Raw genomic sequence first — 72,089 nt, forward strand, 5'->3', positions numbered from 1 at the left:
CAAATGTTTTTTAATTTAAAAGGGTTTTAGTGGGCTTACAGAATCAAATAATAGACATGGACGTGAATATTGTAAAATCAAGCTCTTTTAATTTCTGAAAAAAATGCATTTCAACTGCATTTCAATTCAAATCAGAATCATCATCTGTGGCTAAAATCGGGCAGATTTAAAAATAAAGTGGTATTCTAAGTACTTTAAGTACATGTTCAGAATGGTATTGTCTTTAAATAATAATAAGAAAAATTTCAACATAGAGTGCAGTTTTTCATCTTAAAAAGATAAGGCAGAAACATAAAAGGTAATTTGACCAGCTTCACCTTTAAACTCTGAGTAACCTTAGCCAAAATTATTTTGTACATTAGGCTAAAACAGTGTGATCATTGAACATTTTGTAATTAGATGTAATTAGAATTACTAACGTTCTCAGAAGTCCAATGATTGCCAATAAGAGCCAAAAAGTCCGCTTTCTGTAATGCATCTAATTTTGATTGCTTTTCAGTGTCATAAAGCTGTTGAATTTTACTTGAAATAGTCCCTCAGCACAGCAGTTGAAAAGTTGGATGACCTGACGCTAACTGTAGCACATTTTCTAACCCCCTATCTTCCAGCACTGTTAGTGGTCTACAGTCCAAAGCAATCCATTTTGCGAGAGAATTTGTAAGTTTGACTGATGTTGACTTACTAATTTTGGTCCTGAAGCCAGTCATTTCATCAGTTTTGGGCTGCCGACACCTTTTGTTGGTACTCAAACTCGTACTGCTAGTGCTAACAGCATACACAGTTTCTGTGTTCGCTGTAACATGTTTTGCATTTAGATGGTACCGTAAGGTTGAAGTGCCTCGGTGTTATGCAAACTCCTTTTTGCACAGTTTGCACAAAACCCCGCTTTTATCAAGGCTTCCATCGGGTAGTCTTTTGAAATTGAATTTTCCTCCAATCAGTCCTAGCAACGCGCTTTCTTCCGACTCTTATATTTTTGTAGCTCTGATGTGTGCATCAATGTAATCGGTGTACCAGGAAATCATGCATTGAGAAAAGTTCCCCTTTGCTTGGAATGCAAAGTGTGATTAAATGCGTTATTTTTTGTTATGGAGCACATGCATCGAAGCTTCTCAGCTGTGCTTGTGCTAAGAAAAGGAAACATTTTAAAAATAACGTAACACGATTGTCAATGTAACCTTTTGTAAGTAGTGCCTGGAGGATTCAGTGTGGAGAAACTGTAGAGATAGCGTGTGTATTAACTTGTGGATTTTTCTGTGAGTATTTGGTGGCAGTCTGACGAAGTTGCTTCTGTAACACTGCGTGCGTTAGCTGCGGAGCTCAGCTCAGAGCGAAATGAGATGAATGGGAGGGGAGATGATGACGTGACTCCACCAACCCGCCTTAACTGTCAATCCCCCACAAACACAGTCTCTCCGAATTTGCATAAGCACAGCCCTTCACCAGTAATTTTAATTTAGTGACAAAGTGATCAAAACTCTCGTTTATACCCTGCGTCCTCTCATTAAACTTGTATCCCGCATTAGTCGTGGGCATGACAAACGGCAGTGGGAGCGTGTCTATAAACTTAATTTAAACTTTAGGTTTACACCATGTGCTTTGTTTCCGCAGTAGCTGCACTTATGAATATGCTTGTATGTGTCACTCGCTCGCTTCTTATTGTTTCGCTGCCTTCTCAATTATATAATGCATGTTTTCTTCATCGCTTTTTGGAGCTCTTCCTTATTTTCTACGCACTGCGTTGACAGTCAGTTCACGTGATTACGTGGGAGGCGTGATGATGTCACACGAAACTCTGCCCCCCACGGCCATCGAGCTGAACAGTATATGGAGAAAAATAGCTTCCAGTTATGGCCGTTATGCGTAGAATTTCGAAAAGAAACTTGCCCAACTTTTGTAAGTAAGCTGTAAGGAATGAGCCTGACAAATTTCAGCCTTCTACCTACACGGGAAGTTGGAGAATTAGTGATGAGTGAGTGAGTGAGTGAGTGAGTGAGGGCTTTGCCTTTTATTAGTATAGATATATATATATATATATATATATATATATATATATATATATATATATATATATATATATATATATATATATATATATAGTGGTGGGTGGATGGATGTTCTCCCCTTGTCTGCGTGGGTTTCCTACAGGTGCTCTGGTTTCCTCCCACATTCCAAAGACATGCAGGTTAGGTGCATTGGCAGTCCTGAATTGTTCCTAGTGTGTGCTTGGTGTGTGGGTGTGTGTATGAGTGTGCCCAGTGGTGGGCTGGCACCCTGCCCAAGATTTATTCCCTGCCTTGCACCCTGTTTTGGTTGGGATTGGCTCCAGCAGACCCCCGTGACCCTGTCGTTAGGATATAGCGGGTTGGATAATGGATGGATGGATGGGCGGATGGAATACGTTTCTGTCCAGGATGCCCATAGTGTGGAAGGACCAGGGGGTGGGGGGGAGGGGGGTGAGTATTTTTGGAACAGTTTCTCCTGCAGACAGACAGAAGGCAGCCCTCTTGGTTACCAGTGGGGCCACAGGTCATGATCACGGAAGCTCAACCATGTTGGAACACGTGGCCACCTCCAGGGGGCACTTAGACATTTCCAAGGCCTCATTTGACCATACTTCCACCACACCCATATGTGTGGCTGGAAGAAGCTCGCTGGGCACCTGGAGTCCTTCTGGGTGCCCTACAAAAAGGGGCCAGTCCCACCATTCGAGGGCCAGAGTCGAGAGGAAGAAGAAAAAGACAAAGCCTGAGGAGGAGTGGAGGGAGAAAGACTGGCAGCAAGGAAGGGAATGAACTGTGTGCTGTGGTGTTGGTTTTGTGCACTTTTATTATAAATAAACCAGGTGCTGTGTGTTGAAGCTGTGTCTCGCCTTACACACCCGGGCATCACAATACATATATATATATATTTGTATATAAAGTCACACATATGCGCATGGGAGACAATCTAAAGGGCTCTAATGGGTGTCATTGCATGCCACACAAAGGGATGGCAGTGTTCACTGATCCTTTCTCTCTTTCCTCTACAGACCAACCAAAGGAAATCCAGCCTGCATCTAAAGATGTCACTTCCTGTTCTGGCCAGTTCAGTTTTTATTGCCAAATACTTGTTTCAAATATATGGAACCTTTTTCTGTCTTTTGTGTTCTCTTTTTACACCACCTTATACAATAGGAGGCAGCTAAAGGGCTTGAGTAATTGTAACACCATATCAAACCAGGGGGAGGCGGGGTGCACTGACTGTCTTTCTCAATTCCTTGCAGACCCTTTCCGGGAAATCCCGCCAGGTTCTGGCGCCTTCGATGATGTTACTTCCCATGCCGATGATGTCATTTCCTGTCCAGATGATGGCGCTTCCAGTCCTGATGCATTTGATGACGTCACTTTCGGTTCTGGCTCCCCTAATGTTGTTACTTCCAGTCCCGACAACGCTGATTCCTGTTCTGGCCCCTTTGATGACATCACTTCCTTTACGGGCCTTTAAAGCTGCCATCTTGCTTCTAGTTAATTAGTTCTGTTTTGGACTCAGTCTTGTGAACAACTCTGTTTGAAGTCTCAGCCTTTTGCAGCCAGGGCATATTACACAGGTGGCTGCCCCAAATCACCAAATCTTTATAATGTCTGGAGTTCTTATTTATTACTATATATATATATATATACAGTCATGTGAAAACATTAGGACACCCTTTGAAAGCATGTGGTTTTTGTAACATTTTTAATAAATGGTTATTTCATCTCCGTTTCAACAATACAGAGAGATTAAAGTAATCCAACTAAACAAAGAAAACTGAAGAAAAGTCTTTTCAAGATCTTCTGTAAATGTCATTCTACAAAAATGCCTATTCTAACTGAGGAAAAGATAGGACACCCTCACATGTATTCCCTCTTAAATTGGCTCAGATCTCACACAGGTATATCACACCAGGTGCACATAATTAGTAGATCGTTACTCTGCATGTTGAATGAGGCTTGCCCTATTTAAACCTCAGACATTTAGTTTGGTGTGCTCCTGACTGTTGAAGTGAGAGTGAGCACCATGGTGAGAACAAAAGAGCTGTCAGAGGACTTCAGAAAAGATTGTAGCAGCCTATGAGTCTGGGAAGGGATTTAAAAGATCTCAAAAGATTTTGAAATCAGCCATTCCACTGTCCGGAAGATAGTCTACAAGTGGAGGGCTTTCAAAACAACTGCCAACATGCCCAGGACTGGTCGCCCCAGCAAGTTCACCCCAAGAGCAGACCGCAAGATGCTAAAAGAGGTCTCCAAAACCCTAAAGTGTCATCTCGAGAACTACAGCAGGCTCTGGCTACTGTTGATGTAGAAGTACATGCCTCTACAATCAGAAAGAGACTGTACAAGTTTAACTTGCATGGGAGGTGTGCAAGGAGGAAACCTTTGCTTTCCAAGAGAAACATCGAGGCCAGACTGACATTTGCCAGAGATAAAGTTGACAAAGACCAGGACTTCTGGAATAATGTTCTTTGGACAGATGAGTCCAAAATTGAATTATTTGGACACAACAGCAGAGGACATGTTTGGCGAAACCAAACACAGCATTCCAAGAAAAGAACCTCATACCAACTGTGAAGCATGGAGGTGGAAGTGTCATGGTTTGGGGCTGCTTTGCTGCAGCAGGACCTGGTCAGCTCACCATCATAGAATCCACGATGAATTCTACTGTGTATCAGAAGGTGCTTGAAGAACATGTGAGACCATCAGTTAGAAAATTAAAGCTGAAGCGGAACTGGACCATGCAACATGACAATGACCCAAAACATACTAGTAAATCAACCAAAGATTGGCTGAAAAAGAAGAAATGGAGAGTCCTGGAATGGCCAAGTCAAAGTCCAGATTTGAATCCCATTGAGATGCTGTGGGTGACTTGAAAAGGGCTGTACGTGCAAGAAACCCTCAAACATCTCACAGCTGAAAAAGTTCTGCATTGAGGAGTGGGGTAAAATTTCCTCAGACCGATGTCGAAGACTGGTAGATGGCTACAAGAACCGTCTCACTGCAGTTATTTCAGCCAAAGGAGGTAACACTCGCTATTAGGGGCAAGGGTGTCCTATCTTTTCCTCAGTTAGAATAGGCATTTTTGTAGAATGACATTTACAGAAGATCTTGAAAAGACTTTTCTTCAGTTTTCTTTGTTTAGTTGGATTACTTTAATCTCTCTGTATTGTTGAAACGGAGATGAAATAACCATTTATTAAAAATGTTACAAAAACCACATGCTTTCAAAGGGTGTCCTAATGTTTTCACATGTATATATATACACACACACACAGGGACGCGATAATTTTGGTCCTAATAACCGGCTGGTCCGATTACACAAACATGCCCTATAAATGTGCAACCAAGACAGGACGTGCTATAAGTAACATATTAAAATGTCATTATGACTTTTATTGTGCTGCACACACGTATGGCAAACGTACAAACAAGAACTTACGTGCATGTACATGTACGGTTGCTTACAACTTTGTTTATTGAAAAAGAAATCTACAAATTCTTCGAAACGGTCTACACGACACTCAGCATGCGAAGCACAATAAAAAAGGTTACATTACCAAATTCCAGTCAACGTGTGAAGAACTTGTCTAGTGTGATCTGACGCATTCTGTTTACGCACTGCACTTGTTTACGATTGACTTCATGTCGCCGGCTACTGGGCGGTCCGTTTTAGGAAAGAAAGGGCCGGCATGTTCACCCCCACTGGTTTGCACTTGGTACAAATTTTCCGACTTCCTGACCTTTGATAAAAGCATGAATTCTCCTGGTGAGCCCAGGGATCCTCCCGATGTCACTGACCCGCTTTACATCCGCTTTCCGCGGGCGACTTGGCTTCTTTTTGTTTTTCTCTGTCACGTTCTTTGGTCCGATTAAACGGAATTTTGGTCCAAATAAGCGAACAATATTAGGCTTATGTAATATGATCTGTTTCGGTTGTTTAGGATTCGGTCCGAATAAGCGGCTGGTACGATTAACTGGTGGTCCAATTAACTGGAATTGACTATATACAGTATACATATATATATATATATATATATATATATATATATATATATATATATATATATATATAAATATATAAATGGCATAAATTTTGCTTGTGGTGAAACACTATTGATGTCGTAAATATTTTGTGAAGCGAAAATCTAAGTTTCATTTCACTTATCACTCTTTATACAAAAACGACAGGCTGGCTTTAAGAGGAGTCCTTAATGCACCACGGTGAGGTCTTCAGTTATCTGACACCATTTTGGCCCTACTTTAGGCCTCTCTGCTATGACCACTTCCATTTTTGTGGCCTTGCCAGTCATGTAGCTCCAAGGGGGTGGGGCCAGCAGAGGTTAAAGTTCACCAAACTGGCACAGCGTCTCAATGGGGAGATTAAAATGCTCCGGATGGCACTGAATGACAAAGAAGTTTCTTGTTCAGCTCAGTATGCTTATCTTTCTTGCTGGAGCGGGTGCCATTTCAGTGAGTGATGACAAGCCATGACGTTAGTCATCACTGGTGAAGTTAGAACGGCCTCATCAATGTCCAATTATTCAGTTCACCTGGCACTCATCACCTAGAGAGAAGCCAGCATTAACCTCAGCCATTTCATGTCCTGCTGCTGGCTTACTATAATATGAGAGCTGGTCAATAGGGGTCAGTGGAGGACCAGAGGTGGTAGGTGACACTCAGCAGAGCTTGTGTTTAAATAAATAAGATATTACAACTTCTGGGAGTCAGATGGTCACTAATGATCATGTTTTTTTTTTCTGTTTCTTCTTCATTCCAGCAGTGCAAAGTTTTCCAGCCGTCAACCGGCAACCAATCAACAGGGGTCACTAAAGGGCTAGAGGTGTCAGCTCCTCTTACACTCAGCTACATATGAAGTATATAAGACCCTCATCGAGGTCTACCAGGTTCTTTTTGAATTTTTGAACCTGCTCATCAGGGGTCACAGGTGAGTTATAGGCAATCAATGACATCTATAGGTCTCCAGCACTCAATCACAGCTGAGATGTGCTGTCAGATGTCAACTCATTGCGATCAAAAGGCACTCTAAAGTGATCTTTGGAATTCAAACAGCTTCAGCACTTCAAAAGTGAATAAATGGCCAGCTGAGATGTGTTGTTTTGAGTATGACCATCATGTGTAAATCATAGGGTAGACATACTGTAAAAGTGACAAGACCCCAACACCATGCAAGTGAATAACTGGTCAGGTGAGGTTTGTTATATGTGTCTGGTCATCAAGTTAGGTCACACCAGGATTATATGGGATCCTTGGAACCCAAAAAGACACCAAAAGTCCATCAGTGTAGAGACTTTATGTATCTTGTCATCCAAGGGGTCACAGGGGAATCAGATGTGAGTCTGCAAAACCTCACACTGCCACAGTAAACTCGTCTGAAGGGATTTGGTTTTATGTGTGTAGTCATCAGGGGTCACAGAAGAAACAGGGCTGGAGGCCATCAGTGCAGAGATTTGCTGTTATGTATCTGGTTATCAGGGGTCACAGCAGGTTCAGTGGTACCCTTAGAGACAACAAGACTTCCAAATTTTATCATGGCTGAGATTTACTGTTATGCGTGTGGTCATCAAGGGTCACATATAAAGCATAAGGGACACTTAGGACCCAAAAGACACCAACACTACAAGAGGGAACATCTGATCAACTGAGATTTATTTTAATGTGTCTGGTCATCAGGGACCAAAGGAGAACGTAGGGGGGTATCCTAGAAGACCACAAGGCTTGAAAATGCCATCAATGCACACCATTGCTTTTACTCATCAGGACATCAGTGTCATTGGGGTCTTTCTCTAGCCTTAGTCTTACTTAATAATAATAATAATTAATTGCATTTATATATCACTACTCACAGCAGTTTTCACAGTGAGTGGGGGGCCTCTTGAATCAAGGTAGAGGACAGAATTTACTGGGAGTTGTGGAGGAGAGATTTGTGCTGGTTGGTGGTATTTATTATTATTGTATTGCGTGTTTATGGTGAAATGGTTACATCAGGAGGGGCATCCGGCGTAAAATTTAGCCAAATCCATATGTGGACAGATGATCCGCTGTGGCAACCCCTAACGGGAGCAGCCTGAAGAAGAAGAAGAAGAAATAATTAAAAACCTTCTTGGTGACTTTACCCTGTGTTCAGTGTGTCTGTCTATTGGGGTGAAAGGGGCAACAGTGGCCCCCTAGTGTCTTACAGTATACAGTTTTGATAATGTAATAACAGCTGAATTCAAGGGTATACAGTACTGGAGAAAGACTTTTTATTTTAGCACCTCACATCTTTGAAAAATCAGAGTATGATATAAGCATTAATTCAGCGCTGTTATACAAGGTCAGTTTATAAAACACAACTCTATCCTGATCTTTCTGGTCATTCTGTGACAGACTGCTGTGATGAATGCTCCCTCTTCGGCATTTGCTGAAGAGATAATTAAAGACATTATGGACAAGCTTCCTCCTGCCTGGTTTCTGACTCAAAGATGTTTTATCAGACTCGTCCTAGTAGAGGATAAGTTTCTTTCTTTAATTAATATGTTGATGTCTTCCACAACTGTTACTTGTTTTTGGTGATTTGTACAAGGGGGAGTCAAGCTAAAGTTAGAAAATGGGACTTATTAGAAGAAGGAACAAACCTTAACAAAAGTGAGAATGTCATTTCTCAGTGGAGTCTCCACCCTGCTGAATGCACGTGTGCCACCTGCCTGGATTCCAGCAGAATAAAAGGTTTTGTCTTGTCCTCACAACCACACGTACCCCCAAGTTATTGTCGAACACTACACACCGAGGGGTACAAGTTACTAGGACTTGCTGGAGACCAATGTGAAGCCTGCTATTTGATCCAAGAGGTGGGGACTGCTGTCTCAAGGGGTCCTTTGGGTACAAGACAATGACACACACACTGCTAAGAACACCAAGGCTTGTCTGGTGAAACAGAAGTTGGAGGTATCGCCACATCCTCCTTATTCACCAGATTTGGCACCATGTGATTCTCCACCTTTTTGACCACTAAAAAAACATCTGGGTGGTCATCGATTCAAGTCGACATGAAGAAAGTGGTGCACGAGTGGTGGTGAGGATGAGACAAAGTCTTTCATTCTGCTGGAATCGAGTGCATTGAGAAGGGTGGAGACCCCATTGAGAAATGACATGATCAGGTTTGTTAAGGTCTGTGCCATTTTCAAACCTTAATTTGACCCCCTCTTCATATTATTCTTTGTTTTTTTTTCATTTCAATTTTGTATGTAAGCTGCCTGTGTTATGTTTCATGGGTTTTGTGGGTGGTCCCCGAGGAGGCGGGGCCCCCTGCCAGTTACCACCAGAAACTGCCCTCCACCGTCCCTCAGGTCCTGGTGGTTCATTTTGAATTTTGAGTGCTTTTTAGTTGAGTTTTTGGGGTTCTTTCGGTTTTTGATGATTTTGGTCTGTTCTTTGGTTTTGTCATTGGATTGTGCTTTGGGACTTGTTCTCTTTGGGTTGCCCTTGCTGACAACTCCATTTCACCTTTTGTGCTTATATACAGTGGAACCTCGGTTTGCAAATAACTTGGTTTACGAGTGTTTTGCAAGATGAGCTACATTTTTTAATAAATTTTGACTTGATAAATGAGTGATGTCTTGCAATACGAGTAGTATGGATACACTTTGTCTGCTGAACGTCATGTGATCACAACTGAGCTGATGGTTCTTCTCCCTTCTTATCTCTCTCTCTCTCTCTGGCAATCGTCTCCTATTCTCCGTCTGAGTCTGTGTGCCTCACTCATATAGTCAACATCCGTACGAGCGTGTACTGTTTACTACAGCATTGTGACTGTGTGTGTGTGCGCACGTGTGTGCTGTGAAGTGCGAGTCCCCGTCTTGCGCCCCAAAACACAAAGCCGAGTCTCAGTACTCTCAGTACAACACCAGCTTTATTCAGCTTGAAACAGCAACAGCGCGGTTATTTATTGTAGCGGGATCTTTATAATGTTCCTTGTATCACCCATCGACGGCAGGCGCTTATAGCATGTCCGCGATCTTTTTGAAAACGCTTATACGGCGAAATGCTACAGCGCTGGGAGACTGCGATTGCTTTGGGACGCTCTTCCGTGTGTCGTCCCGTTGGGTGGAATCCCACATGAGTTTAGAAACTCACTCACACCAGCCATGATTCTTTTTTAAAGGTAAAGTGCAGGTTAATTTGTTTTATGTATTTTACTTTATATTTTGTATTAATCATTTTTATATGAATAGTTTTGGGTTGTGGAACGAATCATCTGAGTTTCCATTATTTCTTATGGGGAAATTCGATTTGATATACGAGTGCTTTGGACTGCGAGCACGTTTCCGGAACGAATTATGCTCGCAAACCGAGGTTCCACTGTATTTACAAAGTGTTTTGTGAAATAAACCTTTTTTGTGTTTTATAAAGATTTGGTTGTTGCCATTATCACTAGCCAGGGTTTGACGGTGATATCCCCCTCTAGTGTACATAATTGGATGTGTTTCTAACTACTGTCACCTACGCATGCCAGAAAGCTCCCCAGTCAGCTCAGCTCAGTTCTGTTCCTAGACGAGAGGTGGCAATGTCATTAACAGCCCAATCCTCTTTCATCTTACCCCAGAAAACATGCCCAGTGAGTCAAACTAAGCCTGACAGTAAGGTCAGAAGAGAAACTGGGAAGGTGGCATCATCTTGAGAGGAGCTCGGAGGACAAAGGAGCTTAGCCGAGGGAATACCTGCTAAAATAGCTGTTTAAGATCGTATCAGTTCTTTAAAGCCTGCATTCATTTTGGGACTGTTTCTGTTACTGTTTTTCGTTTGTTTGTTAAAAAGTAAATGGCATTACCAGGGTGATATCCTGAATATTTAAGTTATTTCGCCTGCTTCCTGGCCACCAGTCACAGAACTTATTGAAACCCTTTAGTGCTTTGGGAGTCCCAGTTCACAACAGGTAATTTAAATGATCAATTCCCATCTCATGATTACATTCCCATTTCAGACTGTTGCCATGTGATTTAATCTCGCAAATGGCCAAGGTGGTGTGAGGCCTTCAAAAAAATCTCCAGGGAAGCAGGCCAGAATCCCATCAGCCTGCCCAGAGAAGGCACACCAAAAAGCGGCCTAGTTTCCATTCCAGTGGCTGGCTTCCACCTACACTGGGCAAAAATGCGTTTCACTTTCAAAATTTAAAATGTATATTCTGTGAAGTCTTAAAACACACTGAAAGTGCCCCACAAGGGATAGGATAACCATCAACCCCTGGCTTGTACAGCATAAGGGCACAATACAGGGGGTCCTCGGGTTACAACGTTGCGAAATACGACGTTTCGAGTTTACGACGCTCATTCCCATAAAAACTTAAAAAAAAATTGAGACGTGAGTCTTTCGGATTGCGCTGTTAACATCGTACTTACAGACTTACGGGGGTGAACTACAAAAGTACGCGGCATATGAGTGAAGGAGTTTGTGAACTACAGTAGTTTTCTTGCATGCTGTGAAAGTGAAAGTGAAAGTACGCGGTGTATGAGTGAGGGAGTCGAACTTACAACACTCACTCCCATAAAAACTTAAAAAAATGGAGACAGGAGTGTTTCAGCTTATGCCATTAGCATCGTACTTACAGAGTATGTGGGCAAAATAGTTTGGTTATGCGCAGTGGAAGAATACGCAGTAACACAGCAAGGGAGTTGGCGAACTTGTTTGGTTGCATGCGGAGGAAGTGTTCTATTTGTGTTGCTTTGTTTGGCAACTTTGTGGCCCCTTTGTCATGGCTCCTAAACGAAAGTCAGAGTCTTCAGATGGTAGTGTTTTGAAGAAGAGGAAAGCCATTACAATGGAAGTGAAATTAGACATTGTAAAGAGATCAGAAGGAATAAAAGGTAAGGAATTTATTTTTACGCTCATTTTTTGTCATTTTTTCTGTTACTGCAGTACAGTGTACAGTACAGTAAATTTATGTCCTTTTCCTTTTGTGGCTTAGTTGTGTTTTTATGTTCTAGATTATAATTTTGCAAATGTGTTAGGATAGGTAAGTTTGTTGCTCTGACGTCACATCTGATGAAGACCATGGAGCGGCTGCTGCTTCACCACCTGAGGCGACAGGTCCGCCACGCCCTCGACCCTCTGCAGTTCGCATACCAGGAAAAGGTGGGAGCGGAGGATGCCATCATCTATATGCTACGCCAGTCCCTCTCCCACTTGGACAGAGGCAGTGGTGCTGTAAGAATGATGTTTTTGGACTTCTCTAGCACCTTCAACACCATCCAACCTCTGCTCCTTAGAGACAAGCTGACAGAGATGGGAGTAGACTCGCACCTGGTGGCATGGATCTTGGACTATCTTACCGACAGACCTCAATATGTGTCTTGGGAACTGCAGGTCAGACATTGTGTTCAGCAATACAGCGGCGCCACAGGGGACTGTACTTTCTCCGGTCCTGTTCAATCTATATACATCAGACTTCCAATATGACTCGAGTCCTGCCACGCAGCAAAAGTTCGCTGATGACACTGCTATTGTGGGCTGCATCAGGAGTGGACAGGAGGAGGAGTACAGGAAGTTAATCAAAGACTTTGTTAAATGGTGCGACTCAAACCACTTACACCTTAACACCAGCAAGACCAAGGAGCTGGTGATGGATTTTAGGAGGCCCAGGCCCCTCATGGACCCCGTGATCATCAGAGGTGACTGTGCAGAGGGTACAGACCTATAAATATCTGGGAGTGCAGCTGGATAACAAATTGGACTGGACTGCAAATACTGATGCTCTGTGTAAGAAAGGTCAGAGCAGACTATACTTTCTTAGAAGGTTGGCGTCCTTCAACATCTGTAATAAGATGCTGCAGATATTCTACCAGACGGTTGTGGTGAACGCCCTCGTCTAGGGGGTGGTGTGCTGGGGAGGCAGCATAAAGATGAAAGACGCCTCACGCCTGGACAAACTTGTTAAGAAGGCAGGCTCTATTGTAGGAGTAAAGTTGGACAGTTTAACATCCGTGGCAGAGCGACGGGCACTAAGCAAACTCCTGTCAATCATGAAGAATCCACTGCATCCACTTAACAGTGTCATCTCCAGACAGAGGAGCAGCTTCAGTGACAGGGTTTTGTCACCGTCCTGCTCCACTGACAGACTGAGGAGATCATTCCTCCCCTACACTATGCGACTCTTCAATTCCACCCGGGGGAGTAAATGCTAACATTAATTTTATTTTAATTTTTTTTTCATTTTTATTACTATTTAATTTAATATTGTTTCTTTGTATCAGTATACTGCTGTTTCTGGAATATGTGAATTTCCCCTTGGGATTAATAAAGTATCTATCTATCTATCTATCTAGGCTAGGGTGTGTTTCGACTTACACCAAAATTCGGTTTACATCACTGTCGCAGAAATGCAACTGTGTCGTAACCTGAGGACCCTCTGTAATTCTTTATAAAGAAAGATTTATTGAATAAAGAGAAAACAGTAAAAAATAATCAAGGAAGGACTTACTGTACCTAAAAGGCAATCCAAGGCAACCAAGTTTCAAATCAAAATAATCTAAGAAACAGTCGCAAAACACGTGAAGCAGAACAAAAACACAAAGAAAATGCAGTACTCGCAAATCCCATCACAATCCACCAGAGAGCAATCAAAATGAGTCGGCCCTGGACTTCACTTCCCAGCCTGCCTTTATACAACAGGGGGTGGTCCTTTAACTTTGATGGATGGGTAGCCCCGCCTTTTGAGGACTCCACCTACAAAGTATAAGGGACATAAGAGAAATGAAAAACACACAGAAGATACTGCATGAAAACTAAATACAATACATTTAACAGAACAACTAATTATATAAATAATAAATGAACAGGACAATGTAAAAAACAATAGTAATAAAACAAAAACTTAAAGACAAAAGGAAGCAATTTAGACACAAGTCAGGGGAGTAACCCTGGCCTAATAATAACAGTGTGGTCAGTGGAGTATTTTCTGATTAGCCCGGTTTGGTTTATTTATTTATTATTATTTTTGTTATTAGTGGAGTATGCTTAATAATTGCTTTAAATGTTTTACACTCTAAATTTAAATTTCCCATCAACACCATTTTTCTACCATCTCCAATTAGAAACTTTGCTAAACAAAATCTGCCCAATTTTCCTCACCTCCTGTCTATTTCGATTCCAGAAGAGATATTGATCAGTCTTGGGGACTCAGACAGCATTTCCATAATATATAAAACCCTTCTATAATATATAAAGTCCTTTCCTTTTAAAGATCCCAGAGGACAGTGGGAAAAGGATCTCTCCCTCAACATCTCAGAAACGGAGTGGAATGCAGCCATGTGCAGAATACACTCAAGCTCCATAGGGTGCAAAGCTTTCAATTATCTAACTTAAATTATTTTATCGAGCACATCTGTCAAGTTTTGTCAAATTGTCCAAAATGTTTCCATGGCCGAGATCCAACCTGCGAACGTTGCAATCGACCTCCAGCCTCACTGGGCCTCATGTTTTGGGCCTGCACCAAATTAACATCATTCTGGACCAAAATCTTTAAATGCCTTTCAGACAGCCTTGGGGTCCCAATCCCTCCTAACCCATTAACAGTTGTGTTTGGTGGGCTCACAGAGGGGCTGAAAGTGGAGAAGAACAAACAAACTGCGATTGCCTTCACTACACTATTGGCACGTAGACCTATTTTACTAAACTGGAAGAATCCTAACTCTCTTATTCTAAGTCAGTGGGTAACTGATGTTATATACTATTTGAAATTGAAAAAAAAAAACAAATTCTCACTTAGAGGATCTGTTCAAAAATCTTTTTAAAAATTGGTAGGATCTAATTAATAATATTTTAGAATAAGCATTTATATTGGGGGGAAAAGGCTCCTTTCCCTCTTTACTACTCTGAAAGTTTTACTCTGTTGGCCTATCTCTCTTTCTCATGGGTGGTGGTTGTTGAATTGAATTTAGATTTGTTAAGTTTGACTTGATTATATGGAATGTTACATGCTTTAAATAAATTCAATTGAAGTAAAAGTACCAAGTAAATAAATAAAGTTTTCTCTATGGTTTGTGTTGAGCCAAGGGGGCGTGGTCACCCGACATTGCAGCTGTAGGCCCCACCCCCAGAACTACTTAAAAGCCATCAGCTTGGGTGTTGCACTTATCTCCTGTTCTTTGGCTTTGTCATTGGGCCCTTCAGGTTCGGCCCACTTAGCTGTCGTTCAGAGGTAATGTTTCTGTAAATTATTTTATATTTGGTCAAGTGAGATTTGCTTTTATTTGATTGGTCATTGGGAATCAAGCGAGAATTACAGTAGAGGTGACCCTTGAATACATTAAGTCTGCAAAACTCCATGAATACTGGGATTTTATTTTACTTGTCCAGTCATCAGAGAATCATAGGAGCTTCCGAGATGGCCCATAGAGACTATTAAACGGTTATGTATCTGATCACCTGGGGTCATCTGTGCTATTTAAAGGTTGTCATCAAAACCCAATAGACTCCAAACTCCATCAGCATGGAGATTTGACAATTTTGGGTTCATAAGAGGTTCAGAGTTGATGCTTTGATCCCATAAGAGTCCAAAATTTCAACAGTGAGCTTTGCTTTCATTTGTCTGGTCAACAGGGATCATGAAAAACTTATTGGTGCCCTTTGAAGACCATAAGACTCCAAAACTGCAACATTTAACATATTTGATTTTATTTCTCTAGTCACCATGACAGTCTGAGGTGACTCTTAGAGTCTATAAGACACCAGCACTCCAAGAGTTTATAGCCAGCGTCACACACGTGTGCATGGGGGACAGTTTACAGGCTCATATAGTGTTATTCATCAGCCAGACCAGGGGTTGGCGCTCTCACCTGATCTTCTCTCCTCTTGTTCTTCTGCAGCCCAGCCGAAGACCCTGCCTCCCAACGACATCACTCGTCGGTCCACCCACTGTTGACATCACTTCTGGCTAACCCTGAGGACATCATTTCCGCTACCCAGAATTCCCCTTTTTGCCACATCAGTTTCTTTTCCGGCCGCCCTGACTCCACCTCTTCTTCTTACCCGCCATATTTATAGAGTGGTCTCAACTTGTTAGTCCGTTCAGTTGTGAACTCTACTTTGCTGATTTTCAGTATACGGGGTGGCCATCTCCAAACCTTTTTCTGTCTGCTGCCTCATTTTTTTGTCACACCAGACATCTCCAATTGGCTGTTTTGTGACTGAATATCTGGGGTCACAAGAAGACTAATAGTAATAATAATAATATATTTATTTATATAGCACTATAATAGACAAAAAAAATCACTTTCAGGGTTTCCTTGAATACAAGGACTTGCGAACATCTACAGTGGTCAACCGACCACCCACTATAAGTTGTCCCCTGTTGTACATCTCAGGAGCTGAATATAGTGGTACCCTTAAGCTCATTTTTGTTGTGTGCAGTCTCTCTTGATAATATGGCACCCCTGCCCACGACAGTTATGACTTGCATATCGCTCAGTCCATAGTGACCATCTAGACTTCCCAGGTTTATCTCTTATGGACACACTAGTACCAAACAAAACATGGCCTATTACTTTCAAATTGTGATTTTAGCAAAAGGAACCAAAAGTGCTGCACGATGTGTGAAATGCATTGGGGAATTTAGAAGTTTGGTTCCTCTGTGCCAAAAATAAGCTGTGGTTGTCATCGCCGCATGACCTGTTATTGTTGTTGTTTTTTTAGGGTGGCTCTAAGAGTTTCCCGTGCTGTGACACACTAGACTTGCATTTTACTTTCAACCAGAAACCCACACTGTTGATGCAGACCACTGCTGGTGATTTCCAGTGTCAGGTTATTCAATTTCACCTTCTGTTTCAACGATCCTAGGGTGGCAGGGCATGGGCACTTCACTTCATACAGCGGGCATTAGAACATGACTGCAATGTTTTACTTTCTGTTTCAAGCCAGCACACTTTTGTATCTGCTGTAGAGCGCCAATCAGAATCTTAATAGTATATAGTGCCTTTCATTGAGTACATCATCACCCGGTAATCTATGAGATGAATGCAGAAACATTAAATAAAAAAACAAAATGTCAGTAGAACTGTTGTAATGGTCCAGAGCTGGTCCCTGCCTTGCACCCGGGCTTGTCAGGATAGCATCTAGCATCTGTGACCTTAAATTGAATTCGATATTATGTCATGCTAGGTTCTGTCGTGTCATGCTATATTACAATACGTCATGTAATGTTATGTGAAGTCCTGGTATACTATGTCACGTCATGTAATGTTATACTAGCTGTACCCCCGTGAAGAAGTGAAACAGGACAGCGAGGAGGGCCCTGCCCGGCTCCCTACTCCTGACATCACGCTCCCCATCCTCTCGGCCTGCAGCCTCTGTCTCGGATTAGCGTGAAAGGATCGCTCCTGCAAGCGAACTGTGATTCTTACCGTGATGAGGGAAGTCGCAAAATCAAGCGTAACGTTCAAGCAAATTCTAGGAAAAAACCCGATCTAAATCTGTTAAGCAGTTCTCTCGTGAAAAGCGGACAGACAGACAGACGTTGGATTTTATTTATAGAGAGATTATGGTATATTATGTCATCTTATTTTATGACTTGTGATGTCATGTCATGCTATATTATGTCATGTCCTGTTATATTATGTCATCTCATTCTGTTTCTGGTTATGTTATGTTATGTTATGTTACGTTACGTTATGGCATTTTACTTGTCATATTATGGCACGTCATGTCTTATTTTGTCATGTTATGGTACACCATGTTATATTTTATTATGTCATGCAATATGTTTTGCCATGTTATGTTATGTCATGTTATGATATGTCTTGTCATGTAATATTATTTAATATTGTTGTGTTCTCGTGTTATATCATGACTTGCAATGTCATGCTATGTTATCTCATATTATGTCATATTATAAGTCATGTTATGTTACATCATTCTGTATTATGTTAAATCAAGTCATGTTATGGTATATTATGTCAATTTATATCATTATACAATGTTATGTTATACCATATTATAAGTCATATCATGGTATGTTATGTTTCATTTAATCATGGTATGTCACATCGTGCTATATTATATTATGTCATTTTTGCATCATGTGTCACACACATGTGATTGGGAGACAATATGAGGGCTCCACTAGTTGTAATTCCACCCCGAGCAGTGGGTTGGCACTGTTGCCTAATGCTTCTCCCTCTTGTTTCTAAAGATCGGATGACTACCAGAACATGAAGCCATTACAGGTTGTCATCTTCCGGCCACAAGTCTTCAGGTCTGGTGTCCCCTTAAGGGGCTGTGCTGTTATTTTCCAGTCAGTCAGCGTCCTCACTACTGTCTAAAAAGGCCGGCAATACCTTTTGCCTTTTTTCTGTTTTTCTTTGAGCCACCAAATGTAACGGGTTAGCCTCCAAGGTGCCCCAAATCTTTCTAAATGTCCTGTCTTTTCATTACACATGTTATGTCAAGTCATGTTATACTATGTTGTGTCATGTCACATTATTGTATTTTATGTCATGTTATGATATGCCATTGTGACAGATAGGGGGCGCTGTCATCCCCTTGAACCCTCAGACTTGATGCCAGACACCAGGTAAAAGTCCAATACTTGACTTTATTATAGGAAATATGTGTGCAAAGCACCCTCCTCTCCACAATACTCATAAATCAATACAATTACTATCCATCCATCCTCCATCCATTTTCCAACCCGCTGAATCCGAACACAGGGTCACGGGGGTCTGCTGGAGCCAATCCCAGCCAACACATGGCAGGAACCAATCCCGGGCAGGGTGCCAACCCACCGCAGGACACACACACCCACTAGGGCCAATTTAGAATCGCCAATCCACCTAACCTGCATGTCTTTGGACTGTGGGAGGAAACCGGAGTGCCCGGAGGAAACCCACGCAAACTCCATGCATGGAGGACCCAGGAAGCAAACCCGGGTCTCCTAACTGCGAGGCAGCAGTGCTACCACTGTGCCACCGTGTCGCCCATACAATCACTAATCAGTAACAAATCCTTCACTCCCAGATGCGTTGCCACCCTTCCACCCAGTTTAGCTCGTCATCTGGTATCTCTCACAGTCTTTTATAGTCTGTGACCCGGAGGTGCTTCTGAACCCGTAGTCCACGTGACTTCCTAGCACTTCCAGGTCAGATCAAAAGTCTTCTTTTCATCCCGGGTTATAGGGCACATAACAGTCCTTGGGCCTCCCTGCAGCGTCCTCTAGGGGCCCCTGTGGTATCCAGCAGGTCTGTGGATGAAAACTCCATTGTCCATAATTCCCTGCTGGCGTTCGGGGCACCTCCATGCTGCAGGGAGAGCTCCATCTGGAGGCCTGGGGGTATTGGCCGGAATGACTGGCCGGCCATAGTCCACACATGCTATATCTATTATATATATATATATATATATATATATATATATATATATATATATATATATATATATATATCCCCGGCCGGGACGCCCAGGAGGACCAGAGGAGGGCTTGTGCCTCCTCCAGACCACGAGGGGGCGTCTGTCCTGGTTATGTTGTGGGCCTCGGGTACAGGGCTTGGAAGCCCAGCCCTGTAGGGACCCGTGGCCACCGCCAGGCGGCGCCCCGATGCCGGAATATCCTGTGTGGTCCCTGGCCGGGGCAGGAGCCCGGCCGGGATACCCAGGAGGACCAGAGGAGGGCTTGTACCTCCTCCAGACCGCGAGGGGGCGTCCGTCCTGGTTATGTTGGGGGCCACGGGTAGGGGGCTTGGAAGCCCAACCCTGTAGGGGCCCGTGGCCACCGGCAGGCGGCGCCCAGGTGCCTGAGGAACCCTGGAGCCCAGCACTTCCGCCACACCAGGAAGTGCTGGGGGGAAGACGACAGGGGACACCCGGACGGCTTCGGTGCGCAGCCGGCACTTCCGCCACACTGGGGTGTGGCTAGGACTGATTGCCGGGAAGCAGCTGGAGCCCATCCGGGTTCCTATAAAAGGGGGCCGACTCCCTCCGGTCATTAGTGGATGTCGGGTGGAAGTGGACAGAGCTGGAGAGAGGACTGGAGGCGGCCAGGAAAGGAAGGCACAAAGGACTGTGTGGCCTGGACAATTGGGGCATCGGTGCAAGAGGCACTGGGGTTTGTGCACGTGACTTATTTGTGTAAATATTGTAAATAAACAGTGTGTGGTGAATTTAAGATGTCCGTTTGTGTGTGTCCGGGTCAAAGTTCACAATATATATATATATATAAAATCCAACATCTTTCTATCTGACTTTCTGTATGTCTGTCTGTCCTCTTTTCACGACAGAACTTCTTAACAGATTTAGATTGGGTTTTTTCTATACTTTCCTTGAATATTCCGGTTGATTCTGTGACTTCTCTCATTGCGCTAAATATCATAGATTGCTTGCAGTACCAAATTATGTGCGTGAATCCAAAAGAGATGCAGCGGACCATGGGGAGAGGGGGCGTGGCCTTCCTCACTCACGTGCCATCGTCCGTTCAGGTCGCTCTCCCTCTCGCCACGTGTTGGAGCGCATCCTGCCTACACTTAGCTAGCGATACCCGTTTGTTCAACAGACATTATCATCTAGAGATTGTTAAGGAGTAACGTTTGACATTTTTGAGAGAGAGATCAAAGCTACGTGTGTTTTAGAGGGTACACGCAGATGGCCAGAGATATAACAGTCATGTCGTTTTCTCCCCATGTGGGGGACGGTCTCCCATCAGAGCTGAACACGATCAGATACAGTGCCAACTTTTGACGTTAGAGCGGACCTACCTTCTGTATTGCCAGAATTACATTTTTTTGTTGATTTACAAACTTTGTCCTGTTTCACGACTACACAGGTGGAGCCGCAGGGGACAGCTAGTCTCATTATATATATATATGTGTGATCAAACTGCATTCTGACTTTTCCCACTGTAACAATTAGAGATTTGAAACTGGTATGTCCTTTTTGTAGTGTGGAGACCAATACTGCACTCAGGACTCCAGATGAGGCCTCACCAGTGTGTTATAAAGCTTGAGCAGAACCTCCTGCGACTTGTACTGCACACATCAAGGCGCTATATAACCTGACATTCTCTTAGCCTTCTTAATGGCTTCTGAATGCTGATTGTGTCGAGTCCACTACGACTCCTAAATTCTTCTCATAAAGTGTACTTTCAATTTTTAGACCTCCCATTGTCTATTCAGACCTCACATTTTTACTTCTTACGTGTCATACTTTACATTTACTGACATTAAATATCATCTGCCACAAATCTGCCTGTCCAAGCCCCCCATGATGATTCAGTGGGTTTTTGATTATCTGCCATTCCCCCTGGTTTGGTATCATCTGCAGACTTAACCAGCTTATTACTTCTAGACACCACTCTTAACGCCTCCTAATTCTGATGAGGTTCCTCGCACCATCAGCCCCTGCTGCCAGTGTCTGAGCCAATTCTGCACCACACCCTGAACTCCCACTTCTTTTAGCTTGATGCCCACCTTCTCATGTGTCGCCTTATCAAAAGCTTTTTGAAAGTCCTGATTAATAATCTCACCTGCTCCACTTTGATCAAATCCTTCTGTTGTTTCCCCATAGAGTTCCAGCACGTTAGTAAGACATTACCTTGGTAAGCAATACCACCCCGAGACGAGGGGAGGCACACTTGTGAAGACCACACCTCTCTCTGTCTGCAGTGCCAGGGAATGTCGCCTGGAAGGCGAGTGAGGTAACGTCGGGGTCCACTCCATCAAGCCCCGCCCCTTCTGAGACCACCATCTTTGATTTTGCTATGTTGGCACCCTGCTTTCCTTGACCACTTTTCCACCAACCAACCTGTAATTAAATGGGGGGCCCACTGGTTTCCCTACAGTTTTTGTGGCTCCACATCTGCTACCTACACAATAAATCAATAAATCTAGTTGTTTTTGAAATTATATAGTGTCTTTCTCTAATTAGCCTCATCCGAAAAGTGCAAAAGAACCAATATGTTTTATAGCTTGACAAGTTAGATGGCTTTTCAGGCACCTCTTTAACGCAACAACACACATGAATTTATATAGCGCCTTTCCACGGGAAGTCTCACCTTGAGAGGCTTCACAGGGACACTTGTCTCCATGTTTCTATAAGTGAAGGCCCTGTAACTACAGCTCGCTGTTTACCCATCAGGTCTTACAGCGCACCATCATATATTTCTACAGGCTGCACCTTCACTTTATTTTATAGCGTCTTTTCCTTACTGCACGCCATGCCAAGGCGCTCTGCAAATATACTTGAAAATTATACATCCATCCGTTCATTATCCAACCCGCTATATCCTAACTACAGGGTCACGGGGGTCTGCTGGAGCCTGTCCCAGCCAACACAGGGCGCAAGGCAGGAAACAAACCCCGGGCAGGGCGCTAGCCCACCGCAGAACATCCATCCATTATCCAACCTGCTGTATCCTAACTACAGGGTCACGGGGGTCTGCTGGAGCCAGTCCCAGCCAACACAGGGAGCAAGGCAGGAAACAAACCCCGGGCAGGGCGCCAGCCCACCGCAGGGCGCACACACACCCACACACCAAGCCCACACTAGGGACAATTTAGAATCGTCAATGCACTTAACCTGCAAGTCTTTGGACTGTGGGAGGAAACTGGAGCACCCGGAGGAAACCCACACAGATACAGGGAAAAGTGAACCCGAAGCAGCAGAGCTACCCACTGCGCCACCATGCCGCCCTAAAATTATACATATACATGAAATTGCTCTTTTCATTCCAAAGCTTGTTTGCTGCTTGTACAATTTCCAAAGGCAACTCCACGACAATGCTGACCCCCTTGCAGACCAACTGCTTGCCCCTCTCCCACCCCGAAAACCTTAAGGACACCCACCAGCTTCATTTCCAACCGTGCGACACCAGGGCTTACTTCCTCAAGAACTCCACTGCTTATCTGATGCCAGAAACAAGCAGCGCTGCCCTCCACCAATAGCCCCCTCCCCACAACCCGCTCACAAGACTCTTTCCTGTGAGTCAAACAGCTGAATAAACAATCACACGGAGCACAAGCCGAGAAACCCAAAGCTGGAATCGAGCGGGAAGAAACAGGGTCAGCTGATGTTGGGCTGTGGTTCACCGCCAAGTCAAAGAGCAGGACTTTTATGCAGCGTGTGCAACTCTGCAGCTCTTTCTTCACAATGGCCCTCCACAAAGACTCAGTAACCGAGAGAGGAACTGAGTCTGAAAAGAAGGATGCTGGAGGCAGATATTAAGAAAGTGAGAGTCAACTGCCTCCTTCATGCAGCAGTCCATCAAGGCTTCTTTTATGTAGTGGTCTTTATAAGGGGCTGTGAAGAGTTGTCCCCATGCTAGAGCAAATGAAAGGATGGGTTAGAACGGAACTGACCGCATTTCAATTGAGCTACTGGAGGGCAGGTCATAAAGCCCCTTGGTGAGGCCATCAGGGTTAGGGTCTTGTGTGTGAGCCCTTCACCGGGTCCAAACAGGTTCTGTCAGAGAAATCTTGGATGTGCTCATCGATAGTCAGTCAGTCAGTCAGTCAGTCAGTGTCCAACCTGCTATATCCTAACACAGGGTCATGGGGGTCATTGATAGTGTACTTGACAAAGTGAACTCACCATTAGATGCGGTAGCAGTTAAACTCCTGCTCCGAAAAATATACTTGACACCTTTAGACCTGCTGCTAAACCTGCCTCTTTTAATTAAAGTAGTTTTTCAGGATTTAAACAACAATTTGAAGCAGCATTCTATTCTTGATAAGTTTCAGAACAAATCATAGTACAGAAAATAGTAAATGACTTCTGGTTAATGCAGACACAGGCCATGGATCTGCTCTCGTTTAACAAGACCTACTAGAGTGCAGCATGTGACACCAGAGACCACCTTAGCCAATGACTGGGCCCTTCAGGCAGTGCCTCGGTCTTATTTAACAAGAAGATTCCTTGTTAGTTATGGCGATTGTAGCTTATACAGTGGGATGCAAAAGTTTGGGCAACCTTGTTAATAGTCATTATTTTCCTGTATAAATGGTTGGTTGTTACGATAAAAAATGTCCGTTAAATATATCATATAGGAGACACACACAGTGATATTTGAGAAGTGAAATGAAGTTTATTGGATTTACAGAAAGTGTGCAATAATTGTTCAAACAAAATCAGGCAGGTGCATAAATTTGGGCACCGTTGTCATTTTATTGATTCCAAAACTAATTATTGGAACTCAAATTGGCTTGGTAAGCTCAGTGACCCCTGACCTACATACACAGGTGAATCCGAGTATTTAAGGGGTCAATTGTAAGTTTCCTCCTCCTTTAATTTTCTCTGAAGAGTAGCAACATGGGGTCACAAAACAACTCTCAAATGACCTGAAGACAAAGATTGTTCACCATCATGGTTTAGGGGAAGGATACAGAAAGCTGTCCCAGAGATTGAAGCTGTCTGTTTCCACAGTTAGGAACATATTGAGGAAATGGAAGACCACAGGCTCAGTTCAAGTTAAGGCTCGAAGTGGCAGACCAAGAAAGATTTCAGATAGACAGAAGCGGCGAATGGTGAGAACAGTCAGAGTCAACCCACAGATCAGCACCAAAGACCTACAACATCATCTTGCAGCAGATGGAGTCACTGTGCATCGTTCAACCATTCGCGCACTTTACACAAGGAGATGCTGTATGCCAGAGTGATGCAGAGGAAGCACAAACAGAGCCGCTTGAGGTCTGCTCAAGCACATTTGGACAAGCCAGCTTCATTTTGGAATAAGGTGCTGTGGACTGATGAAACTAAAATGAGTTATTTGGGCATAACAAGGGCGTTATGCATGGAGGAAAAAGAACACAGCATTCCAAGAAAAACACCTGCTACCTACAGTAAAATATGGTGGTGGTTCCATCATGCTGTGGGGCTGTGTGGCCAGTGCAGGGACTGGGAATCTTGTCAAAGTTGAGGGACGCATGGATTCCACTCAGTATCAGCAGATTCTGGAGACCAATGTCCAGGAATCAGTGACAAAGCTGAAGCTGCGCGGGCTGGATCTTTCAACAAGACAACGACCCGAAACACTGCTCAAAATCCACTAAGGCATTCATGCAGAGGAACAAGTACAACGTTCTGGAATGGCCATCTCAGTCCCCAGACCTGAATATAATTGAAAATCTGTGGTGTGAGTTAAAGAGAGCTGTCCATGCTCGGAAGCCATCAAACCTGAATGAACTAGAGATGTTTTGTAAAGAGGAATGGTCCAAAATACCTTCAACCACAATCCAGACTCTCATTGGAACCTACAGGAAGCGTTTAGAGGCTGTAATTTCTGCAAAAGGCGGATCTACTAAATATTGATTTCATTTCTTTTTTGTGGTGCCCAAATTTATGCACCTGCCTGATTTTGTTTGAACAATTATTGCACACTTTCTGTAAATCCAATAAACTTCATTTCACTTCTCAAATATCACTGTGTGTGTCTCCTATATGATATATTTAACTGACATTTTTTATCGTAACAACCAACGATTTATACAGGAAAATAATGACTATTAACAAGGTTGCCCAAACTTTTTCATCCCACTGTAAGTCCTTGATATATCAAAGATATATTCTACTGTTATTTTCAGTCTACGGGGTGTGGCAGAAAAGTAATGAGACTGATTTTTTATTTACCAAAGTTTTTATTTTTTTCAAACATCAATGTTATCCCCTTCAAAGTAGTTCCCTTGGGCATCTACACACCGATGGAGACGTTGTTCCCACTGTTGGTAGCAGCGCTGGAAGTCTTCAACCGCTATGGTCTTCAGCATGTCCGTTACACTCTTTTGGATGTTTTCTAAAGTCCCGAAATGACGTCCTTTGAGGACATTTTTCAGTTTAGGAAAAAGGAAAAAGTCACACGGACTGAGGTCAGGTGAATAAGGGGGCTGGGGAACCACAGGAGTGCCTTTTGAGGTCAACAATTCTGTCATGGAGAGGGCAGTGTGACGTGGGGCGTTGTCATGATGGAGCATCCATTTGTCTGCAATGCCTGGTCTCACGCGAATGACCCTTTTTCTGAGCCTTTCAAGGACGTCTTTATAAAAAACTTGGTTGTCAGTTTGTCCTGGAGGAACAAATTCTTTGTGGACGATTCCCCTTTTGTCAAAAAAACAAATCAGCATTGATTTGATCTTCGATGAGCTTTCTTTGGTCGAGGAGAGTTTGCAGTGTGCCACTCCTGACTTTGCCTCTTGGTCTCAGGATCGTATTGAAAAATCCATGATTCATCACCTGTGATCACACGACTAAAGAAATCTTGCTCATTAGCGATTCGGTCAAGAAGATCAAGACACTTGTTTTTTCGAATGTCCTTCTGCTCAATTGTGAGGTTTTTCGGCACCATTTTGGCCTTTCACATGTGCAAATGTTCAGTCAAAATTTGATGAACGGTAAATCTGTTCAAATTTAACTGTTCACTCAACATTCTTAATGTTAAACGACGGTCTGATCTCACAAGAGTGTTCACACGTTCGATGTTTTCATTGGTTTTCGAAGTTGAAGGCCTCCCTGAACAACTTGAGCTCGGGATAAAGAATGTTCCCCATAGGCCCGTTTTAACTTTCCAAACGTCACACTTGCCCGATTCTCCAAGCTTAACACAAAATTTAACGGCACAACGTTGCTCCAAATTCCGCTGTTCCATTTTGCGTGACGCACAACCAGAAACACAACTTCGCTAATAGCAGTCACGAAAATCACGTAGTTAACGGAAGGAGTTGAAACTCGCACCGAGCTATGGGAGGGTACTGATACACGTGCTCTATCAAGGACAACAGCGCAGCGTTGCCAGATCGCCTGAAGTGTTTGCCAGTCTCGTTACTTTTCTGCCAGTCTCGTATACTCAGCCTCCCATCAGGCCAGAATATTACAAACCACAAGGTGAACTGCCACAGCTATGCACATGACTCTCAGCTTTACTTATCAATAGAACATAACGACACTGACACTCTGGGCTCTCCGACCAAATGTCTGTCTTGCATTTCTCAATGGGTGAGTAGCAATTTCCTTGAGCTAAATAAGGAAAAAAATGAAATCTTAGTTGTTAGAAAAAAAAAATGGGAATAAAGAGTGTATTAGAAATAAGATTAATCCTTTCCCCCTCTCCTTTGCCCACAGCCTCTGTCTCGGATTAGCACAAATATATCGCTCCTGCAAGGGAACTATGATTGTTAGCACGATTAGAGAAGTCGCAAAATCATCCGGAATGTTCAAGCAAATTATAGAAAAAAACCTGATCTAAATCTGTTAAGTAGTTCTCTCATGAAAAGCAGACAGACAGAAAAATGTTTAAGATTATATATAGAGAGATACTGTATATAGATTGTGGTCCCCGGCCGGGACGCCCAGGAGGACGTGAGGAGGGCTTGTGCCTCCTCCACACCGCGAGGGGGCATCCGTCCTGGTTCTGTTGGGGACCACGGGTCAAGGGCTTGGAAGCCCAGCCCTGTAGGGACCCGTGGCCACCACCAGGCGGCGCCCCGATGCCGGTGTATCCCGTACGGTCCTCGGCTGGGGCTGGAGCCCGGCCGGGACGCCTTGGAGGGCCAGAGGAGGGCGAGTGCCTCCTCCAGACAGAGTGGGGGCGTTTGTCCTGGTTAGGCAGGGGGCCTCGGGTACAGGGCATGGAAGCCCAGCCCTGTAGGGACCCGTGGCCACCGCCAGGCGGCGCCCCTGTGCCTAATTATCCCGGGAGCCCGGCACTTCCGCCACACCAGGAAGTGCCGGGGGGAAGACTTTGTGTGGCGCCCGGAGAGCTGCCAGGAAGGGAGCCGACACTTCCGCCACGCTGGGGCGTGGCTAGAGAGCAGATGCCGGAAACACCTGGGGCTCATCCGGGGGCGTTATATAAGGGGCCGCCTCCCTCCAGTGAGTGGTGGAAGTCGGGAGGAAGTAGACGGAACTGGCGAGAGAGGACGGGAGGCGGCCAGGAAGGCAAAAGGACTGTGTGGCCTGGAACTGGGGAGATCGGTGCAAGAAGGCACTGGGGGTGCACGTGAGAACACTTTGTGTAAATAGTGTATATAAATAAATGGTGTGTGGTAAAACTATGCTGTCCGTCTGTCTGTCCTGGGGCCAGCGTTCACAAGATCAATTGAGACCACTTTGCAGAGATTTGTTTTCACTTGGTCATTAAAGAGTCCTTTTCTGCTTCGGGCCAAATTCAAGATGCCATGCTTCAACGCTGCAGAGAAATAAAATGTGAAAACTTCCAAGGGGTACGCACTTTTCAAAGGTTCTGCCCATTTGAACAGAGCCCACTGTCTGTGTGTGTGCCTGGTGTGTTCTCATGGACATCCCCACACCCCCCTTAAGATGACCACTTCTAACACTCGAGCCCTTGGCAGGACTCATGAGATGCCCACTTCTTGCTGGACATGCCCCTTTAGATGCCCAGCTCCCCCACCTGGTGTTAGCAGACGGCTCCAACTGGTAAGGTGAGGGACACACACTGCCTTCTAAACTGCCACTAATGTCACTTCCTGCTATTTCATCATCAGGCATCTGCATGCATTTTAAGCTGAGACGTCATAGTAGAAAAACAAAAAAAGAAGAATCTTTATCTGCCCGCCTCTCTTGGCACTTGGGCCTGCCATTGACAAACAAAAAGCAAGACTCAACAAAGGAACACAAAATAAAAAATGAGGCCAACATTCAGAGAGACACCCGTCCTGCTCACGAGATCACGTCGACATGTGTGTGCGTGTCACCGCGTGTCCTCTGCTGTGTCAGCACAGGACCTCACTGAGGTGACGTTTAGCATTTTTTCAACGTTATTTTAACTTTCTTTTAACAGAGGTGCATGATGGGTATAGCTGGCACCACATCTTCTCATGAACTGCTCGCCCAAAAAAAAAAAAAGACAATGTGAATTGTCATCTGGAAACGCGGCAAGCCAACATCTGGCTGCATGGCGCGAGGAGGGTGACTCCTTTATTAAAGGGTTATTAACATTCTGAATCTGAATTACTGCGAATTAGAACAGAAATGTGGGGCACAAATGTGGTGCGTGTTGGCGCGTTTTTTAATTCCGAAAAAAATAAAAAAGTGATTTTGAAAGGGTGGGATTGAAAGGATTCCTGTACTTCTATCCATCGGCATGAACCTCCTGGTACATTAACCCTTTGGGATGAGCTGTGGCATCAACCCGATTGGAGTGTGGAGCATGGCGCCTGGCACCTACGCGGGCAGCCTACTCTGTGCTTTCACGTCGGGGTCCCGGATAAAATGAAAGTGAGGTGATATCTGTAGCCTTCAAGTCATTAATATACGGGCAAAATGTGCTGGCATTCCTACTAGAGTGGGTTCCTCTTTTAGGTCTGATGATGGTGGGTTTGGCTCAGCCACTCAAGACCTTGTAAGGGAAAAGCCTGCTTTGGAAAAAGGAGGGGATAAAACTGAAAGGGATCAAAATGGCAGATCTTCCCAGCCGGGCTGTGAATCCCTTCATCTGTAACGGCGGGTAGCAGCCTTTCATCAGATCCTGTGGTGCGCCCGTCCACCCCACTTCTGCTCTTACAGGAGGCACCCGTTTGATTTAACAGAGGCACTTGAAGTAGTCCTTCTGTGGGTCTCACCCCCTTCATCAACTGCCCTACTCTCCCCCGGGGTGAAGAAATAGTGCATGCCACACCTGTGCCTCAGTTTTCGGTTGGTCTTTTACCTTATCGCCGTCCTCAGTCACTTTTAAGCTGCAATTTGGTCCCCTCCTGCTTGTGGGTAACTGCCTTGAACCTCAAGGAATTAAATCTCAAAGGCCCCCTAATTGGCATGGAGGCCTTCTGGGGAGGGCCAGGTCACGCCTGTGAACCGTGGCCAATGCTCTTTCAGCCCAAATCTCCCTTCCATCTGCTCCAAAATCCACGTGAAATCGGTTGCTTAGCACGCAGGCGGAAGCCCATCGGGAGTGCCTATGAGGCCGGGCCGTGTGTCCACAGCAGGTAGAAGATTCCCACAATTCTCCATTCCGGCCCTTAAGACCCGCACCCTGCTTTTTTAGACAGCTGCGGCTTTTTCTGGATTACTTTTTTTTGGCTGCTGAGCTTTAGGTCCTCTACTCCCACCCAGACCCCCCCCACCACTCACTTCAGAAACCGGGCTGCATTTTTCTTTTTTTAGTGTGTCATTTTTAAAGCGGCCAATTAAAATTCCAGCCCGCCATACACGATGCAGCAAAGGGGTTTGAAACGCTGCCAGCTGCCGATGTCACGGCTTGTGAGCGCTCGCTGCCAGACAGCGTTATATAATCGGCAAGAGCAAATGCAACAAGAGGTAAGACTGTGTTCCAGGAAGGCCATTAATGTGTCTGGCCTGTTGGCATGCTGGGCACATGGGGGCTGGCGCCTTCTGGTGGGGGCCCAGGTGGAGGTTCTCCTCTAAACAAACAATAACTAGACTTACCTTGTGCCATCCTTAACATCCTCTCAAGCATTGTTAGAAATAATTGGCATAGTTGGCACCTGACTTTCTGCTAAATAACATCAACTGTAACAAGAAAGAAATTGTCAAGTGCCCACAAAGTGCCCTTTTTAATACCTGTACAAGAGTGGCAGTGCCCCTCTAGGGGTAACGGGCACACCTGCTTGACAGATCATGCTCAGTGCTGCTAGGAATAGTCTGCGACATGCTAAGGTGGGTCAGATTCTGGGCATGGCAGGATGGTAAGCAATGACATGGCACTTAGAGCCCTGCCATTAAATATTTAACTTGAAAAGCTCGCTCACCCTCACAGAGAGAATAATATGGAGTTTCAGTACCAAGTGGTGTGTGCCACCCACCCTCACGGGCACACACATGTTGGCAGAAGGCACTCACTCCCGACATCACATAAGCATTTGTGAACCCAAGTCTGCACACTTTCTGTGCCACACATTTAGCTGGGCAGCAGAAGCACTACCCCACACATGTTGGCACCTGCCTCAGTAAAGTTCTTGATTACTTGATTACTATTCAGTCTTTGAACACTTTCTGCACCAAACCCCCCCCAGCCTGGCAGACTGCTTATGCCACACAGAAAGTTGGGAATGAGTATCCGTGTGCACACACTGACATGAATGCCAAATACACACTAGTGCATGTCACATTCCTACGGATGCCAATCTTTCTATAATAAGAATGGCATTCTCTCATGCCAAACACTGAACAGACCTACTGGCACTCGCACATTCAACTCTGCTCCGGATGGAAGTTCTGGGCAAGTTTTAAAAATTTGTAGCAACCAACTAGCTGATATTTTTAGTGACATCTTTAATATCTCACAGACAGAATCTGGGATCGCCACCTACTTCTAAAGGGCAACGATTATCAAACAACAGCAGTGGACTGTCTGAATGACCACCGAGCAGAGGCACCTATTCCAATCATGATGAAGAAGTTTGAGAGGCTGGTGCTGGGATACACTGACAGTATATGCCAGACTGTCTTGATCACCTCCAGTTGGCATATCGTCACAACTAGTCCACCGTAACACTTTACACTTTATGCAATCCTGGCATATCTGGCTAACAGTGGAGAATCTAAAGGTTGGCGCTCACTGCCAAACCAACAACTAATGGTGATGAACCTCGTGCCACAGAAGAGATTTAGAAGGAGTTGCGCTGTTTCCAATGTTCTCTTGTCAGTGCTGTGCTGAAGATGCTCAGCTTATTCCCCTTCAGAAGACCACATGGTCTCAGCTAGAACCTTGACACATCTCAGTGACATCTCAATCTGGATGAAAGACCACCATCTCTGGGTCAGCCTGGCAAAGATGGACCCCTTGTTATTCCAATTATTCCATCAATTTATCACCCCTGCCAAGTCAGTATGTAACCTGGGGGTGGTGATCGATGACCAGCTGTCCTTAACTCACAACATTGCCATTGCCACCAAGATCATACCTGCTGTGTGCCAATCATATAGAGAAGGTTTTTATTTGTGTGTTTTAATGTGTTACATACATTTGTGTGGACCACAAACTTTGCAATGCACACACACATAAAGTGTCACACACTTGCTATGTCCCCCTCCCTATGTTGGCACCAAACTCTTTACTATCCTCTAGCATAGGCATGGTTTTGTGTGCCGTGTATTGGGAAGGTAAGTAGACTCACGGTTCCACAAAATCACAAAATGAAATGGGCACCAGACATTCAGCAGGGCGGAAGACACACTGGCACCTGACTCTATGAGTTTTTCTCACTTAGATGAAACTGAACTGATTTTCTACACCACATATTCAATAAGTTATCAGACACCCTATGCCAATCATTCACATGGGCATAAATCTACACCATATTCATATGCCAATTTTATTGTGCTGTTTACTCTAAAGGCTCTCATGTGCTCATTCTATGTATTGCACACTCTCGTGGGCACAAGAGTCTCTGTACCATAAATCCAAGAGTAGTGCAATGTTTATGTGACACACAGTCAACTGGGCATCAGACTCTGTGCCATACACTCATTTGGTATCTGAAACATCATGCCAAACTCCCATATTCATTCAAGGTGCTCAAATGTATGCCAAGAGGGTAGCAAACTCAGTGTGGTAGCATGTCTGTTGCCGGACCCAGATGATGTAGAAACTGACTTGAACCCTGTGGACGTAGATTGGTGTTCATGATATGCCCAGCATCTACCTGCTGTACTTGAGGGAAGAAGAATTGCTTTCTGTGCTATTTGCTGTCTGATTGAAAGGGGCGCTTACTTTGAGATTCTCTTTAATTATGATTTAGTGGTGCAGTAAGAATAATCATAAACATTAGCACTGCTTTTACAAATCGCATACCAAATGGCATATAACAGAGGCATATACATTGCATTGGTCATTCCAACAGATGGTGTAGCAGAAACATCTGTAGTAATATGATACATTATATTGGTCATTCAAAGAAATGCGACATCACAAACATTAGCACTGCTTCTGCAAATCTCATACAAAATAGCACATAACAGAGGCATATACATTGCATTGGTCATTCCAACAGATGGGGCATCACAAACATTAATACTGCTTTTATAAATCCCATACTAAACAACATATAACAGAGGCATATGCATTGCATTTGTCATTCCAACAGATATTTGTAATGATGCATTTTATGATTACAAACGTTTATGATGCACCATCTGTTGGAATGACAAACGCAATGCATTTTATTACTACATGCATTACAGAATACATTCCAATAGATGGTGCATTGCAAACACTAACGCTGAGGTCTATGTTGATTATTTAGATATTAACCCATCTTACATAGGTAGCACAGCTAGTAATTATATAATATAATATAATATAATACAATAATATAATATAATCTAATATAAAGGACTCACACTTCTTTGGTGACAACCCTAGTTCTTACAGAAGTTCTGAGATTTACACAATGTTTAGACAGCCTAAGAAGCACAGACGTATGATACCAGTCCACATGCTCACACATATGGGCACAGAAGGAGGCTGGGCACCCACTGTTCTTGATGTACGGGTGGCAAAAGCTTGTAACAAAATAAATAAAAATGAACACCCAAGTTGCTTGGATCCAGTTGCTGCCAGTCTGGCACCCCATTTACAAGCTATGCCTCCTTACTGGGTGAACAGTCATCCAGAACAAAGCCCTCCAGTTCCTTTTGTACTACTGCCTGGCATGAAGAGGATGAAATGTGGTGTCATTGTGTCCCTTGCCTCCCTTTACTGCCCGCTTGGCACAGATGGTTTCATAAAGCAGATGGCCAAATGCTTCAGGTTACAGCATAGGGGAATCTGCCCTTATTCAATATCTGCATGCCATCTGATTTGTCTGATGTCCTTTGTGTTGCAGAACCTATTTGGAGCCACTAGGGGACAGCAGGTAAAAAACGGTCTCCTCCAGAACAGATTAATTTTGACAGCCTGCCATAGTTGGCCAATCCTTGTTCAGTCAACTTTTGCTGTGTTATACTGTTGTTCATGAAGTCATTTTGAAATAACAGCTGGAATCCACCATTCAAGTTCCTTTCCTAGTTTTCACCATTTCAACCACTTTTAACTTCCATTAACTTAAATTTAAAAGGATTTCTCCCTTTCAGCTGTTCCTCCTGGGTAATGCCTGGCAGCCCCCGACTCTTCAGCTCAGTGTTCCTCTTTAGAGAGCAGGGTGTGGAGATGGAATCAGCTATTTGTAATTTAGTGACTTTCAGTCTATGCCATCCTTCACACGAATCATTTTGCTCGTCACTAATTCTTCTGTTATGGGGCAGCCTGGTGGCATATTGGTTAGTATTGCTGGAACCAGCATAACCATGGGGTCAGTACCTGTGCTCAGTTATTTTCTGCTTGCACCCTGCATTTATTTTTTGTGCACTCTGGATCTCTTCCAAAGGCAAGCAAGTTAGTATCACTACAAGTGTTTGTTATATGCTACTTGGTATTGGATTTGTAAAAGCAGTGTTAATATTTGTGATGCACCATCTGTTAGAATGACAGAGACTTGAAACTGGATGGACACACAGACACACACTTTTCCCTTTATTAAGGTGGATATGGGGTCTTTTTATGAGATTTTTTGGTTGTAGACTGTTTATCGTAATCAGAAGCTTGACCAGGTTAACAAGGGCACCTTTACCCTTTGAGATTCAAAGTCCCGCCCCTAAGTTGAGCACCGCCCATAAGAGGCGTTAGATTGGTTTAGTAATATGACACTCAGTAAGACAGCTGATTGTTCCCACTCACTTCTAAGCACAATTCACTCATGGTTGTAATGGAACCAGGCTGTCAACAAGCCCCAAACTCCAAACATGAACACACCAGCACATGTCCTGGGTTCAAATGATTGAAGGTTTATTGCCAAAAATACTTCCAAAAGTAGCACAAGCACAAAATCACACGTTCTCTCTTTCTACAATACTCTCTCCTCTCCTCACCGTAATGCCCTCCTCCGGTCGAGTGTTGCTCTACATCCTCCCAGCTCCGAAATCACCTAGATTAGGGTACTTCAGTCCCTTTTATTAAAGAACCGGTGCCACGGCTGCTGCCTGATGGAAGTATTTCTGACTTATACGAAAGTCCCATAGACTGGAAAGTATGTCTCCCAACAACACCCCCTTGCGGCACCCATCATCCCCAGCAGGGCTGTGTTGCCGGACTACATCTCCCAGCATTCCCTGCTGGTTCCCAAATGGGTGCTGATAGATAGGGCTACTGCCATCTAGCGCCCTGGGGAAATAAAGGGTACCCAGTGACATCTTCTTCCAGTAGGTTGTTCGTCTATCCCTTCTGTTCATCTCTTCTGTGTCTGACTCCTTCTTCTCTCCTGGTCGGGATGGTCATCTACCTACTCGGTGCCTGCAGGAACCATCCCCTTCTCTGGCTGGGATGCCCGTCCAACCCATGTGGCACTGACAGTGTAGGTTATACAATTATTATTATATTATAATACAAACAAATATATATATATATTGTCACATGTGTGTGATTAAGAGGCAGTCAAAGAGCCTAAAGGCGAGTGAAATATCGCGAGCTAGAGGGTCATCACATGGTACTTACCTGAACTTCTTTTCATTAACAGAAATCCTGAAGAAAAATAATTCCTGCAACTTCCGGTTTCCAAAATGGCTGCGATGACGTCACTTCCGGCCCACCCCGATGACGTCACTGACGGCTCCCACAAATCACCTCACTTCCGGCCCATTATGATGACGTTGGTTCCGGTTCCTGCTGCAGCGTCACTTCCTGCCAACCATTTCCTGTCATATGATCCATTTTTGTTATAAAACCGCCATTTTGTTCTGAGTAAAATGTTCATTGTACTTCTAAAGACTTTGAATCGCTTCTTTTCATTATTGTCTGCATGACAATATATGGGGACGGTCCCCAAAACTTTGTTTTTGTTTTGTGAAGAATTATTTAACACAAAATAATCACCACTCTATATATATATATATATATATATATATATATATATATATATATATATATATATATATATACTGTATATATATATCTGTTGTGGGCTGGCGCAAATATATCTATATATATATACAGTACAGGCCAAAAGTTTGGACACACCTCGTCATTCAATGTGTTGTCTTTATTTTCATGACCATTTACAGCACTCCATCACTCTCCTTCTTGGTCAAATAGCCCTTACACAGCCTGGAGGTGTGTTTGAGGTCATTGTCCTGTTGAAAAATAAATGATCATCCAACTAACCTGACTTCTGCACAACACAACTGCTGGTCCCAACTCCATTGATAAAGCAAGAAATTCCACTAAATAACCCTGATAAGGCACACCTGTGAAGTGAAAACCATTTCAGGTGACGACCTGTTAAAGCTCATCGAGAGAATGGCAAGAGTGTGCAAAGCAGTAATCAGAGCAAAGGGTGGCTATTTTGAAGAAACTAGACTATAAAAAACATGTTTTCAGTTATTTCACCTTTTTTTTAAGTACAGAACTCCACATGTGTTCATTCATAGTTTTGATGCCTTCAGTGAGAATCTACCAATGTAAACGGTCATGAAAATAAAGAAAACACATTGAATGAGGAGGTGTGTCCAAACTTTTGGCCTGTACTGTATAATATATATATATATATATATATATATATATATATATATACAGTATATATATTTAACTGTCAAATGATGCAAAGAGTACGCAACACATATTTCACCTTATTTTGGGTTCATCAGGCGTACACACTCCACTCACCGGGGGTCAAACCTCGGACGTCAGCGTTAGAGGCAAAGGCTCTTTACGTTGTGCCACGGCATGTGGTTCGTTTACTTGACAGCCTGGAGTTTAGGGTAATTACATACATAGCATTCGGAGTCTGAATCACAATCTGATTGTATGGGTGGTTACCTACCAGGTAACGCATGTGGTTGGTCTGGTAGGTAACCACCCATACAATCAGATTGTAACATGTGTCGCGTACTCTTTGCATTTTTTGACAGTAAACTATGTAACATTCTATGATCTGCTTCTCGCAACTGAGAGGGCACCCGTGGCAGATGTTTGCCGACTTGCAGACCAACCACACACGTTACCTGGTAGGTAACCACCCATACAATCAGATTGTGATTCAGAATTTGAATGCTTTGTGTATATATATATATATATATATATATATATATATATATATATATATATATATATATATATATATATATATATATATATATGACGTGGATGCAAGGGGCAATGACCCAGCCAGGATGCCTTGGAAGACTGGAAGTGGGCGTGCGCCCATCTGGGACGACGTGGGGGCTACCTTTCTGGTTGCTTTGGGGGCCACGGGTACAGGGCATGGAAGCCCCACCCTGTAGGGGCCCGTGGTCACCGCCAGGAGGCGCCCCAGTGCCTTGGGGACCTGTTGCCCCAGCACTTCCGCCACACCAGGAAGTGCTGGGGGGGAAGACTTTTGTGAGAGAGCCAGCACTTCCGCCACGCTGGGGCGTGGCCAAGCGAGGAATACCGGGAACACCTGGTGCTCATCCGGGGACAGGATAAAAGGGGCCGTCTCCATTCATTCGTGGCTGGAGTCGGGAGCAGGCAGGGCAAAGCACAGAGGAGGTGTGGAGGCGGCCCGAAGAGAGGCATTTGTGGCCAGGACTGAGTATTTGGGGGGTGTTTGTGCACGTGACTGGGTCTGTGTGACCAGTTAATTCATTGTAAATAGTGTAAATAAAAAGTGTGGTGGTGATTACAACATGTCCGCCTGCCTGTGTCCGGTCGTTTCCACAATATATATATATATATATATATATATATATATATATATATATATATATATATATATATATATACTCAAGCAAAAAAGAAACGTCCTCTGACTTTCAACTGTTTTTACTTTCAGTAAACTTAATGTGTAAATATTTGTATGAACATTAAAAGAGTCAACACCATAAGACATAAACTAAAAATGTTTCACAATGTGTCCCTGAATGAAGGGAGGATCAAAATCAAAAGTACCAGTCAGTATGTGGTGTGGCCACCAGCTGCTTGAAGTACTGCAGTGCATCTCCTCCTCATGGACTGGACCAGATTTGTCAGTTCTTGCTGTGAGATGTTACCCCACTCTTCCACCAAGGCACCTGCAAGTTCCTGGACATTTCTGGGGGGAATGGCCCTTGCCATCGATCCAAATCGATCCCGCTCCAGGGTACAGGCCTCGGTGTAACGCTCATTCCTTCGACGATAAACACAAATCCGTCCATCACCCCTGGTGAGACAAAACCGTGACTCATCAGTGAAGAGCACTTTTTGCCACTCCTGTCTGGTCCAGCGAAGGTGGGTTTGTGATCATAGGCGGCGTTGTTGCTGGTGATGTCTGGTAAGGACCTGCCTTACAACAGGCCTACAAGCCCTCAGTCCAGCCTCTCTCAGCCTATTGCGGACAGTCTGAGCACTGATGGAGGGATTGTGTGTTCCTGGTGTGACTCGGGCAGTTGTTGTGGCCATCCTGTACCTGTCACGCAGGTGTGATATTCGGATGTACCGATCCTGTGCAGGTGTTGTTACACGTGGTCTTCCACTGCGAGGATGATCAGCTGTCCTTCATGTCTCCCTTTAGCGCTGTCTTAGGCGTCTCACAGTGCGGACATGGCAATTTATTGTCCTAGCCACATCAGCAGTCCTCATGCCTCCCTGCAGCAGGCCTAATGCACGTTCACGCAGATGAGCAGGGACCCTGGGCATCTTTCACAGTCGGTAGACAAGTCTCTTTAGTGTCCTGCGTTTTTAGAACTGAGACCTTAAATGTCTACTTTCTGTAAGCTGTTAAGGTCTTAACGACCATTTCATAGGTGCATGTTAATTAATTGATTATGGTTAATTGAACATGCATGGAAAACATTGTTTAAACCCTTTACAATGAAGATCTGGAAAGTTATTTGGATTTGTAAAACATTATTGTTGAAATACACAGTCCTGAAAAAGGGACGGTTCTTTTTTTGCTGAGTATAGATATATACACTGCTGCCTCACATTAAGGAGACCTGGGTTCGATTCCCGGGTCCTCCCTCCCTCCCTGCGTGGAGTCTGCATGTTCTCCCCGTGTCTGCGTGGGTTTCCAAAGACATGCAGGTTAGGTGCATTGGTGATCCTCAATTGTCCCTAATGTGTGTGTGTGTGCCCTGCAATGGGCTGCCGCCCTGCCCAGGGAGTTTTTCCTGCCTTGTGCCCTGTGTTGGCTGGGTATACATAATAATCATATATTATTATATGATTTATTTTCTGGAGTCCCTGGAGGATGACTTCTAGCCATGGCAAGCAGAATCCCCTGATTGGTGTTTAAAACTGTCTCACTGCCATATGCCATTCAAGTCAGGAATCAGAAGGAAGGATTGGGCAAACTGGAGAGAAGGAGAGATTCTTTGAGAGAGTGTGAAAGAGAGACAGAAGGGAGTGCTTGATAGTCTTAAGGTTGTTGTCTGTGTTTTTCATGTGACTTTGTGTTTTTCTGGCACTTTATCATCCCATCCCTGAGATTTGGGGGGTCTACCAAAACTGAAATTCAATGAGTTTCTCCTGCTGTGCATTCAGTTGCCCTAATTATTGCTTCTGTGTCTTTGTTTATACTGAATACGCGTATTTATGTTAGATGAACGTGGCCCACTTAATGGTACTGAAGTTAAAGTTATCCCTTAATGCTTCAGGGTTCTGGGTTTAATTCTTAGTGCCATCCCTAGGAAAATACATGAAGAAGGAGCGTTAGAAACTTCAGAGTAGCTAATGCTGATGATGACTACATGGACCAAGCCTGTTAACCCCTTTCTGGTTCTCTTTGGGAAAGAGTGCTGTGTCAGCAGAGTCACAAGAAGGCCAGCAAGACTAAAACAGGAAGAAATGCAGCCCGCCAATGTGTAAGTGAAAGACGAAGCTGACTGGATCAGCGAAATGATCTCCATTAGTCTGGGCTTGGCATCATGCCCTGAGCAAGTGCCAGTTCACTACCACGAAATGCCTGACCTTACCATTTCTTAAGGGAAAAATGTCAGAAAATAACATGCAGGGCATTCATTTGAGACTAGTAACGGTCCTGCTGCGATTAAACCATAGAGGCCAGTGTAAGCACAGAACCGGAGGGCATGGGAAACGACAAAAAGAGCAAAGTGCCCACTGGCACCAGGCTGCTCCAATGAAACCAAAGTTCTTACAGATGACCAGCTTATAGGCAAGTGCAGAACATGATGGAATGAAATTATGGGAATCTGAATAGCAGCCAGCAAGGAAATGTTGCCGCGGTGTCACCTAAGTTAACACAGGCTGCTGCTGCTGGGCAGCATAATTTAGTTTTGCTGAATGCTGGGCTAGACTTTAATATTGAGAGATGCTCCAAAAGTAAAATCTTTCTTTCTTTCTTTCTTTCTTTCTTTCTTTCTTTCTTTCTTTCTTGTGGGAGGTGTATCCATAGAAAATCTGCATGTGGGAGCATGGGCAGAGGTAAAATTAATGTGAGGAACGTATAAGGTGTGGATAAATCCACTTGAACATGGACGGCACTGCCAGAGATAAATGACAAATGGGTGGATAGGGGGTGGGGGGTATTGTGGCCTGTGACAAACCTGGTCCATCACAGATCAACATCCAGAGATTCACCCACACTCACTCAATGTTCATATGCACCAGTCAACCTAACCAGCACACTTAATAATCCAGTTCAGAGTCACCTATGCCAGCAGCATTTGGTACACGTTAGGAATCAACCCTGGATTGGTTGGTTGCTTACCCTCCTCAAAGTACATTACAGGCAGCTAGAGGAAATTTGCATGTAGGAGACATGCTCAGAGAAAATCTGCCGAAGGAAGGCATGACAAGAGAATTTTATTTATGGTAGGTGTGGCCATAAAAACATTTGTTTGAGGGAAATGTGGTCATAGAAGGTCTTTTTGTGGGAGGTGTGGTCAGAGAAAATCTGCCTGTGAAGAGGTGTGGTCAGAGAAAATTTGAATGTGGGAAGTTTGCTCAGAAAAAAAAAATCTTCTTGTAGGGGGTGTGACCAATGAAAATCTGCCTGTGGAGAGGTGTGGCCAGAGCTAATTTACATGAGGGAGGTGTGATCAGAAAAAAAAAATCTGCGTGTAGGGGGTGTGGCTAAAATAAATCTGCTTCTGGGAGGTGTGGTCAGAGATAACATTAAAGTCAGGGCATATCCAAAGTTCAATTATAAGATTTGGACAGAAAATACCTGAACAAGGGGAGGCACTGCCAGAGATAAATGACAAGTTGGTGGCTCTCTGGTGGCTGGGGCGGGGTTGTGGCTTACGACACATTGAATGTAGGATTAATGAACACAAGATGGAATCCAGTTTTGAATGGAAAGCTGGTCCATCACAGACCAACACCCAACAATGCACCCACCCTCACTCAATGTTCTGATTCATCAGTCAGCCTTTGTAATGAGGGAACAAGCAAATGAAAACAAGAACATGCTAACAACACACAGACAGAGATGCAGCTGTAAATTAGCAGCTCTTATCACTGTGCCAGAGTTCTGGTGTTTCCATTGTGATAAAATAAAGCACAGAGACACAGATGAAGTGTTGGGGAGCCTCCCCGTATACTGGCTATAGGTTCCAGTTCAGTCAAACGGTCAAAATAAATGACACATTCCACACTGTAACATGAATCCTCTGAGCTTTTATGGAGTCGATACGGGAAGTACAATTAACGGGGAGGAAGTGACATCAATAGTGGGTGTCGTACAATGCAGTGGCCAAAGATGACGTCAGAAGCAGAGGGACGGAACTGAGGTCATCGGAAGGAGACAGGAAATTCTATGGAGCCGGAAGAGAAGTTGGGATGGAGATGTATACTTGGATCGTTACGTCTGGTAAGACCGTTTTAGTTGGGTGTTTTTCTGTAGATGAATGGAGAGAAAAGCATTAGTGCCTCATTCCAGTTCCCCTTCTCTTGTTCCTTTACGCGCCATCAAGCCATTTGATTGTCCCCTAATCGTGTGTGTGTGACACCATATACTGTATGATTCATGAACTCATTGTGGCGGACAGCCGGGGCCCATGCTCGGCCAGGACGCCCCTTCTGTATATGGTCCGGGGGAACAGACATGGGCTGCTCAATATCTTCCCCGGGTCGCTGGATGGCAGCCCTCCTGGGTGGCAGCGGTACTTCGGACTCCCACAGGGCTTCACGGAAGTTGGAGTTGGTTACAGCCCTGTTTGGATCCAAGGGTGCCACCAGGGCGTGCTGCAACAACTGTTGAGCCCTCTTGGGTGGGTTTTCTGCCACACCCGGAAGTGTTACCAGAAGTAGGACAAGGAGCACCTGGAGCACTTCCAGGCGTGTTGTAAAAGGAGCCAGCAGTCGTTACTCCGAGAGCCAAAGTCGGGATGAGGGAGACGAAGCTAAACCGAAGAAGAGTGGTGGAAAAAGAAAGAGAAAAAGAAGAAAAGTATTGTGTTTGTGGGACTGTGTTATACCTGTGGGAATGATGAAGTTGTTGTCCACAGGCGAAGAAAATAAAACTTTTCTTTGCTTTTATATGTGTGCCTCCTGTGTCTGTCTGTGCCGGGTTGGGTGGCTAGTACGCCCCCGAGTGGTTCTGTCACACCATATAATCCAATTTGAGGTCACTGAGTGTTTTCCAGAGCCATCTCTCGGTGGGCAGTCCAGCACACACACCCACTCATAACTGAGCAGATTTAAGGCTGCCAATCAGCCTTACGAGCAGAACTTTAGGATATGTGAACAAGTCTGAATATCCAGGGGGATATGTGTGCAGACTCCCCAGTGAGAGTGACAGGACCAGAGCGGGACCCCCAAGACCTAAAACAAATGTGAGGTAGCTTCAGCCCTAACTGGTGTGCTGCCCACATGACTTCTCCATTGTGTCTTTCATGACAGGCTAAGCTCATTGTATTGTGTACTCATCACAGTGAAATCCGTACTTGTATTCTCAAAATAGTTGATAAAAATACAATAAATAAATAAGTCAAAAAGATACTTTACATGGGACAGATTTACAATCACATTTCTAACCGCCTTGTTATATTTCAGCATACATTCCCAAACCCACGTAATCTAAATTTAGGGGTTAGGAGGTCAGGGGTCTACCCCAACAGCATCGTGGGTAAGGAAGGGCACACTCAGTTGAACATCCACGCTGGGCCAGTTTTGATGTTCCAAATAAACATAATCTTCACAGATTTGAGGGATGACAGGAATGTGGAGCACTCCAGTGCAGTCCACAGGGAGAACATGCAAACTTGACAAAGGTGGTCGCAAGGCCGGGAATTGAAATAGAAGGATTGTATTACTACACAATGAACCATTTTCATAGTTTCAAAGCCTGTGTTATTCATATTTTAGCTGCCATTCCTTGTTAGACAAAGGCCCCGAATCCTGAGGCTTTTATCAAAATCCCAGAGCCAGATCTCCTACCGCTGATGCCAGGACTGCAGAGTCCGTACAGAAGCCTTCACGTTGAGCAATGTCACAAAGTGCATCTCTGAGGCATTTTATTTGTGCGTGCCTACAAATGTTCTTCCACTCAGTGCGACCATAAATATTTTTTATGTTTGTAAGAAGTGGTTTTAGCAGAGAAGCGAGAAACTAAAGGCGAGCTATAAAATCAGGAGGCACACGCAGCCCCAGGGGGGCCGTAAAACCTCATCTGCAGCACGATTTAGGAAACCCGGTCACACAGCATAAGAGCAATAAAAGTGGCAAACATTGGGGCCTTGGGGTGGAGGGGGGGGGTAAAATGGTTGGGCTTTGGTGGTGGTGGGGGGCTCATTCCTCTGCTCTTCTACAAAATTGGATCAGAGGAGTACAGGCGTGACACCTCACTTGTCTACTCGTTGACAGCTTCACCAAAGGATGGATGTCGAAAAACATCTGCTCAGCTACTTCATCGGTTTGCTTGACTCCTGTGGGCTTTCTTCATTGATCACATGATGGCCATCACCCCTGGCTGGAGTCCAATGGAACAAGTCTGACAAATAATTGGGGACCGCTTGGCCCACTTGGTTAGCTAATGGTTGAGCTGTCCCACTTTCTCATAATGTAAGACATGAGAACAAGAGTGTAATGAAGACAAAGGAGGTAGAGGTGGGCCACCACTAACTGACACTAACGCTAACATCACACCACTACACAAAGGGCCCAAGCATTAACTCCACATAAATAACAGAACAATGACAACTCAAAATCAAACGTTCTAGTGATCGGTTCTCCAGGGCACTTTGAGTCACCTTTGAGTGACACCCACAATCCTCTTGAAGGTAGTAGATCCACTGGATGATGGTCTTGCGGATATAGTTGAGTCATGGTAGGAGCACTTTGAGGACCTCCTAAATCCTACTGACACATTAGAGGAAGCAGAGTTGGGGGACTCGGAAAGCCAGAAGGTGAGGTTGTAGAAGAAGTTAAAGAAACTCCTCGGTGACAAGGCTGCGTTGGTGATTGATATTCACTCAGAGTTGTTGAAGGCTCTGGATGTTGTTGAGCTGTCTCAGTTGACATGTCTTTCAACATTGGCAGTGCCTTGGGGTTTGTGGGAGGCGGCAGCCAGAGAAAATAAGCTTATGGGAGGCGTGGTCAGAAAAAATCTGCCGGAGGAGAGGTGTGGCCAAAGAAAATCTGCTAATGGGAGGCATGTTTAGAAAAAAAAAATTCTGCTTGTAGGGGGTGTGGCCAGAGAAAATCTACTTGTGGGAGGCGTGGTCAGATGGGAACTGTGGTCCCCAAAAAAAAAGAAAGAGGACCGGAGAGTGCACTCCAACTTTAGTGGGATCACACTACATTCTTAACAGTACTGGTCCTTTAATGGAAGTTTACTGGCTACCTAGCCCTCCCACTGTTGCTTATGTCACAGGATGAAATTTGACTGGTGGGGTCCACATTAAGCACCACCCAGTTAATTTTAATAACCAATGGGTCCAATGAAAGAATTATGTTTATCCCCGCTGATATAATATATCAAAGTAATGCTTTGTAAACACTCCCCCTTTTGTTAATTACACAATATACCCCTTCGCTGTTTTTGCACATGTATGTAAACCTTTAATCAGTTACTTGTATGCAACTAGCAGGTAAGTACTCCACACAATAACGGATAGGAAACAAAAGAATAAATGAATAAAGCACATTTATTAAACACACCACCCAAGAGATGTGTCTTACATTATGAGAAAGTGGGACAGCTCAGCTATTAGCTAACCAAGTGGGCCAAGCGGTCCCCACTTATTTGTCAGACTTGTTCCATTGGACTCCAGCCAGGGGTGATGGCCATCATGTGATCAATGAAGAAAGCCCACAGGAGTCAAGTTATCACATTTAACTTAACTCAATTACTTGGTCCGAGTTACAGCACAGTCAATGTTCACACATAGAAATCAACAATAAAAAATATATAGCTATATAAATAAAAAATAAATGAATCGGCACGCTTAGTTAGAGCTCACCCAGTACTCAGCCTGTGTTATTGTATGAAGCAACGAGGCCTTCAAAAATCTGGAACCACTGGCATTTCACAAATCTGTTATCATCTTTTGTGACCTTCTCCATTTTCTTCATCCTCTTCACCTGAATCCATCTTCCCTGGGTAAAGCAGAGGAGTCCATTTTAACTAAGACAGTACAACTAAGACAGGACATCGCCCATAGGAAACACTTCCAGATTACGTGGAAGTCTGAAAAAGTAAGAATTGCTAATCCCTGCAGTAACCCCTGGCAGCACCCATGGAACTCAACAGGGCTGACCCATGGGACTACAGCTCCCAGCATGCCCTGTGGGTATCTGTGTGGGTATCCCAACCCAGAGATGTTATATTCTATCGTGTTGGGGGAGTAAACAGTCCAAACAGATTATCTCTCTCTCCATACCATCTTTATTTTGGCTTCCTAAAGGTCTCGACACCAACATACCCACTTGCATATTGGCACCTTTTATTGATCTTCTGGCAAAGGCAGGGAACGTGATGACCTTCTTTCTATCCACTTAGTTCTCTGTCCGCCTTGCCATCTGACTTACCCTGTTTCGTTGTTACTTATTCTATGTTATCTTATAAAGCACAAATGTGCTGTTGTTGTTATCAGAACTCATTCTGACGCAAGCCCATGTGTGCCATCCATCACACTCGTTACAGATCTAAAGAAATGAAGGTTTCTTCTGAATCCTTCATGAAGATGGTTCTTTTGGGAACCGAAAATGGCATCACTCTGAAAAACATCTCTAGTACCTTCATTTTTAAGAATACACTCAGGCTCCAGGGAAGGGTGCTAGAAAGAAGGTTAAGTCTTGTGGTCAAACCTCAGATTCAGGAGAATCAATATGGATTTCATTCAGGTCACAGAACATGGACCAGCTCTTTACCCTCACAAGAATCCTGGATGGTTTATGGGAGTATGCCCAGCCAGTCTACAGGTGTTTTCAATTTTTCAATGATCTTGCACATTCACGGGGTGGAGAGGGTCTCATCCTGTGACATCAGGATCACATTTCTGCTTTTTGGTGATAATGTGGTCCTGTTGACTCCACCAGGTGGTGACCTTAGGGTGTGCACTTGCAACTGAGTGTGAAGCGATCGGGATGAGGGTCAAAACCTTCATGTCTGATGGTTTTCAGCCAAAGCCAGCGGCATTTGGCACAAGTCAAGAACCTATTCTTGGTGGGTTGCTAGACCATCTGAGAGTATCCATTTCATCTAACACTCACATCTATTGGGATTTAAGAAAATAAAATTACCAAGAAAATCGACATGGGGACTTACTTACTTATCCTCTTGTTACCCAGTGGCACATAAGGCTTGCACATGAGGTCGCTATTGTCCTCAGGTGAATCGGGCAGTCTTCAGCTCTTCCTCCATGGCACGTCTCAATGTTTTTCTTAGTCTTCCTCACTTCCAGACCACAAGTCAGTGTTGCCTTTGCTGCCTATCCACGAAGTCATACAGCACAAATTTCCTAGTCACCTCCATCATCGTTTCTCCAGTGTGTCTATCATGTTTTCCAGTTTGGTGATACTGTGGGGTCTTGCTTCGGATATTATGGCTGGCTAGTGGATTCTTGTCTTCTCAGACATTTGTAATTTAAACTGGAGAATCTGTTTGGGTCCTGCTGGGTGATACTCCAACGTTCTGAGCCATAGAGGAGGGCACAAAAAACATTGCTTTGGTGCTCCTTGAGTAAAGGGATGAACGCCAAAGAGGTCAAAGTCTGGAAAAGGCTGCTCTGGCTTTTCCAAAGTGTATGTTAATATCTTCTTCAGTTCCACCCAAGAGGTTGTTGATTCGGTCCAGAGAGCAGAACTGGTTGACGTTCCTGATTTTTTGTTTCTTCATAGCAAATGGTTGCATTGCAGTAGTGTTATTCAAAACATGGAAAGAAGATGTTGTTATAAGGATGCAAAAGAGTCACAAAAAGGTTTGGTGATGGTAGAGTTGAAAAAATGCAGGAAAAAAAAGGAACAGGTCTTTACAGACAGGAGACCAAAGCAGAACATTTGGAAAGCTTCTTCTTCTTTCAGTTGCTCCCATTAGGAGTCGCCACAGCAGATCATCTTCTTCCATATCTTCCTGTCCTCTGCATCTTGTTCTGTCACACCTATCACCTGCATGTCCTCTCTCACCACATCCATAAACCTTCTCTTAGGTCTTCCTCTTTTCCTCTTGCCTGACAGCTCTATCCTTAACATCCTTCTCCCAATATACTCAGCATCTCTCCTCTGCACATGTCCAAACCAACACAATCTCGCCTCTCTGACTTTGTCTCCCAACAGTCCAACTTGAGCTGACCCTCTAATGTCCTCATTTCTAATCCTACCCATCCTTGTCATACCCAATGCAAATCTTAACATCTAAACTCTGTCACCTCCAGCTCTGTCTCCTGTTTTCTGGTCAGTCCCACCGTCTCCAACACATATAACACAGCTGGTCTCACTACCGTCCTGTAGACCTTCCTTTTCACTCTTGCTGATACCCATCTGTCACAAATCACTCCTGACGCTCTTCTCCACCCATTCCATCCTGCCTGCACTCTCTTCTTCACTTCTCTTCCACAATCCCCATTACTCTGTCCTGTTGATCCCAAGTATTTAAACTCATCCACCTTCGCCAACTCTACTCATTGCATCCTCACCATTCCACTGACCTCCCTCTCATTTACACACATGTATTCTGTCTTGTTCCTACTGACCTTCATTCCTCTCCTCTCTAGAGCAGATGTCCACCTCTCCAGGGTCTCCTCGACCTGCTCCCTACTATCGCTACAGATCACAAAGTCATCAGTAAACATCATAGTCCACAGGGACTCCTGTCTAATCTTGTCTGTCAACCTGTCCATCACCATTGCAAATAAGAAAGGGCTCAGAGCTGATCCCTGATGTAATCCCACCTCCACCTTGAATTCATCCGTCACTCCTAACGCAGACCTAACCACAGTCACACTTCCCTCGTACATATCCTGTACAACTCTTACGTACTTCTCTGCCACTCCCGACTTCCTCATACAATACTACAGCTCCTCTCTTGTCACCCTGTCATATGCTTTCACCAGGTCCTCAAAGATGCAATGCAGCTCCTTCTGGCCTTTTCAAAACTTCTCCATCAACATCCTCAGAGCAAACATCGCATCTGTGGTAAATATGGCTGAATGGAGGAAGAGGTGGAGTCAGGGAGTCCGGAACAGGAATTGATGTGGCAGGGAGGTGAATTCTGGGTATTAGAGAGTGCAGGAACTGACATCAATAGGGGCCAGACTGGTGGTGATGTCATTAAGTGGCAGGGTCTTGGGCTGGTCTGTAGAGGGACAAGAAGAGTAAGGATCAGATGACAGTGCTATATAACTAAAATATATTATTATTTTTATTATTACTATTAGTTTTCTTGTGACCCCAGATAGTCAGTTACAAAACAGCCAATGGGAGAAATAGATTTGCAGATGGCCACACCGTATACTGAAAAATCGGCAAAGTAAAGAAGTTTGCCTTTATACAACTGAATTGACTAACAAGTTGAGACCCCTCTATAAATATGGTGGGTAAGAGGAGGAGGCTGAGTCAGGGGCAGTCAGAACAGGAACTGATGTGTCAGAAAGGAGAATTCTGGGTAGCAGAAATGATGTCCTCAGGGTGATGTCAACAGTGGGTGGACCGATGAGTGATGTCATTGGGAGGTGGGGTCTGCTGGTCTGCAGAGGGACAAAACGACTGAGAAATAACACCATTTGAGCCTGTAAAGTGTCTCCTGTGTGCATGTGTGTGACAATTTGAAATTAACCGAGACAAGCATTTGAACCAAGAATTCTGTAGCTGTGAAACAGAAACATCAACCTCTGTGCCACCATGCTGCTAACACCTCAAGACGGTGTCATAAAACTCCCTGTCCACAAATGATGTCCCACCATCCCTATGGTGTCAGTTCACTTATAAGAGATATTTTTAAATCTGAAAGCAGGTTGGCACCAGTCGGGATTGAATAAAGAGCAGGGGTTAAAGACACCTGGGATGAAATCTCATGGAGAAGAAGAGCTTTCTTTCATTTTGAAAATGTTCTACCCATCCATCTACACACTCACCAGCCGTCATTCACTTCCAGATGGGGACACCAGACTCGGGCTGTATGCACGTCTTCTACCAGCATCGAAACACAGAAGCCGCCACGCTGCTTTTTATAGAAATATAAATCTGACGGCACTGTGTTTTTGGAATGGGATATTGCTTTAATTAATTCCAAACACCACAACGTTTATTAGGAAGCTGGGAGACATTAAAGGGGGAGTGCAGACATGTTTTCAAACAAATTCTTGCTCATTGCCATTTTTGGCCATGCTTGTGTACCACTCAGAATTAACGGCTGCTCATTGGAAATTTTATTTTTAGAAGTGCCTTCAGCTATTAGCTCCTGTAAAGGTGAGCTCGCTGGAAATGAGAACAAAGAAATGAAATATTTTAGGGAGAAAGAATTTTCCATTATGTGACCATTGATATGAAAAAAACAAAACTTAAATTTAATGGTGATGTTTTGTGAGCAATAGGCCCATCTCCATCTTAGACATTTGACTGAATGGTGGGTGGTGATTTGTCTCCAATGCTTGGACCGGACAGGTAGTTATGCTGGCCATTTCTCCCTTTTAGCATGTGAAAGCACCTACTGTGGTAGCCACATTTGTCTGTTCTCTATACCTGCGTGAAACTCAGCTCCGATTTTGTTTAAATTTGGCCTACTTGTATGCAAGGAAATTTATCCAGAAGTTACATTTTCATTGAGATACAATGGATTCACTCTATGCCCACCTTAGTGTGTTGTAGATTTCATTTAAAATCAATACATTTCTCATTTCAGTCTACACTCAACAACCCACAATGACTAAATGAACAGTGAGCTGAGCAGAGATGGTGAGATGAATTGATGAGCTGGTTTTGAGAATAAGGTGGACGATCTTTGTCAGGATGAGCTGGAGATGGTGCTCCTTCATCCATACGATATAAGGGAGACATGGTGAGATTTAGTGATGAGTGAGCATGCTCGGCCGAACATGTATTCAGCTTGAGCATCGATATGCTCGGAGCATGGCGCTACTCGAACGAGCATCACATGTGCTCATGTGCCATGCTCGAGTCTCCGGCCCGCATGTTTCGCGGGTTGGAGACAGTCAATCAAGGGGCAGGTAAGTACTGCCCTCACTGTAATGCCAGTAGCCATGGCTGGCCGGAACACATCATCGGGTGCTATATATGCAGGCACTGTCATATAATGTTTTAGAGCGTCATTTTTCCCGTAAAATTGATTTTTTGGGGGGTTTTGGGCGCGTTTTTGTCAGTCTGTAAAAGTGGCGTACAACTCGGACAAACTGGTTCCCAGCAGCGACTTGGGAGTCCAAGATGCATCCAGACATCGTCCCCATGCTGTTCCCGGTCCATTTGGGTGATGTTTCTGTCACTTTCTGACCTTTTCCAATGGACCAGGCACCCCCTGCTTTGTTGTCTCCATTGACTTACATTATACTCGGGTGCTCGGTAGAACATGGCGATGTGTTCGGACCGAACACCTGAACACCCAAACACTTTGGTGCTCGTTCATCACTAGTGAGATTCTAGCTAGGAACCGAAGAAATCTCCACACCAGGCTCTTGGGAAACAAACAGAGACTGGTCAGCAAAGCAACAAGAAAAAGATGTTGATTGATCGTTATAATTAAATAGAAATTGTAAAGGGGAGACAAAACAATGTCAAAGGATGGGGGCACCACCCTGGTGACCCCGGATAACTGAAAGAAGACAACAATGAAAAACACACAACTTTTCAGACGAGAGCTCAGAATTGAATTGCTTCAAAATGGCCGAACTTCCGGTGGTATGGGTTCCAGGCAGGAAGGGGCGGGTCCATGAGGGCGGGTAACGGAAGTGAAGTCGGTGGTGGAATGGCACTCTGTCAATCTTCTGTTCTGCAGAAGGAAGAAGAGAGAAAGCACGAGAATGCAGCACCAACCGCTGGTTCGGCAGGTAATTAATTACTATCACCAGAGCCCTTTAGGGATCTCCCATGCTCACGCATACACGTGTGACAAGACATATATAGTAAATATGATTAAAAAAACAAAATGAAAACCATGCTTTGCACACGTTTTGAAACAAAAAAAATTAATAAATAAAACAAGCTGACAACGCTTACCAAAAGTTCCTCTCCTTAGTTTTTGCCTTGGCCAACAAATCCAATGCAAAATTCAGAGGTGTCCATGAGCCAGAAAATCCAAACGAGTACAGAAAAACCAAAGGAAGAATTGAATACAAAGCACACACACACACACACACACACTTCTATAGAACACTCTAGAGTGTTGGTTTAAGTACTGCTGGGCTCAGAATACCATCTGCAGGATTAGGTGGCCCGGCCTCCTTAGGCTCCACACACAGGAGGCACGGCAGATCACAACACTACAGTACATTACAAAGGCACAAAATAGCAAAGAAAAACATATACCGTATATATACTCATGTATCGAAACGCGAACAATCGATCATAAAATCAGACGCCGACTTGTACGTCCGTTCAAAAATACGACACTTAGTTTTTTTTTTTTATCTTCTTGCCTCCTCCAATCTCGCGCCAGTTTCTCAGACACATTGAATTTTGTTGCCGCAGTGCAGTTACACTTCAGTGACATTTAATTTCAAACCAGCTTCATATTTTCTTCTGATCGAACGCTCCATCGTGGATAAGGGATGCTCTTATGATAAAGGTGTATGAGGGTGTGAGATACAAAAAACACAAATTAGTGCAAACGTCGCTTCAGTTTAGTTTGGGTAATACCGTTTGGTCACGTGGGCACAATACATACAAAGAAAAGGCCGTGTGCTCCTTTGTTACTCTCTCAGGTGGGTGTTAGCATATCGGAACCTCTTGGACCAATAGTGCGAATTTTCTGCATTCGACTTATACGACCGACATTATAAAATACTGGAAATTATACGATACGACTTATCCATGGGAGATCTTAAACGTGAGTATATACGGTACGTAACAAAAATACAAAGTGTAAGAGAACACAAAACAAAGCAGAAAGGGTGTTTTTTTTTTCCCACCCTGTATATTGTCATCAAAGAAGCAAATGAAAGTTAATACGAGCCAGCGACACGGACTGAGTCCACACAAAGACTGAAGTGCAGGAAGAGGCGGGTTCTTAAGCAGAAGTGAGGTGTGTAGGAGGGCGTGGTCTGATAACAGACGGAAGTGGGTGGAGTTCTAGGTGGGCTTCCCTTCTGGTGGTCTGTGGAAGAGGGAGAAATGGCATTAGTGCAGTTTGTTAGACTCGGCGTCTTATCCCCAGTTAAGCCATAAGACTGAGTCCCATTCGCTTGTGTGTGACAAAATAATGAATAATAATTCTTTGCATTTATATAGCTCTTTTCTCGCTACTCAAAGCGCTTGCAGGTTAAGGGCCTTGCTCAAGGGCCCAACAGAGCAGAGTCCCTTTTGGCATTTTTATGGGATTTGAACCGGCAACCTTCCGATTGCCAGTGCAGATTCCTATCCTCAGAGCCACCACTCCACCTAAACAAAAAAGACAAAGCAATACTGAAAACATAATTCAGTAAACTATTTGCATACAACAACAGCATAAAAAATAAAGCAGAGAAACTGCCCTGGCTGCGCTCGAAGAGTTTTATGGTGTGTTAAGCCTTAAGTGTCCCACTCTACACCCGCCTCGCCTCGCCTTTCTGACTGTGACTGCCCTTTGGTCCCATTCTTGTTTCCTAAACAAATCCAAAGGTAAAATCTGTTTTGGCTGCCTCCTATGCCATTTGCTCGAAAACAAAGCCTAATGAGCCCCTCAAAAATGCAAACATGCCAGTGGAAGAGAAGGAGAGGAAACATGTGAGTCGGAACCTTTGACTGATCTGTGTGAGAAAACAGCTGAGAAAACCACCTCCAGACCCGGCCTTCTCAAGCGTGGGCAGACCACCATCCGGGCAGCCTCTGGCCCGGCCAGCTCGGGTGACCTCGCTTTCCCAACTGGACGAAGATCAAACATGCTGGATGGACGGCGGGCTGATTAGTGACTGGAAAAAGCAGACAAGGCTATCTGAAAGAGAGCAGGCAGCTTACTTGAGGAATCTGGAGGAAGATGTGCAGGAGTGGAGGGGATCGCAGTATCAGGACCCCGAGCTGAGTAAACAAGCTGGAATTTCAGAGAGAGAGAGAAAGAAAGAGATGGAAAGAGTGTGTGAGAGAGAAGAGGAGAGAGAGGGAGAGCAAGAGAGAGAGAATGAGAGAGAGAGAGAGAAAGAGAGCACAGGGTGAGCGAGAGAGAGAAGGAGAGAGAGAGGGTGATGGTGGATGAGAGAGAGAGATAGAGAAGAAGAGACAGTGAGAGAGAGAGAGCAAGAGAGAGAGAGAATGAGACAGAGAGGGAGAAAGAGAGATGGAGAGCAAAAGAGAAAGAGCAGAGGGGGGGAGAGAGAGAGAGTGAGAGAGAGAGAGACGGAGAGAGAGAGAGCGAGGCTGTGGAGGAGAAGACGGGCAGCGGAGCTGCTTTGGGCCGAGAGACTGCAAGAGAAAAGGAGCTGACACATGAGCTAAAAATGGAGTCAGGAGGGAGAGGATGAATGAATGAATGAATGAAATTACAAACAAGCTAACACTTAACTGAAGACAACATGGAGTCAACCAATGAACGGATGAACACGTCAACTTATAAACTAACTCTAACTAATTAACAAAGACATTAATGAATTAATCAACAATGAATGAATGCATGAATGAGTGGTCAGGTTTACTTATTAACACATTGATGAATAAAAGAAAGAAAGAAAGAAAGAAAGAAAGAAAGAAAGAAAGAAAGAAAGAAAGAAAGAACAAATGAATAAATAAACGAATAAATGAGGTAGCAAATTAATAAAGTAACAAATTATAAATGAATGAAATTACAAAGAAGGTAACAGGTTACTGAATGAAGCTATAAATGAGAGAAGGAATAAATAAATTTACAAACTAAGAAATGCTTTAACCAATAAAGAAGAAGTTAATTAACACAAATGCTAATGAATTAACAGATGAATGAATGAGGTAACAAATTGATAAACAAATAAATGTTGAATGGATTAAATTAAAAATAAGGTCACAAATTAATAAACATTAATGGAAATCAACAATATCTGTCCATCAATTAACCGATGAACTCTTGATTCACCAGCCAGTCTGCAACACTACATGATGTGAGCTGAAAGTAATAATAATAATAATAATAATAATAATAATAATAATAATAATAATAATAATAATGTGTCTTATTTATATTATATATACTTTTGCATTATGTACATTTGTATATTATACACGTAGCTGCGTTTTTTACTAATGTTCTGCAGCTTTAGTTTGCTTCATGGGATTCAGCAATAGCCTGACATGTTGAAATGAATCCACAGACAAAATATCTTAGTGTTTAAAAGCTTTAGTAAAAATTCAAAGTAAAACAATTGATGCAGAAATAGAGAAAAAATTGATATAGCAAAGAAAAGAAAGTTCTTGTTTAAGAAAAGTTCAGTTTAACTCTTATATATCTTGTTTCGTTCCTTACGTTTGCTAGTCCCGTTGAACCAGAAAACTGGACGCCTATCTCACTTACAAACTGCAGATGGGTCTTTCATGAGCCTATGAACAAAACACACACACACACACACACACACACACACACACACACACACACACACACTGTACTACAGATAAAGCTGAGAAAGTTCTCTCTCATGTTTACTTACAGATCTATCCCATCATCTAGAGCTATGAGAGAATATTCTTTTCTATTCTATTTAAGCAAAACACTAATGTGAGCTTAACTTAAAGCTTTAACTTACTACGTTTGGCTCTTACAACATCATAGAGGAGTTCTGAGCTCCTTGGAGAAGGACACTCTGTGGGTATAAACCCATGTAATGTCTGAGACCATCCCAGACTGACTTCACATACTTGTAGAAAAAGATTTGTTCAATGAAAGTTGATAAGTGATACGCTCTGAATGCTGTGTGAAAGGATCGAAATCAAGAAAATACAATGCCAGCAAAGGCCACAGCAACTATGCACTTCCCTTTAAATTGTGTTACCTGGAAGAAAAAAAAAAAGAAAAAGACCCCAGTGGGCCTCTTAACTGCTGATAGAAACCTCTGGGACTGGAAAACCATCAGATACAGAAGGACCTGGTTCTTAGAAAACATGAGACTATGGAAACCTTAGCACTTTATCAGCTCTGTTCTCGGTTCTTTTACAAGTGCTGCAGTATCCTACCAACTACACTAAAATCTATCTATCTATCTATCTATCTATCTATCTATCTATCTATCTATCTATCTATCTATCTATCTATCTATCTATCTATCTATGTAGGACTTTAAGAAAATAAATACAAATAAGAGACACAAGGCTCTTGGATGAAAGATGGCCCTAAATCAGGTGTAGTCATTAAGTCTTTGCAGACAGCAGGAAACAGAATGAGAGTGGAAGAGGAGAACCAGATGATGGAATTCTGCAGTGACTTTTCTCAAATGAGGTGCTACCAGGACGGAAACTCTGTGGCGGGTGTCCCTGCTAACTAGCCTGAATGGCCTACCACTAGGGGGAGTTAACCGTATATATTTTTAAATCATTTCCCATGAGTTGTAAGGTAGGGGGCATTGCAGAATGCTAATATACTCTATCTTACATACTTCATACAATAAAACTCTTCTTTCTTTCTTTCTTTCTTTCTTTCTTTCTTTCTTTCTTTCTTTCTTTCTTTCTTTCTTTCTTTCTTTCTTTCAGTGCTTGGCAGCATCTGCAGCACATGTGCAACTATTATACTGGCTGTCTTTTTACTGAGCAGGCAAAGACAGAGGACTGGCCAAAATAAATTGGTGTCAGCTGTCAGCCTTTTTGTCACAAAGGCCAAGGCCGGAGCAGAGAGCAGACATTTCCAGGCCCGTCTCACACCATTAAGAGTTTACGAGTGTGAAGTGGTCTTATTTTATACCTTGGGGCGCATTACACCGACACTGTGCAGACTTGACGTTTTTATTTGCTTGAACTGTTTATGCCAGCCAGCCCATCACAGAGGCAGTGAAGTGAATGGGACTCCTTAGGTGACTTCACTGAGCTCAGAGCTTTAATGAGACTTGGGTGGCATTTGTTTGTGTACAAGACACTACTGTAAGATAAACCATTGGTATGGCTTTACTTTCTTAGGCTTAGAGAAAAATGTTCAATCAAGCATTGAGCCAGAATGGCCATGGGTTTGATTTACTCTTATTTTTCTATTTCCCTTCATATGTGGATAATAATGGTTGACAGTTGGGTGCCAGTGTGCAAATGCTGATTGTGTGTCTTTTAGCAGTTGTAACTTTATTTACTTTGCCATTGATCGATCCATCCATCCACGGATCCATTTTTTAAACTTCTTGCCAAATTAATGGTTGCAGGGACAAAGGATTAGAACTTTACAACTTTACAAAATCTTTTGATGAGAACAGGCCATTCAGCCCAACAAAGCTACCAATCCTATCCACCTAATGATAGATAGATAGATAGATAGATAGATAGATAGATAGATAGATAGACTGATTCAACTGATAGTTGCTTGAATCTGCACCATTACCTTTTTAATATAATGGGATATTATTTGCTTTTCTTAGGAGTTTCCCCAATGTGCAGTGACTTTCTAAAAATATTTTCCAGGGGTTTATATCTGCACCATCCTTAAGCTACTGAGGATAAATATGATCTGGCTCTGGTGATTTGTTAGATTTCAGCCTATTTAGTCTACACAGCACTTCTCTCTCTCTATGGTTTCCAAACCACTCAATACTTCCTTAGTAGTCCTTGTTGTTGCTGGGAGGTTATCTGCTGCATTGGAAGCACAGCATGAAACATTGCTGTACACCCACACATAACTGATTTTTTTAAAAATATACTATATATCCACTACATAATAAAACACTAAGGTCTATGTGTGTGTGTGTTTGTGTGTGTGTATCCAGCCCCTTAGAGCAATCTGATCGGTCAGTTCCACTTTGATGACGGCCATGTCTCTATCATTCCAAAATGAAAGTTATGAAGGAAATGCTTTGAGTTTTTCATTCCAACATGTAAACACCTCAACAAAAACAATATTATGAATGAATTTATCCTCCAACTTATATTCTATAAACTTTGCTCTTTTGCACTTCTGTATATATATTGTTTGGGATTTTTTTTCTCTTTTTCGTTTATTGGACGATTCTCTTTGTTCTTGGTTTTATTATATGCAGCTCTTTTTTTCGGCATTCATGATCAGCTGTTGCTGCTCTTTTTCTTTCGTGATCTAAAATTCGACGTTCTTGAATAGATGATTTGCTTTTCTGCCTTGACGTTATAAGCGACTGCGTTGAAGGGAAAGTTAGCACTGAGAGTGTCACAGGGTGGGATGGAGAGAGGATGTGAGCATCAGGAGCAACGATTGGATGAGCGGTGTGGAGGGGCGTGGTCAAGGCTGAATAATGCAGACACAACAGAAAACATTTATATATATATATATATGTATATATATATATATATATTGTAACAAGAATGACCAAGAGACATTTGTAGGGTTTGGGGCAGCCACCCATACAATATTTCCCAGCTGCAATATTGATTAAATAGAACAGACATGTTCACATGAATGAGTCCAAAACAGAACTGACTATTGTCTTAAGATGGCAGCGTTTAAATGCCCGCAGAGGATGTGATGTCATCAGGACTGGTCCGGTGTGGAATTACATCTATTCAGGCCCTTTAGTTGTCCCCTAATCACGTGTGTGTGACAATATATATATATATATATATATATATATATATATATATATATATATATATATATATATATATATATATATATAGTATAATAGTATATATATATATATATATATATATATAGTGACAACTGTATGGTGGAATGCCAGCCACTCAACCCAACACAGACAGACACCAGAGGCACACTTACAAATGCTCACACTTTTCCTTTCTTTTTAGCACATGGCACAAAATTCTCCAATCATTTCCCTTTTCTCTTCTGCCGCCTCCACTCCTCCATTCACAAGCTCTGTCCTCCACCTCCCCAAATGGAGTGAGTCGGCTCCTTTAATGTTGTACACAGATGTGCTCCAGGTGCTCATTGATGGTCTTCCTGCAGCACTTCCTGGTGTAGCAGAAGTGCTGCATGGGCACCTAGAAGCATTCCATTTGCTCCCAGATTCTCTTCCAGTAGCACTCCCTGGTGTGCCTTCCAGGGCTCTGGAATTGTCCAGGCGCCACCTGGCGGTGACCACAGGCCCTCACAGGGTTGAGCTTCCAGGCTTTGTTCTTGTGGCCCCAACACCAACCAGGGCGGCTGCCCTCTTGTGTTCCAAGGGAGATACTGCTCCTCTCCCGGTCCTTCCACTCTCTGGGCATTCCACCACTATATATATATATATATATATATATATATATATATATATAAATATGATACTAGCTTCAAGGAAGGCCAACTCTAGTGGTGTGAAGGTTTGGCGCTGTGGTCCCCTCCATTGGGGTTGGCTCTTTTCTGTCTCTATTCTCATTCCTTTTGTTCTTCTAGGTTGTCCAATATAGAATAGTCCCTGGGAATGTGGGAGGACAACCAGAATACCTGAAGAACATGCAGATGCCAACCTGATGTAGCATTTCAACTCAAGACCCTGCAGCACTAACCACCATACCACTATAAACCAGTGGCAAGTGGTGCCCACCTTGTGCCTTTCATGTCAAGCCTGAATAATAACCGGACTTAAGAGGCAATTTCTTGGGGCATCAGCTCCACTTTTACCGTCCAGTTTTTTGTGTCCAGTTTGGCCTCTTTTACAATTGGAAAGATAGAAAAAAAAAAGTGTTTCATTAAAGTGAAAGAAACGCTTTACGGAAAAAGTGACCCCCACCCCCCCACCTCAAGTTTCACCTCCTGTCACTTTGTCCACCTTGTCGTCTGTGAGGACGCTGGCTCTGAGAAATAAATGCCTTTAACTGGAAGGGGAAGCGAAGAACAAATAATCAGAGTCAGCTGTTTTCCGATCAGGCATTGCTCATGGTGTTCAGGAAAGACAAAGTGAGGCGGCCTCGCCGTGTTTGGCTGCAGCTTTGAGAAGATGTGTTTTTAATTGCGTGCTCTGGTTTCCAAGACATTTCCCAAAGCTCCATCCCCCCCTCGGCCAGCTTCCTTCCTCCACTTCTAGTTTGTTTAACAATGGGGCCTTCAAACAATGATGAGCCCCTTTCACACTAGCACTCCACCCAGGGGGTTAAGCCATCTTTTTTTTTTTTTCAAATTGGGTGCTTTCACTGTGGATTTAATGAAAGTGGGATAAGAGCACTCTGGGAAACGACATGAGAGACGCATCTAATAAGGAGACGTTAAACAAAGTTTACATTTACAGTCACATTCTAATAGACCAAGTGTCACAAGAAAAGTAGTCTGTCTGTCTTCAATAGAGTGCTTTTAGGTTAGATTAGATTAGATATACTTTATAAATCTGCAAAGGGAAATTTAAAGGCATACTACACTGAAAACAGAATACAAGATAACCAACTGAAAGACAATATGAGACAATAGAATGCAATCATAATAATTCAATAAATATTACGATAAAATAACTGCAATAGACTGAGTCCATACCATCTTCATGTGGCTTCTGGCAGGAGTGAAGGACGGGACATCTGGAGGAAGCATTGAAGTGCCTAATGGCTGCAGGCAGAAAAGATCAACAGAGGTGCTTCTTGTTACGCAGTGGAGGAATGAGCCTGCGGCTAAAAGGACTTCCAAGAGCGCGCCCCCCAGAGGGGAGAGACACAATGGATCATGATGGCATCTGGTTTGGCCAACATCCTCTTCTCCACAACACCCCAGAGTGCCCAGAGTCAGTGCAGTGATGGCACCATCAGGCATTGGGCATCACCAGGAGACGCAGAATGGAGAACAATTCACTGCCTGCAACAGACGGGTGGAACACCTCCACATAAATAGACATGAGTCAACTCAGAAAATCTATCTATTATATAGTGCCTTTTATCTATCTATCTATCTATCTATCTATCTATCTATCTATCTATCTATCTATCTATCTATCTATCTATCTATCTATTATATAGTGCCTTTCATCTATCTATCTATCTATCTATCATATAGCGCCTTTCATCTGTCTATCTATCTATCTAATTATATAGTGCCTTTCATCTATCTATCTATCTATCTATCTATCTATCTATCTATCTATCTATCTATCTATTATATAGTGCCTTTAATCTATCTATCTATCTATCTATCTATCTATCTATCTATCATATAGCGCCTTTCATCTGTCTATCTATCTATCTATTATATAGTGCCTTTCATCTATCTATCTATCTATCTATCTATCTATCTATCTATCTATCTATCTATCTATCATATAGCACCTTTCATCTGTCTATCTATCATATACAGTTAGGTCCATAAATATTTGGACAGAGACAACTTTTTTCTCATTTTGGTTCTGTACATTACCACAATGAATTTTAAATGAAACAACTCAGATGCAGTTGAAGTGCAGACTTTCAGCTTTAATTCAGTGGGTTGAACAAAACGATTGCATAAAAATGCGAGGCAACTAAAGTATTTTTTAACACAATCCCTTCATTTCAGGGGATCTAAAGTAATTGGACAAATTAAATAACTGGAAATAAAATGTTCATTTCTAATACTTGGTTGAAAACCCTTTGCTGGCACTGCCAGCCTGAAGTCTTGAACTCATGGACATCACCAGATGCTGGGTTTCCTCCTTTTTAATGCTCTGCCAGGCCTTTACTGCAGCAGCTTTCAGTTGCTGTTTTTTGGTGGGTCTTTCTGTCCAAAGTTTAGTCTTCAACAAATGAAATGCCTGCTCAATTGGGTGAAGATCAGGTGACTGACTTGGCCATTCAAGAATTTTCCACTTCTTTGCTTTATTAAACTCCTGGGTTGCTTTGGCTGTATGTTTTGGGTCATTGTCCATCTGTATCACGAAACGCCCAATCAATTTGACGTCATTTAGCTGGATTTGAGCAGACAGTGCGTCTCTGAACACCTCAGAATTCACTCGGCTGCTTCTGTCCTGTGTCACATCATCAATAAACACAAGTGTCCCAGTGCCACTGGCAGCCATCACACTGCCTGACTCCACTGTGTTTTACAGATGATGTGCTATGCTTTGGATGATGAGCTGTTCCACACCTTCTCCATACTTTTTTCTTGCCATCATTCTGGTAGAGGTTGATCTTGGTTTCATCTGTCCAAAGATTGTTTTTCCAGAACTGTGCTTGCTTTTTTAGATGTTCTTTAGCAAAGTCCAATCTAGCCTTTCTATTCTTGAGGCTTATGAGTGGCTTGCACCTTGCAATGCACCCTCTGTATTTACTTTCATGCAGTCTTCTCTTTATGGTAGACTTGGATATCGATATGCCGACCCCCTGGAGAGTGTCGTTCACTTGGTGGGCTGTTGTGAAGGGGTTTCTCTTCACCATGGAAATGATTCTGTGATCATCCACCACTGTTGTCTTCTGTGGACGTCCAGGTCTTTTTGCGTTGCTGAGTTCACCAGTGCTTGCTTTCTTTCTCAGGATGTACCAAATGTAGATTTTGCCACTCGTAATATTGTAGCAATTTTTCAGATGGATTTTTTCTGTTGTCACAGCTTAAGGACGGCTTCTTTCACCTGCATGGAGAGCTCCTTTGACCGCATGTTGTCTGTTCACAGCAAAATCTTCCACATGCAAACACCACACCTCAAATCAACTCCAGGCCTTTTATCTGCTTAATTGATAAGACATAACGACGGACTTGAACACACCTGCCCATGAAATAGCCTTTGAGTCAATTGTCCAATTACTTTTGAGCCCCTGAAATGAAGGGATTGTGTTAAAAAATGCTTTAGTTGCCTCACATTTTTATGCAATCGTTTTGTTCAACCCATTGAATTAAAGCTGAAATTCTGCACTTCAACTGCATCTCAGTTGTTTCATTTAAAATTCATTGTGGTGATGTAGAGAACCAAAATGAGAAAAAAGTTGTCTCTGTCCAAATATTTATGGACCTAACTGTATATGATAGATAGACAGATGATCTATCTATCTATCTATTGTGAGATGTGGCCAGCTTGTCATCCCGGCCAATACCCCTAGACCGCCAGATGGAGCCCTCCCTGAAGTATGGAGGTGCCCCGAAGACCAGCAGGGAGTCATGGGACATGTAGTTTTTATACAAGACCCTGCTGGATACCACAGGGGCCGCAAGAGGGAGCTGCAGGGAGGACCAAAGACTTCTTTGTGCCCTTTAACCCAAAAGTTCGTCAAAGAAAGAGCGACGGGCTTCCAGGGTGAAGAAAAGAACATTTTACCTGACCCAGAAGTGATACAAGATCACATGGACTGGGGATTGGGAACACTTCCGGGTCAGGTATTTTAAAGGACTGCAGGAGCTCCCAGACAGCGAGCTGAGCTGGGTGGAAGGGTGGCAACACGTCTGGGAGTGGAGGATTGTTTATTATTGTATTAATTGTGATTTGTATGAGTATAGTGGTGGAGAGGGTGCTTTGTACACTGTGGCAATTTAATAAAGTCATCATTTGGACTTTTACCTGGTGTCAGGAGTCGTGGACAGGGGTTCAAGGGAGCGATAGCGCCCCCTATCTATCTATCTATCTATCTATCTATCTATCTATCTATCTATCTATCTATCTATCTATCTATCTATCTATTTTTGATCGCTTAATCGAGGGGTATCTCAGCCTGTGCCAGTATGCCACTGCTGCCATGGTAGGAGATGCCTTTTTTCAAAGCTCTTCATTTTTAAACTCAGACCTATGAGGTCCGAGGTGATGGCGCCGACTTCAGTGCACTAAACTTTTCCAGAGTCCCCCCTGCCTGAGCTGAGGTGCTGCTGCTCACGAATCCCCGATTTGATTTTAAAGGTGAGTTTTGCTTCTTTGTGTCGGATTGTCTGGCGTTTTCAAGCTGAACTCTGTCTGAGATTGTTCGTATTTCTAAGTCCGTTTTGATCCTCTCTTTATTGCTTTGATCCGTTCCCATTTGCTTGCTTTATCTTCCCTCGTTTCCCTTGAACCCTTGCCCCCTTTTCCCAAGCCCAGCAGAGCAGATTGCTGTTTTCCTAAACTCAGCTCCCAGATTGTGCAAAGCGTGGGCCGCACGGTGGGCTGCATTGTGACTCGCCGGCCACTGTGGCCTCATTCCACTTTCAGGATGGCCCCCACCAATCCTTTCAAATTCCACTAATGAAACAAATGAGCTGAAGCTGGCCGATGGACTGCCTGGAGATGCCCCCAAATCAGAGGAGTGACTTTCCAGATGGCCCAGTAAAGGCATTTATTGTAGTAAAACGAACGCCGTCCGGCAAACGGTTCAGAGCATTTCATTGCAGGGTGTAAATCACGAGCCCTCCGAGAGCGCGACATCTCTGTCCAAACAGTTTAAGGTTACTTGTTTCTCTCAGTCTCTTTGTGTTGGACTGAGATTTGTCGGCCCTCAATAAATTCTCCTCCGTGTGTTTAAGGAGATCTTCCTAATATATACAGACTGAATAGTTCACCGCAAGCGTTTCCCTCCTCCTCCTCCTCCTGCTCTTCCTTTTCTTCTCAACTTCTAAATTTCCTCTTTTATTTGCTCTTTGAATGTCGCTTCTTGTCCCTGCCTTCAAAAGTGCCATAGAGAATCGACATCAATGGAGGACAGTGTGTCCCCTGCTTTTTTCTTTTTATATCAATGATGAATAATTCATATTGTGCCATGTTGCTCTGGACCTGCTCCATGTCAGCAGCAAAGTATCCCACTGCTGGAATAAACAGGCGACTCAAATAGCAAAACTCCCCATGGGCTCTTTACAATCGCAGGAAACTGCGCTGTAAACTGGACCTTGTGTGCCAAGGCTGTAAATTCATCTGGACGGAAAGCTTCATAAAAATCAAACAGTAGCCAATGGTAATAAAACAACAACAACAGCACAAATAAAAATAAAGAGAGAGCCAGTGAGCGCAGCAAAGCAACCCACTGGTGTCCTCTTTGTTCCTTTACTGCCTTTTACAGTAACAGGGATGGGTGGCACAGTGGTTAGCTCTTCTGCTGTATAGCTTCAGGGTCCGAGTTCAGTCTCCACCCCGCTCACAGCCTGTGCCTGCGGCTTCTCTCCAAATGCCAAATCTCTTCACTGTAGGGCATGTCTAGTGCAGGTCAGGGCAATGGGCACTGGAGCCTGTGCCACACCTAACATCCGAAAGGGATTGAAGAGTCTTGGTTTATACTGCCCCAGTATGAGCAAGAGTGTGGTGTGTGTGTTTGTGTGTGTGTGTGTGGGGGGGGGTGTGTGTGTGTGTGTGCGTGTGTGTGTGTAAGTGTATGGGTGTGTGTGTGCGTGTGTGTGTGAGTGTGTGTGTGTATATGTATGCGTGTGTGTGTGTGTAAGTGTATGGGTGTGTGTGTGCGTGTGTGAGAGTGTGTGTGTGTGTGAGTGTATGGGTGTGTGTGTGAGAGTGTGTGTGTATATGTATGCGTGTGTGTGTGTGTGTGTGAGTGTATGGGGGTGTGAGTGTGTGGGGGGGAGATCACTTCTGTCCACTGCTGCCTCCTGCCTTGCACTTCACGCTCAGAGCCACTGTGTGACACACACTCACCGAGGAGATAATTAGGAAAACCTGACCACCTCCTAATCCACTCAATCAGCCAATCAAGTGGCAGCAGCACAATTCATGGAATCCTGCAGATGCAGATCAGGAGATTCAGTTCATGTTCACATCAGACCAAATGTGACCTTGGTGACATAATTATTCAGTAAATATTATGGTAAATTAACTGTGATAGACTAGGTCTGTACCATCTTTATGTGGCTTCTGGATGGAGTGAAGGAAGGGACATCAAGAGGAAGCATTGAACCATCTAATGGCAGCAGGTAGAAAAGATCAGAAGAGGACAGGACATCAGAACATTAGAACTTCAGAGCAATCTGGATGAGAACAGGCCATTCAGCCCAGCCAAGCAAACCAGTCCTGTTTACTTAATTCTTCCAAAATAACATCAAGTCGAGTTTTGAAGGTCCCTAAAGTCCTCCTGTCTACCTCACTACTTGGGCACTTATTCCAGGTGTTTGTGGTTCTCTACGTGAAGACAAACTTTCTAATGTTTATGTGAAATTTACCCTTATCATGTTTCTAACTGTGTCCTTGTGTTCTTGATGAACTCATTTTCAAGTCACCATCTCGATCCACTGGACTAATTTCCTTCATCATTTTAAACATTTTAAACTGTAAAGGCTCAGCTCTTTTAAACTTCTCCTCATAACTCATCCCCTGTAGCCCTGAATCAGCCTAGTCGCTCTTCTCTGGACCTTTTCTTGTGCTGCTTTGTCCTTTTTGTAGTCTGGAGACCAAAACTGCACGCTGGACTCCAGATGAGGCCTCACCAGTGTGTTATAAAGACTTGAGCAGAACCTCCTGTGACTTGCGCTCCACACATCAAGGCGCTATATAACCTGACATTCTGTTAGCCTTCTTAATGGCTTCTGAACACTGTCTGGCAGTTGATTATGTCGAGTCCACTACAACTTCTAAACCCTTCTCATAAGGTGGACTCTCGATTTTCAGACGCCCCATTGTGTATTCAAACCTCACATTTTTCCTTCCCACTTGTCATTCTTTACATTTACTGACATTAAACTTCATCTGCCACAAATCCTCCCAATCCTGTCTGCTGTCCAAGTCCCTCTGTAATGACTCAACAGATTCTCTGTCAATCCACCTATCTTGGTATCATCTGCAAACGTGACCAGCTTGTTGTTTATATTCCTATCCAAATCATTTATAGAAATCAAAAACCACAGTGGCCCCAGCACTGCGTGATGCCCTCATGCCAAAATAGATGAGAATCTCAAAGGAACATTTTCAGAATCTCGTAGAATGAACTGAGATTGTTCTGAGAGCAAATTGAAGAGCTACTCAGCATTTCCATAGTGGTCTTGAATTTTCCCAGTGAGTATTGTTATAAGTACAACAAAGAACCAAACAAAAAAAAGGTTTGGGGCAGCCACCCGTATATTGATCCTGGCTGCAATGGATAATTTATGAGTACAGAATTGTACAGGTTCGAGTCCACAACTGGCACAAAGATGGCGGTTTTAAAGCAGAGTGGAGGAAGTGACGTTATCCCTGGGATCAGAATCGGAAGTGATGTCATTGGAGCTGGCCAAAAAATGATGTCATCAGTAGGACCAGTGCCGGAAGTGACATCATCAGTAGGACCGGGACCAGAAGTGACATCATCAGTGGGCCTGGAAACAAAGGTAATGCCATCTGGGCCAGGCGGGCTTTCCCATAACTGGTCTGCAGAGAAGTGAGAAAAAGAGTTAGTGCCCTCCGCCACCCCCTGGTCTAGAGTGGAATTACTCTCATTCAGGCCCTTTAGCTGCCTCCCATGTGCACGTGTGTCAGTGTATATTTGTGAAGGGGTAGATGAATGGAATTGGAAAGATTTCCATTACACTTCCATCAGAAATAAAGTTCCATTACTGTTTGCTGACTTTTCAGATTTCCGAATCTTTAACTCTCAAATGAACTAATAAGACATAAATTAATTTCTAAGTATGCCACAACAAAACTGAAACAAGATCTTACATCAAACTAAGAAATAAAACCTCACCTTAGGTATCTCTGATGACACCCATTAATAAAAATATAACTAGCTATTATGATTAGGAGACACAGCGCAGCGGAAAGCTTTTGAAGTTTCAATATTAACCTTAAAAAAAGTAGGCCAGGGCTTTCACTGGAATGCCCAGAAGAGGCTCACCCCAAGGCAGCCTGACCTCCCTACTCCACAGGCAGGCTTCGGCCTAACTAGGCCCAAAAGTTTCAGCGTCCCACTTTGACCGCCTGAGACAAAAATATGTGCATTTGCTTTTTATCCGAATGTGAAAAGAGGGTGTAGTTTTAATATGCTAATTAAATGAATATTTTTATTGAATAAGGCTAACAATAAAGATATATCTCTCTATTATATAAAAAATCTTGGGACAAGGTGAGACATTTTCAGAGAGATAATTTTAAGTCCTACGAGATGAGACTTTGTGCCAAGAGATGAACTTAAAACCTAACAGGTGCAACCGAGGGCAGAAATAAAAGTCAAACAGTAGAAGATGAAAATACAAAGAGTAGAAGATAAAATAGAATGTCGTAAAGAGGTTCAAAAACGCTGGTGTGAGACAAATGCAGAGCGGGTTACAGATTATGAAAGTAGTAAAATTCGAAACTCTCAAAAACATGATAGTAAAGATCGCATTAGCGCTAACAAACGGAAATTATTACTCGGTGAAATAACGGAACAGCGAAAAGAGATCGAATATATGGACAAATGTGATATGACAGAAGTATGTCGATATTGTTTGAATTTAAAGTTTAATTCGGAGACTTGTAGATTATCTAATTCATGTTGTCATCAGGGAATAGTACTGTTTCTTCCTAATGAAGAGGCCTATCCATGAGAATTGAAAGATTTGTTATTTGGCGAAAGTGAAATCCACAAACACCACAGGCAAAATATCCGAATCTACAATAATCTGTTCGTGTTCACATCATTCATTGCTCAAAATGTAGATTTACACGATTCAGGACCAGGCTATACGAATCTGTGGTCCCGCAACAATTAAAGCTGCGACAAGTTTAATTTCAAAGAAACCACAATTCGCTCAGGTTTATATTCATGATCAAGGAGAAGCGATGCAACATAGAATCGAAAGTCCTAAACGATCAGACGTAGTAGAAATTCTACAGCCAATAACGGATACAAATCCATACGTCCAAGAGTATCGCACTTCACACGAAATTTACCTGATAAACACGGACATTAAGTTTTCTTGGATTTCTGTATGAATCTGAAAGATCACGCTCGCATATATAATAAACCATCATGTGGCGGACTGTCAGCGATAATAGTTTCGAAAGACGGAGACATCAAAAACAGAGTTGATTTTCGTGTTTATCCAAAATCACGGCTCGATTCATCGCCAGCGGCAGATCAGGGAAATGACTAGCGCATTGGGCCCACATGAGGGTTGACGAGCAAAGCGAGCAGGGGGCGGAGCCCCCTAGTTTTCTGTAAATTAAATCTTTTGGAGTTACCTGTGGATGCCAGCTGCACAATAACAAGTTAGATCTCATACAGTTTGCTACAACTGAATGTCGAAGTTTCCATTCGAACTTAGAAGTTGTGCTGGTGCACTGATCACTCAGAGATTGTCAGATGGTTGTGTTTCTATGTATTGTCACCCATCGAGCGCATAGGGGACAGCTGAGGGACTCTATTGGCTGCAATTCTACCACCGCTCCAGTGGTTGGTGCCGTATCCTAATGCCTCTCTCTCTTCCTCCCTCCATAGACCAGTTGATTGACAGCTACAACACCTCTGACGCTACTTCCAGTGTTTGCCCATCTGGATTTGCTTCTTCCTGTCAAAAGGGCCCAAAATCTGAAAGCTCAGCCATCTTGGGATAGTTCTGTTTTGAACTCACGTCTGAAAAGACAACTCTGCAATAATTGCATGTGCTTTTGAGGAAACTAATGATATAGGATGACCAGGCTGGCACCCATGGACAGTCCTGTACGCTGATGACATTGCGATCACGGATGAAACCCGACAGGCCGTGGAAAAACTCACACTGAGGTGGAAAATGAGATATGAACAAAATGGCTTCCGATTGAACATCAAGAAAATGCAATACTTGAAATGTGGCACGCAGACCAATGGCTCCTTCTGAATCGATGGCCAAGGAACTCAAGACAGTCACCAAATTTAAATACCTTGGGTCACTCATGTGGAGCAATGGCGGTACACTTTCAGATACCCAAGCCCAAACCAACGCGGCCTGGCTGAAGTGGCGACAGGTTACTGGGGGTCCTCTGCGATTGCAAGATTCCAAATTACCTCAAAGGGACGATCTACAAAGCAGTCATCCACCCAGTGGCCAGCCTCCATCAAGCATGAGCAAGTGGTACACGTCATGGAGATGAGAAAGCTGTGGTGGGCTCTCGGCCTAACCAGACTTGACCATATCATGAATGAAGACGTGGCAGCGATCGACGAGATGGTATGACCATGTCATCTACAGTGTTTACAACTCGGTGGCCAAGACAGCCTTACAATTGAGCCCTCCTGTCGTGCGGCCATGCACAAGACTTATAAGCCCATTCAAAAATGCAACACTTACATTATTTTTTTACATCTTCTTGCTTCCTCCAATCTCATTCCAGTTTCTCAGACGCATCAAATTTTGTTGCTGCAGCGCAGTTACCAATTTCTTTCGCCACTTTAATGACGTTTAATTTTAGACTCGCTGCATATTTTCTTCTGATCGAATGCTCCATTGTAGATAAGAGATGCTCTTACGATAAAGGTGTATGAGGGGGTGAGATACAAAAATCACAAATCAGTGCAAATGTCGCTTTCAAATAGTTCAGGTATTACTGTGTGGTCACGTAGGCACAATACAAGGCCGTGTGCTCCGTGGTTACTCTCTCAGGTGGGCGTTAACATATTATAATCTCTTGGACCAATAGCGTGAGTTTTCTGCATTCAACTTATAAAATACCAGAAATTATACGATAAAATCAAGTCCCGACTTATCCGTGGGAGAACTAATCCACGAGTATATATGGTGTAATAACACAAGACTTCAGACAATGGAAAGGTTTGGGGCAGCCACCCGTATAATCTGTTCCTGGCTGCAAAGTTATAGAAATGCAAGCAAAAGTAGTTTACAAGACTGAGTCCAAAACAGAAGTGAATGCCAGAGAAAGGGAGTGAGGCTTTATAGGAAGTCTGGGGGAAGTGATGTCATCCTCGAGGCCGGGACCAGAAGTGACGTGTCCTGAGTTGAGGTGGTGGTTCCTGGTGGGATTTCCTGGGAAATGTCTGCAGGGAACTTAAAAAGAAAGTTACTGCACCACGCCACCCCTTTAAGCCCTTCCGCTGCCTTACCGTTGTGTGGCAACGGTAATAATGTAATAATTACATCTTGCCTGAAGAAGGGGCCCAAATTGCCTTGAAAGCCTGCATATTATAATCTTTCTAGTTAGCCAATAAAAGTTGTCATTTTGCTCGACTTCTCACTACATTCATAATGGCTAACACGGTACAACACCCTAGTACAGCAAACAAAAAGAAAACAGTCTATCGGAACTGTGTCCAATATGGGAAACTGAAGCAACAGGGGTTTTATAGGTAGGTGTGGGGAGGAGGCGTGTCTTCTGAGCTGGCCGGAAGTGATGTCAGAGGAAGGCTGAGATAACGGCCGGAAGTGGAATCTGTGGAGGAGCCGGACGTGGAGTTAGAGCAGGCTTCCCTTAGGGGGGGATCTGTAGGGGATGGAGAAAGAGCATTAGTGCACCCGGTCAACCCTTGTCTTGGCATACAACATTCAGTAAATGCCTCCCCCCCATATGTGCCTGTGTGACACCAGGAATAAGGGTTTATATGGCATTTTAGATGCCGTGTTTCTGTGAAAAACCGGGTTATTAAGGCACATGTAAATGCACTGAGTGTTGCAGAAGTAGGCTGACATGCAGACATTTCTGACTTGTTACGCATTAATGGACAACTGTTATGTATGCATGGGAGGCAGCTTAAGGGCTCTAGTGCAGCGTTTCTCAACCTTTAAGTATTTGCGACCCGAGTTTTCATAACAGTTTTAATCGTGCCCCCCCTTAACATTTTTTTTGAAATGTAGATGCATAATTTATTACACCTACTTAACTTTTATCGACATTTCTCTAACTCTATATTTATTTTTCTAGTATCAGAATGTAGTTAATGTAAGTTAATTTGTTTTGGTTTCAACAGATGTTTTTTCATATTTTTGATTCTTGCTTTCTTTTTTTCACATCTTCACGCCCCCCCCCTTTTTGTTACTTCGCGCCCCCCTAGCGGGGCCCCCAGGTTGAGAACCACTGCTCTAGTGAATGTAGTTGCCCTCCAAGCCAGGCGATGGCGCTGTTTCCTGACCCTTTGTCACTTTCTCCCTCTGCAGGCTGGGTGATTGACGGCTTTTCCATCACTGATGTTATCTCTGGTGTCTTTCTTCATGTACCCACCCCTTCCCACCATCTTTCTTCATTACCCGGATAGCCAGCTACCTGCCTTAGTTCTGCTTTGGACTCTTGTCTGCAAATATGTCTCTGCAGTTAAACGCGTTTGGGGAGGTACCCCAAATCTTTATCTGTGTTCTTTGTGTCGTTTTACAGATAATTAATTTCAAACCACTTTGTATTCTTGCCTGTTTAAACAAATCTGTGTCTTTATGTGTATCTATACAGTATATATGTTACCGGCAATGCAGGCAATGTATAGAATGCCAAAAATTGGACGTCAAAATATGAAACGATTAATATGGCACAGCATTTCCTAAGCATTCTATGCAATGCCAAAAACAATACTTTGCCTAAATAGCATTTGTCATTCTATATAATGCCTAGGTATTACATACGCCTAGGAAAGTATATATAACTAGCCATGTCGCCCAACTACGTTGCTCGTGTTAAAGTTGTCTATGAAGGGCTCTCTGTTTAAATGCGGCCTCCAGTCGTGAACTGGGCCCTTCGTCTCACAGCATTATGATCTTTTAT

General features: G+C 43.6%; 1 long non-coding RNA gene across 2 annotated transcripts; it reads right to left on the reverse strand.

The window, feature by feature from the left end:
• Positions 1 to 48,550: 48,550 nt before the first annotated feature.
• Positions 48,551 to 60,200, reverse strand: LOC120519009. 2 transcript variants are annotated; one of them, XR_005631360.1, is made up of 3 exons: positions 60,077 to 60,200; positions 51,202 to 51,346; positions 48,551 to 48,700 (listed from the first exon to the last, which is right to left on the reverse strand). It is a non-coding gene; the product is annotated as an uncharacterized LOC120519009 (long non-coding RNA). The 2 variants fall into 2 exon arrangements; XR_005631359.1 differs by lacking the exon at positions 60,077 to 60,200 and adding an exon at positions 53,509 to 53,637.
• Positions 60,201 to 72,089: the final 11,889 nt, after the last annotated feature.

Source organism: Polypterus senegalus, chromosome 18, assembly GCF_016835505.1.
Source record: "Polypterus senegalus isolate Bchr_013 chromosome 18, ASM1683550v1, whole genome shotgun sequence".
Lineage (NCBI taxonomy): Eukaryota > Metazoa > Chordata > Cladistia > Polypteriformes > Polypteridae > Polypterus > Polypterus senegalus.